We start from the raw sequence: 69678 nt of genomic DNA, 5'->3' as shown, positions 1-69678 counted from the left end.
TTTGTCAGTGTTTATTTTCTGCCCTTAATGAGGAAATTTCAGCATCAGTAAAAGGTCCTACAATTTCTGTTGGGTCTATTCTTGTTAATTGATAAAGTCTCACTTTTCCTTCCAGAATCAATTTAGAAAACTGTTTTACATAAGTCTTTGATTTTTTTACTCTGTTTGTGTGTCAAAATATCCATTCTAAAATACTATCTTCTCTCTGTATCTGAACTCCTGTAGGAAAATGCATAGAAGGTAAAATAACCAGAACACAATCAAGCTGTGGGTCCAGATAATACACATGTGCATCCTGCAATTTCTTTTATACCAAAGTCAGTGTTTGTTTTTTATCCTCAGCTGGTAATTTTCTTAGACTATTTAAGTCCTTATCACTGTGTAAGGTTTGAAATAAATTACTTAGTTCTTGAGTTGTTAATCTAATTGTGGGCCATAGCCCAGCAATTTTTGAAAAATCATTAAGAATTTGTAATTGATCTCTCCTTGTTTGTACTTTTTGTGGGTGAGTCTTTTGCAAATGTATCATATATCCTCCTAAGTAATTAATAGAATCTGCTCTCTGTATTTTTTAGGAGCAATCTATGATCCCCAACAAGGCATTTTTTTTTTAACTCTTTAAGCATTGTTTTAGGTATCTGCATCTGAATTGGGTAGTAAGATATCATTCATATAGTGGTGAATTATAGATTGAGGAAACTGTTTATGAATTATCTCCAATGGCTGTTGTACAAAATAATATTGACACAATGTGGGACTGGTTAACGTCCCTTGTGGAACAATTTTCTACCTGTACCTTTTAACAGGCTGGGATTTATTGTATGTAGGCACTGTGAAGATAAATTTTCTTCTATCCTGTTCTTGTAAAGGCATAGTAAGAAGTCAGTCTTTTAAGTCAGTCACTATAATAGACCGTCCTTTAAGTAATAGAGCAGGCAAGGGAATTCTGGGCTGTAAAGAGTCCATTGGCTTATTTATCACTCTTAAATCTGTTAACAGTCTCAATTTTTTACATTTTTTAAATGACAACTATAGTAGAATTCCAAGGACTGGTTGATTCTTCAATATGTTGAGCATTTAAGCTGTTCCTATTTAGCTGTTCCTGTATCAGCTGTTTTAATGCCTGTAATTCTTCTGATGTCTAAGGCTACTGTTCCTCCCAGACAGGTTTGTCGGTTAATCATTTATAGGTGGGCTATTGGTACCTTTGAAAGACCACCAGCTGTTGTTCCCTGCTTATGGACAACCTAAACAGACAGTGGCTGTTCTTGATAATCCCTTTCAATATTTCTCTCAGAAGCCTTATTTACTTTAGGGTTTGTTTCTGAGATTGGAGGATATTAATCTGTGTTTTTAATTGCTGCAACAAATCATATCCTCATAAATTCATTGCTGTGTTGCCACACATGGTTTTAATTTTCCTATCTGTCCTTTTGGCCATATGCACTTGACTCATCTTGCAGGGTTTGTTTGTTTGTTTGGTTTTTTTTTGTTTTTTGTTTTTTTTGGTTGTTTGTTTGTTTGTTTTTACTTGATATAAAATTCCAATCCCAAGAAGTTGAACATTTACTTCCTGAAGAGACCAATCTGGATGGCAAGTTTTGGGTGAAATTATTGTTATATCTGTGCCTGTGTCTACTAAACCCTCAATTTTGATGTCATTTATATGTAGTTTTAGTTTTGGTCTCTGATCATCTATAGCAGTTTGCCAAAATACTTACATTCTGATCTCCCCTGAACCTTTTGTTGTATCTATAGAAGTTGTTCTGTCTTTGGTCACATCCAAAGCACTGTGGTTTCTAACAACAGGTATTTTAAGTCTTTTTTTTTTTTTTTTCCAAAGACATGGTTTCTCTGTGTTGCTTTGCGCCTTTCCTGGAACTCACTCTGTAGACCAGGCTGGCCTCAAACTCACAGAGATCTGCCTGGCTCTGCATTGTGATATTTCTGATTCTTAACATGGGTAAGATTTTCTTTCTTTCTTTCTTTCTTTCTCTCTCGCTCTCTCTCTCTCTCTCTCTCTACCTAATTCCATGTTTAAAAATTCCCAGATGTCTTACCAGTTCTGTTGACACTGACAGCATAAGCAGGGGTGTGCAGGTAATCAGCTACAGTGACGATGCTGGAGGATGTGTGCAGTAGGGGCCACTGTGGTTGCTCATGCACTGGGCATGTGGGGGAGGGGAGCAGCTAGCATAAGGAAACCCAGAGGAGTGATCTATGGGCCTGGGATGCAGCATAGGATAAGACCACCATGCCTGTCACTAGCAGCAGCTAGCTGTCACTGCTCAGCATGGCTGGGTAGAGGACTCTGGCAGTGCAAGGCCACGCTCCTTGGCAGCTTGTGGTGGTGGCAACATCAGTAAAAGCCTGAGACTTGAATGGGCCTCAAGGTGGCTGAGCTGACCTGGGGTGGCAGCCCAGGGAGGGAAATCAGGGGAGGCCTGCATGGCAGGAAGTGAGGGCACACCCTGTGGTATGGTATCTAACCCCAGTGGAGTTTTGGAACTGGGGCAAGCAAGCAGCTGAAGGCTGCTATAGAAAGACTGCAATGGAAAAGCCCCAATGTGGAGAAACAGGTGTGGAGGGCCTGTGGGGAGGGAGACAAAGCCAGCTGCCAGTGGCAGCAGTGGTGTAGTTTAATAATGTCCCACATTGGGTGCCAGATGTAACAAATATCTAAATTGTTCCAGTATAATAAAAACTTGGGAGTCAGAAATTGAGATAAAGACCTGATAAATCCAAGGACAGCAGAGAATCAGTTGGCTAACCCTCTCTCCATGTTTTTCATGAACCACCTGCCCTGGAAATCCTCTTTTCTCTTCCTGTTCTCTCTAGCAGACATCTTTAGTCCTCCAAGAATTCTGTGGCTAATCCCAGCCAGCCAATTCCTCTCTAGCAGACTTCCTCAGTCCTCCAAGAACTCTATGGCTAGTCCCAGGGCTTTATTGGCACAGTGCAATGGCTGTATGAGCAATTCTCCTGTAACAGAGATCAGCCTGACTCTGCCTGTTGAGTGCTAGGATTAAAGGCATGCCCTAGCTACACATAATTTTTTTCTTTTTTTTTTTTTTTTTTTTTTTTTTTTGGTTTTTCAATACAGGGTTTCTTTGTGTGGTTCTGGCTGTTTAGAACTCACTCTGTAGACCAGGCTGGCCTCAAACTTACAGAGATCTGCCTGCTTCTGCTTCCTGAGTTCTGGGATTAAAGATGTGCACCACCATCACCTACCCACATAATTTATTTTTAATTTAAAAAAATAAAGAGAAATTGTTCCTCCCAGAAGAGGCTATAAACCCAGAATATAGCTTTGAGAAAATAATCTCTTGGAGTATGTGGTCTGAGAAGATATTAAAGAGATACCTGTAGACACATATTGGACTCTGTATGGAACAGAGAGCCACAGGGTTGGCTATGCAGTCATTACCCTCAATGAGACCATTCAGTGGACGCCTTCCCACCAAGCTCAGGCTCACCTGGCAGAACTGGAGCTCAGCCAAGGTCAGAGTGTTGACATCTATGCAGATCTGGAATGTGCCTTCCTGGTTCTCTGTGCCCATGCTCTGTGTGGAAGGAGAGACAGCATCCAACAGCCTCTGCATCTCCTAGTACATATCACCAGGAGATTGATTAACCTTCGGTGGACATCCTCCATTCTTCCAAGGTTGCAGCAATGCTCTCCAAAGGGCCTCAGAAGGGCATGGAAGAGAGTGTCAGAGGGGAACAGACTGGATGGGCAGTCAAGTTATTGCTAGGAGCACTCTCCCTTCAGAGCCAAAAGACGCATGCCTAAGTTGGGAACATGCTCCAGAGGGAATAGATCTACAATATTACCAGGAGGAAAAGGACTGGGACCATTCACAGGAACATGCCTTGCAATCAATACACAGGGTGACTTCATAGAGAGAAAAGAAAATTGCTCTTCCCTGAAGGTAATCAATGGAAAATTCCTAAAACTCCTCACCAGCCCTTCTACTAGGGACAGAGTAGACCCATCAGATGGCATGACACTCTTTATAATGCAAGGAAAATAAATCTTTCAAAGATCATTAAATAGTTTGCCAGGTGCTATGTCTTTCTGTATGCTGTGAATATATGTTGCTCTGATTGCTTGATAAATAAAGCCATTTGGCCATTGGCAAAGTCAGATTATAGCTAGGGAGAAACTGAGGATAGACAGGAAGAGAAAGGAGAGGTAGGGAGACACCAGCCTGCCACCCAGGGAGCAAGCAACATGCCAGCAGACTGGTAAGCCACAGAACACATGGCAAAACATAGATGAGGGTTAAATTAAGATATAAGAGCTTGCTGGCAAGAAGCTTGAGCCATAGGCCATGGCCATACAGTTTGTAAGTAATATAAGCCTCTGTGTGTTTACTTGGGTGGGTCTGAGCAGCAGGGTGAGAGAGATTTGTCTAGACCGTGGAGGACCGGGTGGGAGACGGGAAAACTTTGACTACAGCCAGAGAAACAATGCCATGAATAATTGTCAGTGTACTGGGAGGTACCAAGGGGAACTGGCATATAGACTTCATCCACATGCCCAAGCGCAGGGACATATGACACCTCTTAGTATTGGTAGACACTTGCTGTTTCAAGTGTTCCCCTGAAGAACAGAAAAGGACTCAGAGGTTGCAAAGGTATTAGTGCCTGAAATTATTCCCAGATTTGGACTCCTCAAGAGTCTACAGAGTGACAGTGGCCCTTCCTGTAAGGTGACTCAATCACTCAAGGGTAAACTATAGTCCACTACCTGGACACCACAGTCCTCTTGGTGGGAGTGTAGAAAGGCTAGTGAGATCCTTGAGGGACGTCTGAGTAAACTTCCTTCTGTGGACTGCTTTGCTAGCCACAGCTCCACTGAGAGCCAGGAATGCCTGCCTCAGGCACCAGGCTTAAGCCCACGTGAGGAGCCACTGGAGTGACCATGTCTCACTGATGATTTTCTTCTTGATAAGGAAGCTACTGCCTAGATACACAACAAACTCTCCACTGTGGTCCACAGACACACCCACCATTGTCCCATTTCAGAGATTAAGTGCTAGTCAAAATGACCCCCTTCCCCTAGAACCTACCTGGAGGGACCTCACACTTGTGATACCAACTTTACCAACGGCTATTGTAATGCCTGGAATGGAGTCCTGACCTCATCATTCAAGTCAAGCTTTGGAAGCCAAAAGAGGAGAAACTCTAAGAACCCAATAACCCAGACAGGGCAGATACTGTTCTGGTCTGTTCAGGAGTTGAAGTCCCCTTTGGAGGTTGGAGATGTGATTCAGTGGTTAAGAGTACATACCATTCTTTTTTTTTTTTTAATTATTTATTTATTATGTGTAGAGTAGTCTGTCTGCATGTACACCTGCAGGACAGATGAGGGCACCAGATCTCATTACAGATGGTTGTGAGCCACTCTGTGTTTGCTGGGAATTGAACTCAGGACCTCTGGAAGAGCAGCCAGTGCTCTTAACCTCTGAGCCATCTCTCCAGCCTGCACATACCATTCTTGGAAAGTACTGGAGTTGCTTCTCTGAACCCATGTAACCCCACTTCCAGGAGCTCTGATGCCTCCATTCTTTGCAGGCCCCTGCACTTCTCCTATTTACATACTCTTCCACAGACCCACACACATACCCAAAATTTATATTTCTAAAATTAAAACAAATAAAATGTAAAAATTTAAAAAGAAGGAAAATTCCTCTTCACAAAGAAAAACAGACAAGGGTCTGCAAGATGACTCAGTGAGTGGAGGGTTTCTATCAGTGTGAAGAGACACCATGACCACAGCAACTCTTATAAAGGAAAACATTTAATGAGCTCTGGCTTACAGATTCAGAGGTTTAGTCCAATGTTGTCACAGTAGAAAGCATGGTGGCATGAAGGCAGACGTGGTGCTGGAGAAGAAACTGAGAGTTCAACATCTTGATCTGTAGGCAGCAGAAATGAATGCCACTCTAGGCCTAGCTTGAGCATATGAGACCTCAAAGCCCACCCCTACAGAGACACACTTCCTCCAGCAAAGCCACACCTCCTAATAGTGCCACTCCCCATGGGCCTAGAGGGCCATTTTCTTTCAAACCACCACATTCCACTCCATGGTCCCTGTAAGCTTGTAACAATATCATCATGCAAAATGCATTCAGTCCGACTTCAAAAGTACCCATAGTCTATCACAGTCTCAAACTTGTTTAAAAGTCCAAAGTCTCTTCTGAGACTCATTCCATCTCTTAACTGTAATGCCCTGTAAAATCAAAATCAAAAAACAGATCACATACTTCCAACATATAATGGCACAAGATATACATTACTGTTCCAAAACATAGATAAGGGAACATAGTGAGGAAATACTGGACCAAAGCGAAACTGAAAACCTGATTGAAAATGGCCCCGATAAGCCCTGACTGAAAACAAGACCGAAAAGCCTGTCCCTACAGTGACACACTTCCCCTATCAAGACCACACCCACTCCAACAAGGCCACACCTCCTAATAGTACCACTCCCTATGGGCCTATGGGGGCCATTTTCTTTCAAACACACAGAAAAGTCAGTTTATTCCTCCATCATAAGATACACCTCATTTTCTGTCCTTAATGCTGGCCAGCTTTTGGTTTCTGCCTGCCTCTCCCAAAGATGAACATGCATTAGATAATAAAGAGCAATTGCTGGGTCTGTGGACTCTTATCCACTTCCAGCTCTTTAGACTTCTGAGTCTAGTGTCTCATCTTAAAGGGGATGATTTGGAATTAATTACAACACCACATTAACTAGGCCAGAATTAGTGCTAGATGAGATGTTTCTCAACAGCCTATTCATTCAACTTGAGTCAAAGGGACTGGGGCTTGGCCTAGTGGCACACACCTGTAGTCCCAGAACTCAGAAGACAGAGGCGGGCAGGTAGATCTCTGTTAAGTTTGAGGCCAGACTTAGCAGACATAGCAAGAAGCCACAGAAGCCAGGGCTATATACTAAATAGTAAAAACTGATAAAATCATAAAGAGATATAACCCCCCTTTTCTTCAGTAGTCCTGATCTCACAGTTAGCTAAAACAATCATGGATATCAAAGTGGATGTTTTCAAATTTGGGATATGGCTATTTAAGCCAGATGGCCCCCTTATGTGGAGAACAGCAAAACCATACTTGTTCAAACTAACCCATACCTAGGATGGGTACCCCCTGACTTATGGCAAAATATTATTGTTGTTCATGCACCGGAATGGTTTGCTACAGCAGGTCCTGAGGCCAGACGTATATTGGGCAGTGTCTTAGTCCGTGTTCCATTGCTGGGATGAGGCAACAAGACCAAGGCAACTCTTATACAACATTTCATTTGGTGCTTGCTTAAAGTTTCGGAGAGTTAGTCTGTTACTATGTCTGGCACACACACTTCAGCACTCCAGCAGTAGCTGAGAGCTACATCTTGATCTGCAGAGAGAGAGAGAGCGAGAGAGCGCTAGGCTTTTGAAACCTCAAAGCCCACCCCCAGTGACACACTTCCTTCAACACCTCTTAATCCTTCTAATCCAGTAGTTCTCCACCTTCCTAATGCTGGAACCCTTTAATACAGCTCCTCATGCTGTGGTGACCCCCAACTATAAAATTACTTCGTTGCTACTTCATAACTGCAATTTTGTTACTGTTACAAATTGTAATGTAAATATCCCATATGCAGGATATCCGATGTTACCCCTGTGAAAGGGTTGTTTGATCCCCAAAGGGGTCTCAATCCATAGGTTGAGAGCTACTGTGTTATAGAGTATTATTTTATGGATGTGTTACATTCTTTTATGCTGTGGAACATTTAATGATGCAAAATGTGTTGCATTCTTTTATGTTGCATTTGTTTAACTCTGTGAAACTGTATTACTTTGCCTGTCTAAAACACCTGATTGGTCTAATAAAGAGCTGACCAGCGAATAGCAAGGCAGGGGAAAGGATAGGTGGGGCTGGCAGGCAGAGAGAATAAATATGAATAGAGATCTGGGAGGAAAATCAAGGAAAGAAAAAGGGGGGGGGGCAGTCACACAGCCACACAGCCAGGCATGGAGCAAGAGTGAAAGTAAGATTTACAGAAGTAAGAAAAGGAAAAAGCTCAGAGGCAAAAGGTAGATGGGATAACTTAAAGTTAAGGAAAGCTGGCAAGAAACAAGCCAAGCTAAGGCTGGACATTTATAATTAAGAATAAGTCTCTGCGTGTGATTTATTTGGGAGCTGGGGGGGTTGGCCCCCAGAAGAGCAAAGGGCCAAAAAAAGTGAAAAAAACAAAGCAAAACAAACAAACAAACAAACAAAACAACCCCAACCAACTACACTGTTGTTCTAATCCTTTCAAACAGGGCCACTCCCTGATGACTAAGCATTCAAATATAAGAGCCTATGGGGGTTATTCTTATTCAAACCACCACATTCCGTTCCCTACCCCCTCCCATAGGCTTGTAGCCATATCATAATGCAAAATGCATTCAGTCCAACTTCAAAAGTTTCCAAAGTCTATCACAGTCTCAACTCTAAAGGTCCAAAGTCTCTTCTGAGACTCATGGCAAACTCCTAACTGAAACCCCCTGTAAAATCAAAATCAAAAAGCAGATCACTTACTTCCAACATACAATGGCACAGAATAACATTACCATTCCAAAAGAGAGGAAATGGAGCATAGTGAGGGAGTATTGGTCCAAAACAAGAACAAAACCCAGCAGGGCAAACTCTGAATCCTGCCTCTCCAGGGCTGATGTTGTCAACGCTCTCTTCAGATATCCAGCTCCTTTCAGCTTTTTGACTGCAGCACATCCCTCCCTCCCTCCCTCCCTCCCTCCCTCCCTCCCTCCCTCCTCCTCGGGCTGGTTCCTCAAGTCTGCAGCTTTCCAAGGCAGGTATCTTAGAACTCTGGCATCTTCACCATCTTGAGGTCACCAATGCAAATCAGGTTTCACCTTCATAACTTCATGCAATGGCCTCTCTGAGCCCCATGCAGGGACACCCTTGACACATGCCTGGCCTCGGCGGCTTTCCCTGGCCTTGGAGGGAGAGTCCATAACCCCTCTCCTCTATCCTTGACTCTAAAGTCAGAACCACATGACCAAAGCTGCCAAGTTCTGCGGCTTGCTGGGCTGGAACTTGCCCACCTCCTTCATTTGCATCTGCATCCGTTTTCTGTTGTAGATGGCTTCTTCCTTCATTGCTTAAGTTAACCTTTAGCACTGGCTACCCCCAGAGGATGGATTGGCCGATGTACGCTAGGGTGTCCTTGGATGCAGGATGGAGAAAGGTAAGTGAAAACTCTAGATCACCCTGCTGCTTACCATGTTACAGTGTCGCTGGACCCAAGGCGTTTACTATTAGTGTTTCCATATAGCTTCTATTCTTATCCCCCGCTCCAGGTCTAGAGGATGCGATTTGGCATATTGAAACTCTTACTAAACATACACAAAAATGTTTTTGTTTTTGTTTTTGTTTTTTTTTTTTTTTTTTTTTTTTTTTTTCCAGAACTGAGGACCGAACCCAGGGCCTTGTGCTTGCTAGGCAAGTGCTCTACCACTGAGCTAAATCCCCAACCCCCACAAAAATCTTTAAGTCACACAGCTCAAGGAATTTCTTTTCTTTCAAAACATTTTTTTAAAATTTAGAATTTATTATTCATCTTATGTGTATGAGTGTTGTGCCTCTGTGTACATGTACCACATATACATCTGAGGCCCTTGGAAGTCAGAGGAGGGCATTGATCCCTGGTACTGGAGTTAGGGATGATATGACCCACCAGGCTGGGAAACAAAGTCTGGTCCTTTGCAAGGAAAGCAAGCGCTCTATTTTTTTTTTTTTTTTTTTTCTTGCTTTTAATGAGACTGGTTTCAATGTGTAACAGCCCTGACTGTCCTTGAGCTCACTCTGTAGATCAGATGAGGCTGGCCTCCAACTCACAGAGATCTGCTTGTCTCTGCCTCCTTAGTGCTGTGATTAAAGGTGTGTGCCACCACCCTCAGCCAAACCTGTGATCTTAACACTCAAGAGGCTGAGGCAGCCTGGGCTACCTGGAAAGACCCTGTCTCACTCCTGTACCCAACTCAACAATTATTACTACAGCCCTACGGTCTTCAATCCACTACCACAGCCTACGGTCTTCAGTCCACTACCACAGCCTACGGTCTTCAGTTCAGTGTCTCTAGATGTCTGTTGAGCTCTTCATACATCCAAGTAGCTCAGGGTGATATCACATTCCGTATGAGGCTTTGGAGACTACCAGATGGATAGGAGACCTGGATTTGAACTCTCTTAGCCACTGTGTGGTTATGAAGGAACACTTGGGCTCAGCATCTTCATCTGTAGACTAGGGTCTATCACACTCAATAGCATGAGAAGTTCTCTCTAATTTTTTAGTGACCCTGACTGAGATCAAACCAGGATTCATGGTTTTGATGCAGAAAAGAATTTCAGGCCGGGCGGTGGTGGCGCATGCCTTTAATCCCAGCACTCGGGAGGCAGAGCCAGGCAGATCTCTGTGAGTTCGAGGCCTGCCTGGGCTACCAAGTGAGTTCCAGGAAAAAGGCACAAAGCTACACAGAGAAACCCTGTCTCAAAAAACCAAAAAAAGAAAAAAAAAAAAAAGAATTTCAGTATGCCTTTAATACCAGCACTAGGGAGGCAGAGGCAGTTAGATCTCTGAGTTCAAGGCTAGCCTGATCTGCAGAGTGAGTTCCAGGACAGCCAGAGCTATACAGAGAAACCCCATCTTGAACTCCTCCCCAGAAAAAGACAGAGTCTCACTATATCCCTGGCTGGCTAGGAATTCGATATAAAGACCAAGCTGGCCTCAAATTCACAGAATGCACCACTATATTCAGTGAGTTGGAGATTTTATTAAATATTTTTAAATTAATTAATGTATTTTATTTTTTGAGACAGAGTCTCACTATATAGCTTCTTTCTGGCTGTCCTGTTTCACTATGTAGATCAAGCTGACCTTAAATGCAGAAATCCACATCTCCTGCCTCCCAAGGGCTTGGATTACCACCAAGGCTGGTGTGTGCCACCATGCCTGGTTATTAGGTATTTTAGCATGGGTGTGGGCTTCTTGAATAGAGAGTCACAGAAAGTAAGACATGCTTAAGTGTGAGTGTGGCTTCCCAAGGGAGAGTCATAATTGTCTTAGCATTAGACGTATATGCAATTTTTTTGTGGTGCTCATGTTCTATCTCAAAAGGTTGCTATAGAAACTTAAAAAACAACCTCTTTCTTTCTCTTGGTAAGTTAGAGCTGTAGAGGTGCCATGGGTGAAATTATAAATGTGATAATTATATTATCACATTATATTTTTTAAATATATTTTTTATGTGCATTTGTGGTTTTGCCGTGGGTGTTGGTGTCCTCTGAAACTGGAGTTACAGACGGGTGTGAGCTGCCATGTGGGTACTGGGAATTGAACTCAGGTCCTCTGGAAGAAGAATCAGTGCTCTTAACCACTGAGCCATCTCTCCAGCCCATTGCCACATTATATTATGGAACTATAATCTGGTAACACCAGCCACCAGGGTTAGAGTCCTAGAAAGCGACAGATTTTTAGCTGGGAAGAGAAAAGGGCCTTAAGCAGTTGCTCATTGTGTTGGGTTCTTGCTCCTCAGCTGTTGAGACGCTCTTACCGGAATCCTGGGTGAGGGGTGCCTTTTCCTTCTCATGCCCTCTTCCCTTGCCTTTCTAGCCTACCTCAGTACTGCTTTACAGTGTTGTCTTCAGGACCAAGAGGACTCTTCGTGAAGCAGGGTCCCTCCCATCAGCACAGGGGAAGCCGGCCCTGTGAGGAACGGGGATGGAGGGCAAAAGAGACAGGCCCGACCAACCTCCTTACATTCTAGCTCGACGTATCAGATAAAGCCATTTTTTTCTAGGTTGCACGTGTCATAGATGCAACTATTATTTTCAAGTTGAGATAATTGGTTTTAAAGTTTCTTCCTAATGTTTTCCTCTGGTGGGCAATAATTATGTATGTAGCAACTGTGTTGTGGGGAGGAGGGGGACAGTGAACGGAGACAGGGGTCCCCACTGCGGCTTGTGCTCTGTGTAAAAATCAGGACCCACCTCCGGATCCGAAGCCTCATGGCCCGACAGTGCCTGGCAGAGCGTCTGTGGGTATTTGTGCTATCAAAGGTGGGGTAATTGAAGGGCAGGTTGGCTGAAGTGAGCAGGGAGGGCGGCCGGGGTTTCTGGCCCTTCTTGGAGTCATCTCCCCTGTAATCCACTTCCCCTCACACGTGTCTTTTCTTTTCCTTCTCGCAGCCTCTCTTTCCTCCTCCACTCCCTCATCTTGGGTTTGGTTTTAAGGTCTTGCTTTGTATCCTAGGCTCCACAGACCTCAAAGAAGCCTACTGTTACTCTTACAATTTGTTCTTATTTATGTACCTTCCTGGCAGGGGATAAGCCATGACCACAAAAGGTGGTTTTCTTGGGGCAAGGCTCATCCCTTGCACACCAGATGTGCTAAACCCTACGATTCCCCCGAACGTGGGAAACTCAACTGTATAATTTGTGGTAGTGGGGACTGTGTTCATGCTGTCTCCTAAGGAAACATTTTTTTCTTCTTTATTTTCTTACTATGTAGGCTTGGCTGGCCTGGAACTCACAGAAACTCTGCTGTGAGGGCTGAGACCACAGGCACCACCACACCTGGCTCCTTCTCCTCCCTTTTGATCTCTTCCTCTTCTCATCTCTCGCCTTTCTTCTTTCTTGGCCTCCACTTCTCCTATGTCCTTTCCCTCTGCTTTCCTTCTTCAGATTTCTTCACTATTCCAGGTGGTCCCCACAGCTGCTCGCTCTCTCCCATTGGTCTCCCGGGCTCGCCATCTCTCTTCACCTCTCTACTCACCAGCTCGCCATGCAAGGTTCTGTGGCCCAGGCTGTCACCAGCGAAGAAAACAAAGCGACTCTTCACAATGTTTCTGGCCAGCTCTCTGGCTGTTACAGTAGCTATCTACATGGCAGGCGATGTCTCAGGTGAGCAGGGTGGGGTCTGAACGTGGGACCATACAATGTGTGTGTGAGTGAGTGATGGGGAAAGGCAGATCCTTTTGGTGACTCATGGGCATTATCTCCTGGAGCTTGACCAGTGCCCTGGACTGAGATATGCCTCTGACCTCATCCAGCCCCTCTCCTTCCTCTAGCTAACTGTTCCCACTTCGTCTTATACCAACTTGACACAAGCTAGAGGTATCTGAAAGGAGGGGACCTCAATTGAGAAAACGCCTCCATAAGACCCAGCATTTTCTTAATTAGTGAACGATGGAGGAGGGCCCAGTCCATTGTGGGTGGGGCCACCCCTGGGCTGGTGGTCCTGAGTTCTATAAGAAAGCAGGCTGAGCAAGCCATGGGGCACCACTCCATGGCCTCTGCATCAGCTCCTGCCTCCAGGTTCCTGCCCTGCTTGAGCTCCTGTCCTGACTTCCTTTGGTAGTGAACAGCCATGTGGAAGTGTGAGCCAAATGAACCCTTTCCTCTCCAAGTTGCTTTGGTCATGGTGTTTTGTTGCAACAACAGAAACCCTGACTAAAACACCATTCTTCACACCAGACTCCTAGCTCACTCAGGCAGAAATCTATAGCAGAGCATTAAGGGTAATTACCAGTATTACAAAAAGGTGCCTCACACCCGAAGCCCTCATCTCTGCTCAGGACCTCATCAGCTTGTCTGTCAATACATACTGTGTTAGCATGCCCAGCCTCAGCCTCGAGACACAGCGTGCTGCCAGGAAACCAGGAGATCTACTCAGGTTCAGAACCTGGCTTCACGTGTGACTTCAAAAAATTGATGTGTTTGAATGTTTTGCCTGCATGTATGTCTGTGCAAGTGCATGGGGTTCCTGAAGAGGACATCGGATCTCCTGGGACTGGAGTGACAGATTGTTTTGAGCTGCCATGTGGTTGCTGATAAGCCAAGATCCTTTCCAAAAGCAACCAGAGCTCTCAATCCCTGAGCCATCTCTCCAGTCGCCTAATCATTATCTTTTTGAGGTTTAATTGTTTAAATGATGGGATGGAAATAAGCATTGTAGGAGGAGCCATGGTGTTGTAGTGTTTGGCAGTGGTATCTAATACTGTCTGTCTTTCCTCCATTGTGAAGAAGCCCACCTAAACCCAGCCTTCTCTCGGGCCATGTGCTTGGTGGACGCCTCCCCTGTGCCACGCCCCCTCTCCTGTGCCACGCCCCCTCTCCTGGGCCACGCCCCCTCTCCTGGGCCACGCTCCCCTCCCCGGCCGCGCCCCCTCTCCTGGGCCACGCCCCCTCTCCTGGGCCACGCCCCCTCTCCTGGGCCACGCTCCCCTCCCCGGCCACGCCCCCTCCCCGGCCACGCTCCCCTCTCCTGGGCCACGCTCCCCTCCCCGGCCACGCCCCCTCCCCGGGCCACGCTCCCCTCTCCTGGGCCACGCTCCCCTCTCCTGGGCCACACCCCCTCTCCTGGGCCACGCTCCCCTCTCCTGGGCCACGCTCCCCTCCCCGGCCACGCTCCCCTCTCCTGGGCCACGCTCCCCTCTCCTGGGCCACGCTCCCCTCCCCGGCCACGCTCCCCTCTCCTGGGCCACGCTCCCCTCTCCTGGGCCACGCTCCCCTCTCCTCGGCCACGCTCCCCTCTCCTGGGCCACGCTCCCCTCCTCGGCCACGCTCCCCTCTCCTCGGCCACGCTCCCCTCTCCTGGGCCACGCTCCCCTCCCCGGCCACGCCCCCTCCCCGGCCACGCTCCCCCATTTGTTGCTCCTGTGCCTCAGGAGCTCCCAGCATTCTCTACTGTGGTAGCAGAGGGGACAGGACTGGGGCAGCTGTTGTGGGCAGGGGTGCCTTGCAGTGGTTTGGGATAAACAAACTCTTGAGTGTCTCTCTCTCCTGAAGACGCCCTCCAGCACTACACAGGTGGGAACCAAAGAGACAGCCTCCATTTTTGCCGCCTACCCTTCCCCCTTTCTGCCCCTGATCAGTGGCTTCTTGGATCAGGTAAGTGTGAGGGGAAGGCATGGGAAATTGAGTCCTAACCTTTGACTTGTTTACGGGGACCTCAGCCCGTTGTTCAGATTTTGGGTGGAATATAGTTAGTTCTACCTCGGCATCCCTAGCTTCTTTCTGTTGGACAGATGGCACAGAGGTGGTGGCGTGAAGTGTCCGTGTGAGGGAGGACGGATGAAGCACCCAGCTGGCCGTTGATGGGTTTCCTTCTGGCGCCATCAACCCCAAGGTTCTGGACGCTGACTGTGGGGCTGTTAGCGATCCTAGACAGACGGAATAAAGGAGTGCCTGCAGGTCTGCAGTCTGTGGTGGTGGGACTGCTGATCCTTGCCATCCGACTATCCATGGATGCTAACTGTGGCTTTCCGCTCAACCCTGCCGGGGACCTGGGCCCACGGCTCTCCACCTACTTTGCTGGCTGGGGCCCTGAGGTCTTCGGGTAGGAGACAGTTTCCCTTGGTACAGTCCTCCAGTCACCTCTATTAGTAGCTTTGTCCCTGCTTCTCTACCACCACCACCCCTGTTTTGGAAACAGGGCCCACTATAGACCAGGCTGGCCTCCCTCGGAGATCCTCCCACCTCCTGGGATTAAGGTGTATGCCACCATGCCCAGTCCGAGTTCTCTTCATTTAAGTAGTTCTCTGGAACTAGTGTTCCTTCTTCAACAGGCAAAGTCTCCCTTCCTTCATAGCTCTCCTGCTCCCCACCCCTTTCATGGAAATAGTAGATTCAGAGGTGTCCTTGGCCGTGCCATATTGCTTCTTTGGGCTTTAGTGACCCTGTTCATAAAAGTCTGTTCAGCTAATTCCCCAAGACTAGAGGCTGGACCAAGCTGTGTTGGGGACGCCTCCCTAAGAGCTTCCTGTTAACGAAGGTGACCCCACGCTCACTGAGGGATCTGTCACGACCGGAACTAGTTTGGGTCCTGCCTTACTATTCCCAGCTCTTCAGGAGAGGTGTGTCTGAGAGAATCACCTCCGACATTTCCCTTTTGCCCTTCCATTACAGGGCTGGTTTGGCTGGTGGTGGGTACCTGTGGTGGCCCCTATGGTGGGGTCCACCCTCGGCACAGCCACACACCAGCTCCTGGTGGCTCTGCACCACCCTGAGGAACCAGAGCCAGTTCCAAAGGTGGTAGCTGTTCAGCATGAGGCTTCAGACTTGGGAACTCCAGCTCAGCTGGAATGTAAGCTGTGATGATTGCCAACCTCATCTCACTCTGCAAAAGCATCATGAACTGTCAAGCTTGCAAGACAGATATTCTCCTTGTTAATATGCCAGACTCCGGGATGCTCCTGTTTTCCCATACCTGCTTAAACTGGGGAGAACCAGAGGACGCGATCAGGCTCTTCTTCTAAACTGGTCTTTTCACCCTGAGGGCGTCTAAGCACGCAGTTCCTGAAAGTGGCCGCTAGGGGGTGTGCACACTGGCTGCTGGCTTTGGGAAGGTTTCTAGAATCTGCTGGGTGGAGAGGTACTACCATCCTTTGAGGGGTAGGGCCCAGGGGCTTCTGGAGAGCAGCTAGGTTTCCACTGCTCTCACTCCCAGCACCCCCCACCCCGCTCCCCACTTTCCCCTTAAGACAGTTCTTCATATGTAATTCCATAATTTTCTATGTAGAGCATACTGGCCTTGACTTCTGCTGGGGGTACAGGGTGTGACCCAACAACGCACAAGAATGATTCTTTTAAAAAACAAACAAACAAACTCAAAAACACCAATTTCAGCTGGAGTCGGGAGTGGTGGAGCACGCCTTTAATCCTAGCACTCGGATCTCTGAGACTTCCAGGCCTGTCGGAGATATATAGTGGTACCCCGTCTCAAAGTAACAAAACAACACAAAACACACCAAAACCACTTAAAATTTGCGGTACTAGGGAATGAATTCAGAGCCTGGGCAAGTGCTCTGCCTCGGAGGTATTTCTGTCTTCTGGTTGCCAGCTCCCGAAATCTCAGCGCTTCCTACCTTAGGCCTGACAGGGGCGCCTCCCTTATACTCCAAAGACCCCCAGCTGGTTCTTAGAGAGGTGTGTTGTGTATGTGTGTGTGCGCGCGCGCGAGTGTGTACCACCCAAGGGGCGTGGTAAGGGGCAGAGCCATCTGTGTATGTGTGTGTGTGTGCGCGCGCGCGTGTACCATCCAAAGGGCTTGGTAAGGGACAGAGCCGTCTTCCCAGCGTCTGACAACCAGGCAGAGAAACTGAGGCACAAACCAACACCCAGGCAATGCGGGGCTGCGCCACTTGAGGAGGTTGAAAGGCCAGGAGATGAGCCAGGGCGAGGAGGGATGCAGAGCAGACCCGGGCTGGAGAGAAGCGCGCTAAGGAGCTTCTTTGCCGCCTCTCCCGCATCAGGCTCCTTCTGGCTGAGAAAGCAGCATTCCCTCGGTCTCAGGCTTCCAACATAAAGAAACAGCATCCCAGCGTGCTCCAGCCTCGCCGGACGCCTGCGTGTCCGGGGCTGGAGCGTGGGACCCTCCCCTCCGCACCCAAAATGGCGCACGCCGCGCCCCTGACCTCCCCAAAGCCCCTCCCGCCCCCCGCCCGCGGGCGCCGCCGTCACTTCCGCCCCGCGGCCGAAACTGACACAAAGTAGCGGGCCGGGGCCCGGGTGGGGGAGAGCCGGGCTGCCGCTGGGGGGCGGGAGCCTGCGGGCAGCGGAGCCGAGCGCCCCCGCCCCAGCCCCCGGCATGGGTTGGACGGGGCCGCCGGGCGGAGCGCCGAGCGCCGCGCGCTAAGGTGAGGCGCCGCGGCGGGCCGGGGGTGTGGACCGGGAGGGCCGGCTCTGGGAGGCCCGGGCTGGTGCCGTGGGGAGCGGCTGTGGGAGGCTGGGGAGAAGGGTTCCCCAGGATGGAGAGAGCCGGTCGCTGTGCGCAGGCTGGGAAGATGGGTCGCCGAAGGGACGTGCGGAGAGTTGGGGTGCGAGGAGTTGCCCTGGTCTCAGCCTTTAGGTGCCCGGAGAGGGAGTTTGGGGATGATAGGATTTGTCCCGGGAAGGTGGAGGTCTCGGTGCCCCAAGAAAACCGAGGGTGCCCGGGGTGTTAGCTTTGGGAGCTCAGAACTGTGCACTGGGTCCTGGATACTGTCCTTGCCCAGGAAAGGAAGGTGGCCCCTGGCGTTATTGTTTTCTCCTGCCTCACCGACCTGCTAGCTTCCTCTGAAGACTCTGGGTTGGAAAGGAGTGGAGGCCAGACCCAGAGGAGGGGCCCTTTTCCTTCGTGGAGCGTTGCCTCCTTCCCAGGGCTGGCTATTTTTATCCCAGATGTGGCTGCAGAGGGGGCTGGGGTAGGGTGACGGGGCAAGGCGACGTGGCTGATGGGCCTAACCGGTTTAGGAAACCCAGGATATCCTGAGAGGGGGACCCTGTTGCCAGTGATTTCTATTACTGTGCCCCCTTCGAGGATTGGAGCCAAACTTGTCTAGAGTCTCCCCAGGGTCTTAGAGGTAGAAGAACTTTCCTGATCCGTGGCCAGACTTGACTCTTGGTGGTCCAAGATCCACTGTTAACTTTCAAAGGAGGAAGACGCAGATCTTAGGGCTAAGGATGCTTGGTAGCCTCCCAGGGTGGGGCTAGAAGCCAATAATGCCCACCCTGCATCCTTTCCTTTAACCTCTGGCTTCGCACCCCACCCTCCCATGACTCACGCTCTAGATTGGGTGGAGACCCTGGCTGGGGCTCTGGAAGAGGGCCTGGCATCACCAAAATGTGCATGAGGTTTTCTTCCTGAGCTAAGGGGGCAGCACCATTGCTTGCCACACTTGTGGAGAGTCAGGAGTGAAAGGAACTTATGCCCCCTTAGGATTGTGTACGCTGAGGTCAGGGAGGGAGTGTGTGTTAGTGAAGGGAGAATTGGTGTGGGTGACTGGGCTGGGACCAGAGTCAGTAATTATAGAGATTGGGCAGACAGGCAATTAGTAGCTCTTGGGGCTGACAGGCTGGAAGCAGGGGAGCCAAGGAGGGGGGTAGACTTTCCATCTAAAGGAAGAGTTTCCTTGGCCAGGACTGCACCTTTTTAGGAGAAAGACCACGGAAGGGTGGAAGGAAGCAGAGGCTCACTGAGCCTGTATCTAGTGTCATACTGACTGGACTAGCCTGGGGGTGGGAAAGAAAGGTGACTTTAGCAGGGTTGGGAAGACCTTTCTGATGGCCCCAGAGAGGGCCTGGCCCCGATTGCAAGGAAGTGGTTGGTTTGGGGACTGTCAGTCGGAAGTGGTGGCCATGTCTCTGATGAGAGCCCCTCTGGGGAGGAGGTGATAATGGAAGTCCCAGTGGGGGAGGAGAAATGATGAGCTTTCTAGAAGGGTGGGACGTGCCCACCCTGTTTCCTGATGCTCGGCCAGGTGTTTCCTGGCTCATGATATCTCCACCCAACCTGCCAGGGGAAATTCTGCTTTCTAGTACAGGCTGCGTTCATTGCTGCCAGGAGGGCACATGGGACATCCATTAGTTCCTGAGGGGGATACCTTGAGAGCATCTCACTTGTCAGTACCTGGTCTCTTCTAGGCCCTTCTCTATAGGTTTTTGGCTTCTGTAAATTCTCAGTCCCCTCATGTTATCCAGGACAGAAGGGAGACCCCCACTTTCACTCAGGTACCCATATCAGAGCAGGAAGATGAGAGTGTTGACCGAGTTGGAGGCTGTGAGGGACGGCAGGAGCATAGATAGGATGATCTTCAGATTGGGTCTCGTGGGGAATGAAGAGTTCTCGACCACGTGCGTCCGTTGCTTTCTTGCAGGGTCTCCCATGGGATTGCTGGAACCTTGCTGGGTGAGATGGCACTGTGTGCAAAAAAGTGCCCCCCAGGTAAGAGCGGCAAGGAGTGGGCCTCTGGGACCGTGATCAAAGTGGCTGCTATTATGACTTAGGGAGCCGAGGGAAGAGGGACGACTAGTATGGTTCCGAGAAAAGGGGGTGGTGGGGTGGTTTAAACCCTTTAGGCGTCTTGGGGAGCGAATTGCTCATTTCATCCTGGGGCTGATGTTCAGCTGGGACTACTAATCACCAGCCCCTTACTCAAAGCACCTGCAGCTCCTACTCTTTGGCCTGGGCTTTTGGGCTCTGGCCTCGTTTGCCTACCCACCGGAGTCCTCCTCGGTTTCCCGCGGAAGGGGGTGGGTGGGTGCGGGATGAAAGCCGTTGCCCAGGACAACGCAGGCGGTCGGCTCTCCGGCATTGGCTGGGGGAGGGGGCGGGGCCGCGCGCTGGCTTTCGCCTACGCGGCACTGGCAGACTTCAGCTCTGCAGTGGGAGCAGGTGGGGCGGAGCCTGGGGCGTGGGCACCGCGGTCCGGACACTCAAAGCTCCACCTCCCGCCTCTGTCGTGAGATTCGGGAGTGGAGCTCCTGCAGAGCTGGTGGTCCCAGGCGCAGGTGGCCGCGAGGATGGTTTGGGCTGCCGGTGGCGTGCGCGCCCAGCGGCCGGGGCTCCCCTCTGCGTGGCCGCAGCTCTTGCGCCTCCCCGGGGGGCCGCCCCATAGGCGCCGCTGAGGCCAAGGACACAGTACGCCTTCTTAAAACGGGATCATGACGGTCCCCAAGGAGATGCCCGAGAAGTGGGCCCGGGCCGGGACGCCTCCATCTTGGAGCCAGAAGAAGCCCTCTTGGGGGACAGGTAACGGCAGGCAGTGTCTGGCAGCTCCGTGGTTTGCCTCCTCTGACCTCCGCGTTCCCTGTCCTCCGTCTCCTTCCCCACTCTTTGCAGGCTCCTTGGTCTCCTCCTCCTTTTGCATGGTCCTTGGAGATTAGGGTCTCAGTAGGAAAGGGGACCCTCTGAGGGAAGTTTCTGGTTGTCAAATGGCTCATTTGTCCGGTGACTCTGTGGCCTGGAGTTTGTTACTGCATTGTGCTTGTTGGTGGAAGAGGTCTAGAATATCACCTGGGATTCTTGGCCAAATAATATGCAGTGGCAGGCCTAGTGCATAACCAGTTTACTACTTTTTAAGTCTGAGGAGGGACCCCTTTGTAGGACATCTCTTATTCTTGGCCCTGGAATTGGCACTTGCAGCCTGGGGTCTTCAGGGTTTGGGTTAGGTGCAGCTAAGTAAGGGTCGTTAGCAGTGACATTTCCATTTAAGGAAAATATCTGTATGTGCTAGAAGAAAGAGCGCAGTTGTATCTCATCTTCTTTCCATTGCTGCTCAGTCTGCATGACCCACATCTCTGACACACACACACCCCCACACTCGAAGATGAGCTTGGCAATAGGATGATGTCATTGTCCACCAGTCAGAAACCGCTGATGGTGACATGTGACAAGAGGCTCCTTTAGAGACACTGCACATGGGCCTGGGATGCTGCCGCAGAGCAGTTCCAGGGCACTGTGACCCTCTCTGTCTTGGCACCACCCACCATTCTCCTCTGCAGATTGGGGTAGAACGGTGCCATGGGTAGTTTGCAGTGGCCTCCACAAGGAAGGGAGCTTTGTGCCCTCAGCACTGCCCCTCGGTCATGACGACGGAGGTGTTATTAACAGGAGCAAAGGGACCTGGGGATGCGGGCCGTGGGGGAAGGTCTTGACAGTTGATAATTGGGGGCAGAGAATTGTCCTGAAGAGTGGAGGCACAGTACTTGGAAGGCGGAGGAGGACGGAGGCCAGCCTGCATCAATCACACAGTGAGACTTTGTCTCTAAAAGGCAAGTGGGGGAGTCCCACGCAGGGCCGTGCTTGCTGTTGGCAAACTGTGGACTAGAGCGGAGAGTTTAGTATCACCGAAGCTGTGTTCTGTGGAGAGAAGCAGTTCTGTGGGACCCTCACAAGGGTTGAGTAGGCCTGATGCAGTTCGCTCCTTCTGACTACAGCCTCCTTCTCTTGCAGAAGAAGAGCGGAGGGCGCGGGCTAATGACCGTGAATACAATGAGAAATTCCAGTATGCGGTAAGTGTTCCCTCCTCCAGAGCTGGGAAGGAAGGGTACTGGAAGGGCTGAGGCTGAGGCTGGTGGCTGAGGGAAGGGTGCGTGGAGAGGGGTAGGGGAGCAGGGAGGCAGGGAAGCACCTTTGCCCCAATTTCCATCTGCTGCTGGGCTGACTTTTCAGGCTTTCTATCACTAAAGCAAAATACATTGGCCTGGAGAGACTTTCTGTCCTCCTTCCTCCCCCGTCCCACACCTGGGTTGCTGGCGAGGTGAGGCAGTGTGTGCGGAAGGTTCAGGAAGTAGAAGGAAAGGGAGGGGCAGCCCTAGCCTGGCTCTAGGTTGGGGTGAAGGGGTCCTCTCTCATCACCTCCCTCCTGTTGCCACAGAGTAACTGCATCAAGACCTCCAAGTACAATATTCTCACCTTCCTGCCTGTCAACCTCTTCGAGCAGTTCCAGGAAGTTGCCAACACCTACTTCCTGTTCCTTCTCATCCTACAGGTAAGTGACCTCTCTCACATCTTCTCTAACTCACAAAGCTGAATAAAGCCCAAGAAGAGGAAGGGTTGGGGGCAAGAACCCCCTGGATGGGGGGGGGGGCTTCGGCAGCGTGAGTCTCTGCAGCTGTGTGCATCTCTGCTCTTTCCAGCTGATCCCCCAGATCTCCTCCCTGTCCTGGTTCACCACCATTGTGCCTTTGGCTCTTGTCCTCACCATCACAGCTGTTAAAGATGCCACTGATGACTATGTGAGTTGTTGACCTTCTGCTGATCTCGTCACCTCCCCCTCATCCCTCCCTCCCTCTCCCGCCACTTTTATTGGGTACAGTTCCTTGGTGACCTTGATGTCCCTTATGGTGCAGCTAGGTCTGCAGTACCTAGGCTGAGGGCTAGGCAGGGGCTTTAGGGAGAGAGTTGGTCTGTGGACTGCTGTTCTGGAACACCAGGATGCTCTGAGTTGCACTGATCTAGCTCCAGGCGCGGGGAGAGAGAGAAGGTGTCTCACTCTCCCGGTTCTCTTTCAGTTCCGCCACAAGAGTGATAACCAGGTGAATAACCGTCATTCTCAGGTGCTGATCAATGGAGTGTGAGTGACCGTTGGAGGCCAGGGCTCTGGGGAGGACCGAGGTTTCCATGGGAACCGTCATAATTACTGATGGCTTCTACTGTCTTCTCTTGGCCACAGCCTCCAACAAGAGCAGTGGATGAATGTCTGTGTCGGTGATATTATCAAGCTAGAAAACAACCAGTTTGTGGCGGTAAGTGACAAGATGCCTTTTCAGTCTGCAGGGTTATTTGTCCTCTTAGGTAGAAGGGGACAGTTCCTTCCTGGTTTTCTGTTGCCTCTTAAAACTTGTGGAAAGAGATTTTCCCAGGCGGTTGGCTTCTGGGTCATGTCAACATGCTTTTTGAATTCAAAACAAACAGAATACACCTTTATGCCAGCCACAATGGCATGGCTTCTAATGCCAGAACAGAGGCAAAGGCAGAGATAAGGCCAGCCTGGTCTACAGAATGAATTTCAGACCAAACAGGACTCCATACAATGAGAGACACTATCTCAGAACAGCCCCAAACCAAACCCCTCTGCTTACTGGAAGAAGGTTGCCACTGAGCCCACAGAGGGCAGAGGCTGTGGCTGAGTTCTCATGAGGCTTTCTGTGCAGGCGGACCTCCTCCTCCTCTCCAGCAGCGAGCCCCATGGGCTGTGTTACATAGAGACCGCGGAACTGGATGGGTGAGTGGCATGCTTGTATTTGCGTCCTTCTCCTTGTGCCCTTAGGGGTAAAAAATTGTTTGAAGGAGGGTCCCAGGCCTGGGTTCTGCACCTTTTATAAAATTGAGGAGTAAGAAAGGCTCTGGGGGCCAGGCAGTGGTGGCGCACGCCTTTAATCCCAGCACTCGGGAGGTAGAGGCAGGCGGATCTCTGTGAGTTCGAGGCCAGCCTGGTCTACAGACCAAGTTTCAGGACAGGCTCCAAAGCTACAGAGAAACTCTGTCTCGAAAAACCAAAAAAAAAAAGGAAGGCTTTGGATATGGCGAACTTTTCTAGGCTAAGCCACTGAGGGTCAGGTGCCCAAGGATTGATTCCAGCTGCTGGGAGAAGCCAGGACTCAAGGGTATTTATTATTCTTCCAGAGAGACCAATATGAAAGTGCGTCAGGCAATTCCAGTCACCTCCGAGCTGGGGGACATCAGTAAGCTGGCCAAGTTTGATGGTGAGTAGTCCTGGAGCAACTTTGGGTGCAGAAGGTGGCCTGTGATTTGAATCCATATTGTATCTTTTCTTTCGGCTTCTGGTTGTGACTGTGCAGGTCTCTGGAGATTTTCAGGAGGGGCACATCTGGACTGCCTGGTGGTGCCGTTAGCTTTTGAACTGATGGTTATTGCAAGTGAGCTTCGTGGCTGACAGTGTAGTGAGGGAAATTCAGCTCTTTCTTTTTGCTCATCTAAGGTACTAAGAACAGTGGTTACCTTCCTTATAACAAGCCAACCTGTGTAGATGTGTATGAGAAGTCTGTCTTCTCTCTTCCTCTCCAGTTCTGTCCTTATGTAGCCATATTAGCTGACAGCTCACCTACACATGTGTAACCCTAAGTAACTGTGATCTCACTAAAACCTATACAACATGCCCTCTTGTCTGTTAAAGACGTGTGTTGGTTATCTACTAGTCTTGCTAAGACCTGGCTAGCCTAGACCTCCTTGTGTAGCTCAGGCTGGCTTGGAACTCACAGGGGTCTGCCCGCCTCTGCCCTCTGAGCGCTGGAACTGCAGGTGTTACGCCACCATGCCTGGCCATCATAAGTATCTTAGCAGCACATAAGGAGTTTGCCTTGTCCTCTGTAGTAACCGAGTGTTTCAGAGATCGGCTCTGTTCAGCCTCTTCTTGGCCATGTAGTCTTTTGTTCTAGTGAGGCTTCAATAAAAGGTGTCATGGCATGTTGTGTGTAGAACAGTCTCCAGTTTGTGACTTTTTGGGGGAGCCGAGGAAATGGATCAGATGTTGAAGGCCTCACTGTACAAGCTCAGATGCCCAACACCTGCATGAAAAGCCGGGTATGGCAGCACCCCTGCAGTCCCAGCCAGCAGACACAGGAGGGTTCTCAGGGTTTGCTGGACATCTAGGCTGGCCAGTCAGTGAGCTCCAGGTTCAATAAGAGAGAGACCCTGTCCCAAAGGCAGAGGCTGGTGAGGTGGCTCAGTGGATAAGGCATTTGCCGCCAAACCTAACTCCTTGGGTTGAGTTTCTGGGAAGAAAGCACGTGTCCTCTGACCTCCACGTGTGCACCATGGTACACACACACACACACACACACACACACACACACACACACACGTAATAGAAAAAAGTGGGAGTGAGAGAGGAAGAGACCTCTCTTGACGACTTTGGCCCCCACATGCATGTGGGTGGACACATGCATATATTACACACACACACACACACACACCAGTATTTTGGAGTCTAAGTGTATGTACATTTTTTTGTGTGCTGCTAGGGATGAACCTGGGACCTAGGCAAGCGTTCTTCCGCTGAGCTACATCCCTGGCATGAATATGTGTAATGTTAGTTCATGCCATCCTTTTTTCCTGTGTAGTGGAGGATGACTTTGAACTCCTGACCATCCTGTCCTCACCCTCTAGAGTTCTGGATTTCAGGCAGGCACTGCCATACCCAGTTTTTTTGTTTTTTTAAATATTTATTATTTTTTTTTTTTTTTTTTTTTCTTTTGAGACAGGGTTTCTCTGTGTAGCTTTGTGCCTTTCCTGGAACTCACTTGGTAGACCAGGCTGGCCTCGAACTCACAGAGATCCGCCTGCCTCTGCCTCCCAAGTGCTGGGATTAAAGGCGTGCGCCGCCACTACCCGGCTAAAATTTTTTCATCTTACATACCAACCCCAGTTCCCCCTCCCTCCCCTTCTCCTGCCTCCTCACCTCCCTCCCACTCTACCCCCATCCACTCCTCAGAGTGGGTAAGGCCTCCCATGGTAGTCAACAAAGTCTGGCATACCAAGTTGAAGGAGAGCCTAGCCCCTCCCCATTGTATCAAGGCTGATCAAGGTATCCCACCACAGGGAATGGGCTCCCAAAAGCCCGTTCATGCACCTGGGATAAGTCCTGGTCCTGCTGCCAGGGACCCCACAAACAGATCGAGCCACACAACTGTCACCCACATTCAGCGGGCCTAGTTCAGTCCCATGCAGGTTCCCGGGCTGTCAGTCCAGAGTCAGTGAGCTCCAGCTAGCACCGGTCAGCTGTCTCTGTGGGTTTCTCCATCATGATCTTGACCCCCTCTTCTTTTTTTTTTTTTTTTTTGAACTGAGGAGCGGGCAGAAGTTCGCTTCTGATGGTTTTGTTTGTTTGTTTGTTTTTTGAGCCTAAGGATCAAACCCCGGGGCCATGCCCAGTTTATGTGGTGGTAGGTATTGAACCTGGGACTTCAGTGCCCTATTGTTTTTCCTGAGGTCCCTGCCAGCAGTATGTCAATAGCTTGTGTCTTTACAGCATCCTCTTTCCCCGACACACACACACACACACACACACACACACACACACACACACAGAGCTACTTTTTCTACTAAAAACTTTTTTTTCCCCCAAGAAGGTCTCAGTATGGGGCTCTGTGGCCTAGAATTCTATGTAGATCAGGTTATTCTCAAACTCAAGGGCTCCGCCTGCCTCTGCCTCCCCAGTGCTGGGATTAAATGTTTGCACCACTAAGTCAGGATATTTAAATTTTTTAAAAGTTGTATTATGTTAAGATTTACTCTGTGTGTGTGTGTGTGTGTGTGTGCGTGTGTGTGTGTGTGCTCGCGCGCGCGCGCACCACATGGAGATGCCTGGAGAGGCCAGAAGAGGGTATCAGATCTTCTGGATCGGGTTTGTAGGTGATTATGAGCTACTCAAGGATGCTGGGAAATAAACTCTGGTCCTCTGGAAGAACAGGAAGTGCTCTTAACCACTGAGCCTCTCCCAGACCTGTAACCAAGTCATGTGACTGAGCTCTGAGCAGTGGGGCCTCTGTCTTCCATCCAGGTGAAGTAATCTGTGAACCTCCCAACAACAAGCTGGACAAATTCAGTGGAACCCTGTACTGGAAGGAAAACAAATTCCCCCTGAGCAACCAGAACATGCTGCTGCGCGGCTGTGTGCTGAGAAATACCGAGTGGTGCTTTGGGCTGGTCATCTTTGCAGGTGAGCCTCCTGGCATCCCTCGGGGTGTGGAGCGGAACTGATGGGGCTGGTCCTCCATCCAGCTACAGCCTCTTCCCCTGCTTCTGTCCCAGTGGCACTCAGTTTGTTTATTTGGCTTCCCGTTGTTGTCAAGGTCCTGACACCAAGCTGATGCAGAACAGCGGCAGGACGAAGTTCAAGAGAACGAGTATTGACCGCCTGATGAACACACTGGTCCTCTGGGTAAGCAGCCTTCCAGACACTCTCCCGCTAGGGCCTCTGCCCCCTTGGGTCTTCTCTGGGCAGCAGCCAGACTTGGCTGCTCAGGGGCAGTGTTTATTTCAGACTTGGAAGATGTTATTTTTAAAAGCCTTAGGAACATGCGTGAATCAACAACTTAAAGTTAGAATAAACCACCCCTTCTGTGGGCTTGGTCCTGGTGGCATCTTAACATGCATGTGATCTGTTAGCTTTTGCCAGGGACAAAGAGGTCTTCGTGGGGATGGATGGAGTCGGAGTTAAAAGAAAAATTTCCATGGGGAAGATGGTTAGCAGGGTCCTTCCCCAACTCCTAAGAATGAAGGACCCCAACGGGAAAGTTTTCTGTGCTTGTTTTGACAATTCCTGAGTCCTTCTGTTTCCATCGGTTGCCTGCTCCCAATATGCCAGCTTGGGAAGCCTGAGGGCAGCCATGGTTGAGTTTTCCGTCTTGGCTTTAAAGGGTTTACAGAAACCCAGGCTGAAGTAGGGTTAATTCCTCAGACGGAGGCTCTTCTCGCCCCCTGGTGGCCACTGGTTAGGATGACACCTGCTTTTTGGAGCCACAGTGTAGGTGCAATTTTGGAAGTAGTTGTAGGAAGCCAGACAGTGATCTCCATTGTTCCTTCCTGTCCTTTTTCTCCCTCAAAGTCTTGATCTGTAGCCCGGACTGGTCTTGAACTCAGGATCCTCCTAGACCAGGCCTGGGGGCTTACACTGTAATCTCTGAATCTGGTCTTGAACTCAGGATCCTCCTAGACCAGGCCTGGGGGCTTACACCTGTAATCTCTGAATCTGGGAGGCTGAGGCAGGAGATTGTCACAGGCTTGAAGCCAAACTTGTCTTAAAGCAAAAAAAGTGAGAAAGGGCCTTAGGATGTAATTTAGTAGTAGATTGCCTGGCGTGCACAAGGCTCTGGGTTTAATTCCTAAGAAGGAAAAAAAGGCATTCTAAACAATAAATACGGTAGAGTATTCTGTTGGCCTCGTGTGGGCTAGAACAGGCAGATTTGAATTGTGTCAGAAGTGGTTACCCCAACTTCACCCTTGAGGACTCCTGGGAGTTCCAGGTTGGGAGCTACTTAAAGTTTCAGCTTCCCAGTCATACCGAAGAGAACACATTCAGAGAGAGGACTGTGTACTATAGTGGCGGATGGGCACCCGTCATGGTCCCCTCCAGTAGAAAAGCATGGGCCCAACATGTCAGAAGAGCCTCTTCGGGGCGCACACGGGCTTGCAAGCACTCTAAGTCCTGGCCTCTTCTGTGCTTTCCATTCCTTAGATTTTTGGATTCCTGGTCTGTATGGGAGTGATCCTGGCCATTGGCAATGCCATCTGGGAGCACGAGGTCGGGACGCGATTCCAGGTCTACCTGCCCTGGGATGAGGCGGTGGATAGTGCCTTCTTCTCTGGCTTCCTCTCCTTCTGGTCCTATATCATCATTCTCAACACCGTTGTGCCCATTTCACTGTATGTCAGGTATGTGCTCTCTGCCCTTGGCTCTCTCCAGGGAGCTCAGGTGGTTCTTGGTGACTTCTCCAGGAACATGAAACCCTTGACAAGGAACATGGAGTCCTTCCTATACTGTGACCATTTTATGTTACCTTTTACTTTGATCAGAGTTTCCTGGCATTTGGATTATAGTGGGGTAGACACTGTACTGACCTATTCAGCAGCACATGCAATTGCATGCCTATTCTGGGAAAGAAGTACAGAGATAAACAAAAAAATTGATCTCCTTCCCTTGTGAAACTTGTGTCTGATAGAAGAAGACCCTGAACGTGTCACAGAATAGAAGTTGTTGCCAGGTGGTGGTGGAGCACGCCTTTAATCCCAGCACTCTGGAGGCAGAGGCAGGCCGATCTCTATGAGTTTGAGGCCAGCCTGGTCTACAGAGCGAGATCCAGGACAGCCAGGACTACACAGAGAAGCCCTGTCTGGGGGTGGGGGAGGGGGACGGGACGGGGGACAAAAAGTTGTTCTACCGTGGGTCTTCTGTGGAAAGCTGGGGCTGCTGAGCTCTGTAGGTCATCCCTGCCCTCCAAGTGGCAGACTGGCTGACCCGGGACTAGAACCAGTGCCAGCCCCTGAGGTAGCATGTGATAGGCACCAAGAACACTCTTCTTGAGGGCAAGAAGAGCATTGCTCTGAGCAGTTAGGCATCCATCTCAGATGCAGAGAAGGCAGCTTGGGGGTGTTGGGGGAGGGCTGGGGAGGAGGGGAAGAGGCTGGGAACAAGGTCAGGCAGATGAGAAGCTGGGATGGTGTAGGAGCAGTTAGGAGCTTCAGCCATGAGCAAGGAGCTCTGGGAGAGAGGTCTGGAAACAAGCTTCCCCTGGATTGTTAAGGGTCTTCGATCTTTGTCCATGGACCTTCAGGAATGGTCTTTTGAAAGCCTGAAAGCTATTGAGGAATGCTTTAGAAGTTGTTGGCTGGCTGTGGTGTGTAGCATGTGGGACATTAAAAGTAAGGAGAATGTGAGGCAGAGGCCGGGGAGGAGAGGCGGAGGAGGAGGAGGAGGAGGAAAAAAGAATCCAGAGGAGTCTTTCCTACACAGTGCCTGCATTGGAGATAAGGGGCCTGTGACTCCTTGTTGCTGAATCAGTCACTATGTTTCCCATGCCATTTTAGAGCTGGCCAGCCTCCTGCCTCAGCCTCTCTAGTGCTGGGATTGCAGGTCTGTACTGTCACACCAGGCTCAGCCTGTGGCATTTTTTTTTTAATTAATTAATTAATTAATTTATTTATTTATTTATTTGGTTTTTCGGGACAGGGTTTCTCTGTAGCTTTGCACCTTTCCTGGAACTCCCTCTGTAGCCCAGGCTCACAGAGATCCGCCTGGCTTTGCCTCCCGAGTGCTGGGATCAAAGGCGTGCGCCGCCAGGCGACCTGTGGCATTTTTAAGGAAGTACTTAACACAGTTGCTCAGCACTCTTCCTAGCTTTTAAGTTTAGTTAACGAAATGCCTCAACTGTGCTCAGCTCTCCTCACCAGCCAAACCCTGGTAATGCTGACTAAAAAAGTGAAGGGTTTCTGAGTATACGGTGTGGACCTTTCTAGAGCAGGTGGGAGAGCGTCAGAGGGTCAGGGTTGACTGCTACCTACTGTTAGCGTGTGACCTCAGGCTGGCACAGTCACTTAGGGCCTCACATGCCATCCCTTTTCCCTTCCCACGTGACACCTGTGTCCTTTTCTTCATAAGAGTGTTTTGATAGAAGACATTGAATTGGAAGATACATATAAAAAGTTAAATTACCGTTACCAGTCTGGCCTGATGCCTCTTGCCTGTAATCACAGCACATGGGAAGGCTGAGGCAGGACTGCTGCAAATTTGAGGTTGGCCTTGGCTCCAAAGCAAGATCCTGTCGTCCCCACCCCACCCATCCCCCACACGCACACCAAAAAAAAACCAAAAAACAAAGACAAAAACCAACCACAACAGTACCAACAAATCCCTTTGCAAGTATTGGGTACTGTACCTTACACTGTCTTGATCCCTTTGCTTCTGCGTTATTTAAATGTTTTGCTTATGACCTGATTTTGTCTTCCCACTTCTGTGCTTTGCTGTGCCTGCTTTGTATCTAAGTTCACTTGCAGCTCTTGGTAGCTGCCTAAGAAAGTGGTTTTTGGTTTTTGGTTTTTTCCCTGAGTTGCATTGGTATTCTCGTTTGGGGGAGGGTGAGAGGAGGGTTGATTAGCTGCCCGGGGAAAGGCCATGGCAACATTCCTCGTGATCTCACTTCCTTACCCAGTAACAGGATCCTGATAGGAGCCTCAGTCACGCTGAAACAGGCTTCCAGATGTGATGCCCACTGCTTGGCCATCCTGAACCCAAACGTGGGGCTCTTTTCTGGGAACGTTAACATCCCAGATCCCCTGCCCTTGTGCCGTGGTTGGATCCCCAGGTTCTCTAGGCCTCCGCTTTCCAGTGAGGAAGTGCAGCCTGCCTGTGCTGGGCAGTGAGGAGCGGTGGGGCTGGGAGCCTCGGGCTGGGAGCCTCGGGGGCTTTTCCCCAGCGGCCTCTTGGAGTGGTTGCAGCGTGCACAGCACCCTCATTATCTCTCTTCTCTCTCCCTTCCCTCTGCATTGTCTCTTCTTTTTCTCTGCATGGTTTCTGTATTTAGTTCTGAGGTAAGAACTGGCCCAGTGCCCGTGTACAGTCCTCTTCCTTCTCTGCCTGTGCCGTCCGTCCTGCCTGCCCAGAGCCTTTGCACCTTTGTGTGGAGAGCGTCAGGAGGGTCGGGTTGGGGAGCTCCACCTGCAGGCTTCCCTGCCCCTTCCCGTCCAGGTTCCCTGCCCAGGTGTCTTCTCCATTCCTGTTCCTCCCCAGGCCCAGCGTCTGCAGCCAAGGCCCGCGCGGGTGGGATGTTTCCTTCCCTTCCTGCTTCCCAGGCCTTACCTCCTGTCCCCTCTGCAGTGTGGAAGTCATTCGTTTGGGCCACAGCTACTTCATCAACTGGGACAAGAAGATGTTCTGCGCGAAGAAGCAGACGCCTGCGGAGGCCCGTACCACCACTCTGAATGAAGAGCTGGGCCAGGTGGAGTACATCTTCTCTGATAAGACGGGCACCCTCACCCAGAACATCATGGTGTTCGACAAGTGCTCCATCAATGGCCACAGCTATGGTAAGTGGCACCGCTGGGGGCTGGGGCCCCTCGGCTGTCCTGACCCTGGGTTTTCCTTCTCTCCTGTCCCGTATGAGGGGCCTTGAAGGGGTGTGCTCTGTATCCTGTGCCAGGAATTGTACCGAGAATCCTTTCCATGCCCTTCCGGGGAGCCCTGGCACCAAGTTATTTGACATGAGCCCCAAGACACTGGCATCTGGGCATCCGGCCAGGGCAGCCCTACCTTGGCTGCCCAGTGGAATACAGACTCCCCTGTTGCTAAAAGGGGCCCTTGTGAATCTCTGGGATATGACTGCAGTCTTCCTGCTGTGGGCCTGTCACAGTGGCCTTGAGGCTGAGCTGCTCGGATGCCGTGGGGCAGGGTGTGTGTAGGTGTGAGACCCTGTGGTAGCTAGCGTAGACATCATTGCCAGGGTGTAAAGCTTTACCTGCTTTCTGGGCCTGGAAGGTGCTAGCACCCCAGCAGACCTGGAGTGCTGGCAGGGGCAGGTAGGAGCTGGGGCTGCCCTTGTGGGAGAGCGACTGGAGGTGGCTGGGATGGACATGGCGAGCAGTGGCACCGGAGCCCTGTGGCCAGGTTCCTGGGACTCTGGGATCCTGGGTACCTGCAGGATGAGTGTGGTGGCTTCTTCAGGGTGAGTTGACCTGAGGGTCCCACAGACCCTCAGGGTCTGAACTAGAGGCTTTCCCGTGCTGCTCTGGAGAGGCCCAGTGATGATGTGCTTTTCCTTCTGTTGGGTGTGTGTAGGTGACGTGTTCGATGTCTTGGGCCACAAAGCTGAGCTGGGAGAGGTAAGATCCAGTCTCTGACTGTTCTTTATGCCAGTTAGATACAGTCTGAGCATCTGGCTACAGTAGCTGGAATAGATGGGAACAGTGTCTTATCCGGGCAGGAAACGGAGGATCCCGAGAAGGATTTTAAAAGAGAACTGGAGGGGGGGGGGTGGGGGTAGGGTGGGAATTGCTGAGTGTGAGGCACAGTTCACACCTGTAATCAGCTCAGCTCTGGGGAGGCAGAAGCAGGAGGATCACAGCTTTGAAGCAAGCCTAGCTTATGTAGAGAATTCCAGGCCATTCTCCCAGGCTCCACAATAAAAGGGGAAAAATCAAAATAAAGAAAGCCCAGCTAGACTTTTGAGTCCCAAGGCGGCCAGGATCCTAGCCTCTTCTAGAAAGAGGTGGGAGGGTGGGACAGTCAATTTTCTGGGTTGTAGCCTGGCAGCTCAAGAGTCTTCTCGCCTGTTCCAGAGACCAGCGCCTGTTGACTTCTCCTTTAATCCTCTGGCTGACAAGAAATTCTTGTTTTGGGATCCAAGCCTCTTGGAGGCTGTCAAAATGGGGGACCCACATGCACATGAGTTCTTCCGTCTCCTCTCCTTGTGCCACACTGTCATGTCAGAAGAAAAGAACGAAGGTGAGCTGAGGTGTTGCCCAGTGCCTGCTCCCGGGTACAGCTGCTCTGCCATGCTGCTGTGCTGGGGCCTCCTGGGTGGGCGGTGGCCCGGATGGTGGCCAGTTTTCTGCACATGCGCCTCTCCCCCACCAGGAGAGCTGTACTACAAAGCTCAGTCTCCGGATGAGGGGGCTCTGGTCACCGCAGCCAGGAACTTTGGTTTTGTGTTCCGTTCTCGTACCCCTAAAACAATCACTGTCCATGAGCTCGGTACAGCCATCACCTACCAGCTGCTGGCCATCTTGGACTTCAACAACATTCGCAAGCGGATGTCAGTCATAGGTGAGGCCAATACTAGGGAGCTGAGGAGACTTGGGGCAGCAGAGAGGCCTGGGTAGGGAGGAGTGCAGGAGGACTCTTGATACATTTAGTTTGGATTCTGTCTGAATGTTCTGGCTCTTCTCCCTTGTGCCATACACAGTGCGGAATCCAGAGGGGAAGATCAGACTCTACTGCAAAGGGGCGGACACCATCCTGCTGGACAGACTCCACCCTTCCACACAGGAGCTACTCAACAGCACCACTGACCACCTGAATGTAAGTGTGATGGCCTGGGGCCTCTTCGGTTCTCAGCATTGTCCTATCTATTCATTTACTTAAAATGATTTATTGATTTGCGTGTATTTCTACCTCTGTGAGGTTGTCGGATCCCCTAGAACCAGAGTTACAGACAGTTGTGAGTTGCCATTTGGTGCTAAGAATTGAACCCAGGTTCTCTGGAAGAGCAGTCAGTGCTCTTAACTGCAAAACCATCTCTCCAGCCCCATGTTGTCCTTTTTAAAATACACACATGCGCGCGCGCGTGTGTGTATGTGTGTGTGTGTGTGTGTGTGTGTGTGTGTGTGTGTGTGTGTGTATTCTGTAGTTGATACATGTACATATGCCACAGTGTGCACGTGGAGGTCAAAGAACAGCTTGAAGGAATTGGCTCTATCTTTCTACCATGTAGGCTCTGGGGATTAAGCTCTTATCTTCAAGCTTGACAGCAAGCACCCTTATCTGCTGAGCCATCTTACCAGCCCACGATGTACTTCTTTTTCTTCTTCTTCTTTTTTTGTTTTGTTTGTTTGTTTGTTTGTTTGTTTGAGACAGGGTTTCTCTTTGTAACAGCTCTGGCTGTCTGAGAACTCTCTTTGTAGAGCAGACTGGCCTCCAACTCACAGAGATCCACCTGCCTCTGTTTCTGAGTGCTAGATTAAAGGCATGGGCCACCACTCCTGGCCACCACAAATGTCCTCCTTTTTGTTGTTTTTTTTTGTTTGTTTGTTTTATTGAATACATTTGAAAGTCTCTCTAGTTTCTTTCTTTCTTTCTTTTTTCCCTGTGGTGAGAATACTTACATCAGCCAAGGCCTGATACTGCATTCTGCCTATGATCCCAGTATTTGGCACATAGAATCAGGAGGATGAGTTTGGGGCTAGCCTGGCTTACATGAGACTTTGTCTCAACAAACTAACTGGGAAGATCATCAAAATGCCTCTTCAGGTAAAGGCACTTGAGGCCAATCCTAATGACTTGAGTTTGATCCCAGAACCTGTATGGTGGGAGGAGATGGCCAACTTACTTTGACCTCGACATGTATGTGCACACCCATACAGGTACAAATAACAAAATATTGTTAAACATTTTAAAAATCCAACTGAAGATTATCTAAGCCACCTGTTGAAGTCTGAGCGGCAGTCTTTTTGCCGTGTTTTCTGGAATTCTTGTCATTTGACATTCCCAACTCTTCCTCCAGGAATATGCAGGGGACGGGCTGAGGACCCTGGTGCTGGCCTACAAAGACCTGGATGAAGAATACTATGAGGAATGGGCCAGGAGACGCCTACAGGCCAGCCTGGCCCAAGACAGCAGAGAGGACAGGCTGGCCAGCATCTATGAAGAGATTGAGAGTGACATGATGGTATGGCTAGGGCAGGCTGAGGGTGGGGAGGATGGTGGAGAGCCCACAGCTCTCCTCAGAAGCCCTGTGCTATTTTCAGCTGCTGGGTGCCACGGCCATTGAGGACAAGCTTCAGCAGGGAGTCCCAGAGACCATCGCCCTCCTGACTCTGGCCAACATTAAGATTTGGGTCCTAACTGGAGATAAGCAAGGTGAGGGTGCCTGGCGGGTCAGAATCAGCAGAGGACAGACACGCCACTACCGCCATGCCTGCGTGGTGCTGGACCACCAGGTGGGAAGCGTGCTTCCCCCGGGGGTTGCCTGCCCGCCCGCCCGCAGCCCCTTTGTCTTCTCTTGGCAGAGACGGCTGTGAACATTGGCTACTCCTGCAAGATGCTGACTGACGACATGACGGAGGTGTTCATAGTCACAGGCCACACTGTTCTGGAGGTTCGAGAGGAGCTCAGGTAAACAAGAGGCTGGGGCTGCAGGTGCCCTGACCTGTGCCCGGGGACTGGCAGGCTTCAGTTTTTTCTCTGCCACTGTCCTGGACCCCTCCCCCGCCACACACACACACACAGTTTTATTTCTGCCTTCTCAGGAAAGCCCGGGAGAAGATGGTGGACTCCTCCCACACGGTGGGCAATGGCTTCACCTACCAGGGGAAACTCTCGTCTTCAAAGCTCACTTCTGTCCTGGAGGCTGTTGCTGGGGAGTATGCCCTGGTCATCAATGGGCACAGCCTGGTAAGGCTTGCCATCTCTAGCTTGGAGCGGGCTATCAGGCAGGAGAATGTTCGGACCTTGTTGAGTGCTTGCCCAGAGCTCTTCTGTTCCCTCTTGGCTGGGATGGCTGTGAACACTGCCTTCTCTCAGTATGGCCTTGGAATCTTATCTTGCATTCAGCTTCCCTTGACTTGAGAGAGGGAGGGTTCTGATCACAAGGGACCAGAAGAACCGAGGTGTTTCCTGGGAAGACTGGGACTGTCATGCTTCTCCGTGTTTCAGGCCCATGCCTTGGAGGCTGACATGGAGCTAGAGTTTCTGGAGACAGCATGTGCTTGCAAAGCTGTCATCTGCTGCCGGGTAACACCCTTGCAGAAGGCACAGGTGGTGGAACTGGTTAAGAAGTATAAGAAGGCAGTGACGCTTGCCATTGGGGACGGTGCCAATGATGTCAGCATGATTAAAAGTGAGTGTGGGCTGTGCACATGCGTGGGCTGGGCAGAGGGGCTGCAGTAGTAAGGCCTCAGGCCCAGGGGAGAGTGAGTGGGGTGTGGGCTGTAACCGGGTGGGATCTGAAGTATATGGTCATTCTTCATCTTTTGTCTCTGCAGCTGCTCACATTGGCGTGGGCATCAGCGGGCAGGAAGGGATCCAGGCCGTCCTGGCTTCCGATTATTCCTTTTCACAGTTCAAGTTCCTGCAGCGCCTCCTGCTGGTGCATGGGCGCTGGTCCTACCTGCGCATGTGCAAGTTCCTGTGCTACTTCTTCTATAAGAACTTCGCGTTCACCATGGTCCACTTCTGGTTTGGCTTCTTCTGTGGCTTCTCAGCCCAGGTAGCAAGTGTTTCTAGATCTCTCTGCTGCATCTCTAGAAGTTCTATAAGGGAGGCTTTAGTGAAACTAACTGAAGGCTTGAGTTCGGATCCCCAGAATCTGCGTAGAAGCCAGATGCAGCAGTGTGAGCCACTGTGCCTGTAGGAAGTGGGAGCTGGTGAGGATAGAATCTCTAGAAGCTTGTGGGTAGAAAGCTGAGAACTGACACCCACTGGTTGTTCTCTGATCTTCCTGCACACCATAGTGCACACATGTCCCCCAAATCTCTCTTATACACATGATGAGTAAATAAATGCCTAAGAGCAGACGTTATGTCTGTCCTGTTAATCAAACCATCGTTTAGTACATGCATTTAATAAATGTTGGCTTTTCTTTTCCTTCTTCCTTTTTTTTGGGGGGGGGGGGGGGGGGAGGGGGGAGGCATTGTTTCATGTAACACAGGCTGAGCCTCTTATTTACTGTGTAGCACTGGTTAGCCTTGAATTCTGATCTGGGCATGGTGTGTACACTTTTAGTCCAAACACTCCGTAGGTGGAGACAGAGGGTTGAAAGTTTGAGGTCCACTTGGGCAACATAGTGAGTCCCATGTCAGCTTGAACTACACAGGAAACCCTGTCTCAAAATAAACAACCTAAAAAAGAAAGTGTTGTTGGGAGAGTGGAGATGTTAGCACCTGAGGGAGGTCGTGAGGGCGGCTTGATAGTGTGGAGCTGAGCTGTCTTTCCGTGCCTGGTGCCTGGAGGAGGTTGGTTGCTCACTCTCCCGCCCCATTCTCTTCCAGACCGTGTATGACCAGTATTTCATCACCCTGTATAACATCGTGTACACTTCGCTCCCAGTCCTGGCCATGGGGGTCTTTGACCAGGTATGGGGGAGGGCAGTGGTCCGCCTAGAAGGAGAGGATGCTGCTGTGAGCTGTGGTCTGATATGGCAGGTGGGGGACAATGCCCCACTTCAGTGGACACTTCCCGACGGGGAGGGAGGAAGATTCTTTCCATCTTGGATAGAACCTGTCATTCCCCTGGGTTGCTGAACACAGACTGATTGGGAGAATCTGGCTTAAGCCTGGATCTGTTATCTAAGACGTTAGGAAGGGGGAGCCAGGGGGAGTGTCTGTCTGCCCTTGACTGGAGAGCATCGTGTGGCAGCTTCTGGGGCCCTTCCCACACAGGATGTCCCGGAGCAGCGAAGCATGGAACACCCTAAACTGTACGAGCCAGGCCAGCTGAATCTCCTGTTCAACAAGCGAGAGTTCTTCATCTGCATTGCCCAGGGCATCTACACCTCTGTGCTCATGTTCTTCATCCCCTACGGGGTGTTTGCAGAGGCCACGCGGGATGATGGCACCCAGCTGGCTGACTACCAGTCCTTTGCGGTCACTGTGGCCACCTCACTGGTCATTGTGGTCAGTGTGCAGGTATGAGGTCATCCCTCAGGAAGGAGAGAGCCTCCCATCCCTAGGGCTGCCCTCAGCACCACATCTCTTTCTGATGGGTAGGGTTTTTTTGGGGTACTCCTACCTGCAATAACTCCCTTTTGCAGATTGGGCTGGACACGGGCTATTGGACAGCCATCAACCACTTCTTCATCTGGGGCAGCCTCGCTGTTTACTTTGCCATCCTCTTTGCCATGCATAGCAATGGGCTCTTTGACATGTTTCCAAACCAGTTCCGGTTTGTGGGTAAGTACCTGTGGCATCCTTTTTTCATCAATGATGGATCCTACCTGTTCTAGAAACAACAGGGTAGACAGCTAGCACTTACCAGTACTTTACATGCCAGGTACATTGCAAGGTACAATGTAGTGTCAAGGGGTAGTTGACCCAGGCCCTGCTGCCAAGGAGCGTCTATGTCTTTGAGAGTGATGAACAGCCCTTTCCTGGTTATGGAAGGTCAGAACTCGGAGGAAGGCAGGGTGGCAGGCTTTATGGTCAACAGTGCCAGTGGGGGTGGCCAGGGATAGTCCTGTAGATGAGACTGCTGTTCGTTTGTGAGCAGATCGAGGAGTGTGAAGGGACCACTTGGCTCTTGGAGAGCTAGGGTGGGGCCAGGAGCCAGGGCTACGAGGGAGCCTCACTCGGCCTGGCCTGAAGTCCTCATTTACTTTGGCATCCAAAGATTTTTTTTATTTGTTATTTGTTTGTTTTATTCTTTCCAAAAGATGGCTTTAGAAAATATGTAGGCTGGCACGTGCCTCTAATTCCAGCACCTGAGAGGTGGAGGCAGGAGGATCAGGAGTTCAAGGTCCTTCTCTGCTGCATAGCAAGTTTCAGAATAGCCTGAACTACATGAAAGCCTGTCTCAAAAAAGAAAAAGGTGTGTGTAGAAAAGAGGAACATAGGTTTGAGGCTAAAACTCAGCAGAATGCTTGCCTAATGTGCATAAAGGCCTTGTTCCATTGGAGGGTTTGAGCCGGAAGTACATAGCCCAATTCCTGTTTTAAAGAGTCATTGTTAACCATATTTGGTTAATAACAGAGGCTTACAGGTAGAAACAGATCAGGTAGGACCTCTATCAGTAATCTAAGTAGGACTGATGGGGTCTAGGAATTCAGTGAACGTGGGATTCTCTAGATATCTGGAAAATGGAGCCAGCAGGTTACGTGTGAGTGAAGGAGAGATAGGTGTAGGTGGGTGTTGTAGTTCTAGCCTAGGTGGATGTTAGTACTTCCCTAGACAGAAAAGGCACAGAGCAGATTTGGGGGAGAGAAGACAGACCATTACTTGGGCCATATTAGCCTAGAGATAATTTCACTGAGGTGGTTGAGCAAACAGGTCTGCATGCAGTTTGGGGAGAATTGGAGACCAGGGACCGAATTAGAGATAAGCACAGGAAAAAAGGGTAAGTCAAAGGTGGTTTTGAGGTTGAGGACATGGAACCATCAGAAATAGCAGCGGGGAAGTGAGAAGATCTCCTCTGTCAACTTCGTGACTCCTGTCCCCCAGGGAATGCCCAGAACACCCTGGCCCAGCCCACCGTGTGGCTCACCATCGTGCTGACCACGGCTGTCTGCATCATGCCTGTGGTCGCCTTCCGCTTCCTCAGGCTTAGCCTGAAGCCGGATCTCTCCGACACGGTGAGAAGCCTGGCAAAGCTGGCCGAGGGCCTTGGGGGACAATGTGACAGGAAAAGCCTCTCTTGCTTGGGTGCTATGGAGCTGTGTCTGGGCTGCGTGCGGGACTCCGGGGGCTGATGCCGCACAGGGCTGCAGAAGTTCTTGTGGTGATCCGCTGTGGTGCTCAGGGCCCCTGCACATGGTGGCGGTGCCCGATGTCGTGAGCAGATGCTGAAGGACTCCTCTTCCCCGGCCCCCCCTCAGGTCCGCTACACCCAGCTGGTAAGGAAGAAGCAGAAGGCTCAGCACCGCTGCATGCGGCGCGTGGGCCGCACGGGCTCGCGGCGCTCCGGCTATGCCTTTTCCCACCAGGAAGGCTTTGGGGAGCTCATCATGTCCGGCAAGAACATGCGCCTGAGCTCCCTGGCCCTCTCCAGCTTTAGCACGCGCTCCAGCTCCAGCTGGATCGAGAGCCTGCGCAGGAAGAAGAGCGAGAGCACCAACAGCCCCGGGGGAGGGCCCGAGAAGCCCCTCAAGGGCTGAAGACCTGGCCCGGGACCCTTGTGTCGGGGACCAGAGCTCACCGGGCCGGGGTCTGGGGACGGCTGGCCCTCCTCCCTGAAGCCTGCCTCCTCTGCCTGGTGGACTGCCCTGCGGGTCTCTCCAGTTTATAGAAGTGGAGGGACCCCAGGGGCAGAGCAGGGGTTCCGGCCTCGGATAGCGGCCACAGTGAGGGACCAGCTGTGGAACCAAAAACCATGGAAGACTAAGAGATTGGGTCCACCCCTGTCCTGCTTGGGGGGTCCACAGGGAGACTGTAATCTCCATATTTTTTTACTCCTGTTCCCCAGAGGGGCCCTTGTGCCCCTGTTCCTGAATTACACAAGAATGTATCACGCCGGGAAGCCAGAGACCTGCTGGGCCTCCAAGCCCCTCACGTCATCGTGTGTCCTCTTGGTTTGTGTTTGTGTTGTTTGGTTTTTGTCTTTTTTATTTGGTAAGTGGAGGAGGCCTTCGTGTGACTTTATGTTATGATTAGTGTCTCCACTCTTCTGGGAAGAGGAGACTGGCACACACTGGGATGCCCTACCTGGTGGAGGCTTGGGAGGGCCCACGTCTCATGGGTCACCTTTCGGGTGCCATTGTCCTTGTGGGATACAGGAGCTGCCAGACAGGGAAGAACTGTCAGCCAGAGGATGTTGGGAGAATGGGAAGGAAGAGTGTGCCCTGGCCTCCCCAGGGCACATGTGAGTTCTTGGATCACCTAAGTCCTGCTGGCGCTGGGCTGCAGCCCAGAGAGTGGCCCGTCATTCTCAGTGAGCTAAAGCTGAGTGTGAAATGTAGTACTGAGGCGGGGGAAGTAGTTTTTTGGGGGGTTCCAAATTGAGTCCCCAGTTCCTTAGCATACTTGCTTCCAACTTCCCTTCCTCCCCTCCTTATCCGGTGCTTTTTCTTCTACCTACCCTGAGGTGGGACTGAAAAGGGAAGCTGGCTTCTGCTGCTCTGTCCCTGTAACCTAGGCCCCTACCCTCCTGCTCAGCCTCTGGGCGGAGTGGTAGGTGTTGGATAAAGCTGTCCAGCCAGGAGACCACTTGCCTGGTCTGGACGGAACTCCTTTGGACCCCCTTCTCTGCCTGGCTCCCGTGTCGGGGACTTCTTGACTTAGTAGCTGCCTTGTCAGCCTCCAGAAGAACCCTTATTTGCTAGCAGCAGAGTAAAGGAGGAGGAATGGTGTGGAGCTGGGAGTGGGGTACGGGAATCTCAATGTTCCGTGTAGGAGCCCCAAAGGAGCTGGAGGTAGTTTGCAGTGAAACGGGGCTGCCTGGTGTGGAGTAGGAAGAGGAAGTCTTGACAGGGGAATCCCTTTTGGCCACACAGTTTACAAGCCCACTACCATGTCTGTTTGTGTGTCTCTTAAGGGGAAAGTCTGATTTTTATACCAAAGAGGAAATGATTTTTTTTTTTGTATTTGGTTTGTCTATATTATATAAATGCATATATATATATATAGCTATATATATTATTTTTTTTTTGGTTCTCTCTCATTTTTTAAGGGAGGGAGGAAAGTACCACGTTGCATCGAGCTGTAATTAAGGAACATTCTGTATAATTTATGACATTTCTATAATTGCAAAAATTATATCATTTTATGGATATAAAAGAAAAATACCTTTTTATAAAATTCCAATTTCTGAGAGGTGGGTAATTTGTCTCATTTTTGATCTTTACATAAGACTGAGGGTAAAGCACAGGCAGAAACTCTGAAGTGGGATTTTGAGTGTGGATCTGGGTGGAAGCTGAGCCTGGGGGCACAGCTCCACACACTCCTGTGGCTTGAGTTTCAGTGGGACTGTGGGCAGTGCCAAGACAGCATACATGGACTTTGTGTTCAGCTAGTGGCCACATGATGCTTAGGACCTTGACTTATTGCTGTTCTGCACGTAGGCCAACGTAGTTCATGTCCACGACAGATACACATGCAGGGGGAAAAGTACCTAGTAAACTTTTTTTTTTTTTTTCAACCACAAACCAGATTTGGTGTAATATTTTGCAACAGTAGAAAACACTTCAGGACTACACACTAACATAATACAACCCAGAAAAGAGGGCATGTGGAGGCTACAGGCACAAGCTGAGTCTTTACAATAGACCACAGGACTGGCCAAGACCCTGTTGTGCTGGAGACAGGACAGGCAGTACTATATCTGAGTACTGTATCTGGAGTCATATTCCTGCCCCAGGACCTCCTGGCAGCAAAACCTGTAGGACACTTTCTCATCTTCACACAACAGGAGGATGACTTATACCTAGTCATCCCAATGAGCAGAGGTTGAACCATTGCGTCTTTGTGGCTTCACTGGTTCTTCTCGAACTTCAGCAACAATTAGCGAACAATGTCCCATAGTTTCTGCATGATATGGGCACCTTCCAGGGCATAGATTTGGGTTTCCATCAGTCTGTCTTGGCTGCAGTTCTGTAGACCACTCCACAAGAGTGGGTGATGACAGCAGCTAGCCCAAGCCTAAGATGCCTTCCCTTTATCCATGGAGGCTCTTATTTAAGACCTGGTTCCTGTGAACACACTTGGGGCCCAGCATGTTGTCCTCCAGGTGTGGGGGTGGAAAGTTGCAGGCTGGAAGCAGGAAGAGGGCAATCACTTTCCCTTTCTTCTCAGGGCCAGGCCTGTCCGGCATGGAACTGCAGCCAAACCCAACCACTTGACTTTGCAGGAAGGCTTCTCCCATGAACCACACACACACCGCATTTCCCCATAGTCTCTGATGTTGCCGTGGACGGCACGGCCTCATTTTTCTTAGCATTGGCTGCAGTTCTGGCCCAAGATGCCAACACGGCCTCCGAGGCGGTTGTCTTCACAACAGTGGTGCTGACTTCTTCATAGAGGACAGGAGCATCAGTAAGGGCAGGTACCTGCTCTACAGGTACAGGGACCACTTCAAGGGGAACTGTCATCTGAGGACAAGGCACTTTGCCCTCCTGTCTTCATTTTTTTTCGAAATGTCTTCACTCTGGCCTCTTTGGGTATCTCAGGAACATTCTTTAAATCGGGCTTCCTACGCCTGGGTCTTGGAGTCTTGGCATCTCCTGCTTCCTTCTTTGGTGTACAGTCGTTATCGTTCACTGTCTTTCTCTGTTTTTTTTCACCGGCGTCTTTGCAAAGGACGTGCTTGGTTGACTAGACGTCTGGCAGTCCCACTTCCCTTTCTCCTGTGCCGCTCCGCTCCTTGCTTCCAGCACGCTGCATCTTCAAATTAGCTGAACCCTCTGAAAGCCCTAGTAAACATTTTAAGGTTGTTTTATTTATCTAGCACCAGGGATGACTGAACCTAGGGTCTGAGCATGGTAGAGAGATTAAAAAAAAATTTCTGCACATACCCATATGAATGCAGGGGCCGAGACAGGGCAGAGATGTTGGATCTTGTGTGGCTGGAGTTACCGGTGGTTGTGAGCTGCCCAATGTGGGTGCAGGGAACTGAAATTGGGTCCTCTGGGAGAGCAGCAGTAGTGCTATGAACCACTGAGCCATCTCTCCAGCCCCTGGCTCTTGGTGCTGTCTGCCAACTCCTCCTCCGTGTTCCCGAGGCTTAAAGAGGGTGATGTAGATGTCCTCTTTAGAGCCGTCCATCTGTCTGTCACTTACTCTTGGTGCTTTGGCTAGTTGTGAGTGTCTGTATTAACCACCACCTTAAACAGAAACAAAACACCAGGATCTCATGTGCCCTAGGCTGGCTTCCAGCTCACTACACAGCCACGGATGGTCTTGAATGCTGTCCTGCCTCCATTTCCCCAGTGCAAAAAGCCCAGGTTGAACCACTGACATTTATGTGGTGTTGGGAATTAACCCACGGCTTGGTGCATGCCAAGCAAGATGGTCCACTGAGCTACATCCACAGCCTCCAACCTCCCATTTTGTTTTGTGATGGATAGAATCTCACCAAGTTGCCCAAATAAGCCTTGAATTTGCTCTACAGTTCAGGTCAGTCTTGAGCTGTCTGTCACCCTTCCTGCCTCAGCCTCTGAGTAGCTGGGATTGTAGGCATTCACCATGTGCTCAAGGATTTTTCTTTTAATCTTCTCCTCCTCTGGCTTCTTTCCCTCTGAGAGCATCCTCATAATCTCACGGTTAACTGGTTTCTCAAGTGAATATCAGTGAGCCCAACCAAGCATTATAGACCATGACTTCAGACTGATCCGGCCAGGATATTGGGCACCCTCAGCATGGCGATCTAACCGGCCCCTGGGCTGGCTTTACCCCTGTGTAAACTCCCCTCAGGAGTGCCAAGCAGATGCTAAGCTCGGAGGGAAGACGTGAAGAACAGTGTCCTTCAAGAGGGGAAGAAAGGAAGCTTTGGCAGGAGGATTGCCTTGAGTTGGAGACCAGTGTTGGCAATATAGCAAGACTGTTACACACCGACAGTCCAGGGCAGGAAGAGGATCACGAACGTGGGAACAGCTTGGGTTGTTTGTCTTTAGACAGGGTCTCATGAAGACCAGGCTGTCCTAGAACTCATGAATATCTATCTACCTGTCTCTGTCTCCTCAGTGCTGGGATAAAAGACCTGTGTCTGCCTCCAATGGGAAGAGCCTATCTAGCCTGCAGCAGCCCCAAAGCTTTAGGCAGCACAAGGCATCTGGCTTTATTCCCTCCACCTCTGTGGAGCTTTTACCCTCACCCAAAGGCTAATACTCTCTCCACGACCAGTGGGCCCTCAGCTCCACCTGTTCTTCCTCTCCCTTGAGTTCTTACCAGACCTGTGGTGAGGTTTTCCAGGACAGAGGAGGGTTAGTCAGCCACAGTCTTGCTCCCTTTGTTTTCCTTTTGGTGAGAACGTTTCTTGTGCAGCCCAGGCTGGTCTTAAACTCCTGGTGACCCTTCCATCTCAGCTTCCCAAACAAACACTGGGGTGACAGGCACGAGCCGCCAAACCTTTTGTTTATTGAGACAGGTTCTTATAAGGTAACCTGGGCTGCCCTGGAAGTCCCTGAACAGCCCAGAGTGACCTTGAACTTGTAGGTGTCCTGGCTCCAGCTGGTGCAGGTGTGTACCTCCATACCTGGTCCAGATGTTTTCCCTCTTCAGTGTGAGCATGTGCCCAGTGAGTTGGCCTCCATGCCAATGCTTTCTCTCCTTGCCTTAGCCACACCTTGGTCTCCAGGCCCCTTGTGGAAGTTGATAGGCACTGGGGCCTTAATGTCCTCTGACCTGCCATGGTCCCAGAGCCCGTTGTGACTGTGGATGCCACCTTTGTCTGATGTCCACACTGTTCTTCGGTGACAGCTGTATTATTGTTATTTTTATTATCTTATGTGTATACGTTTTTGAGATAGGGTCTTACTCTGTAGCCCAGGCTGGCCTCTTGGATACTGAGAACATTCATCTCAAGTAAACGATCACATGCTTACCCCTAGACACCCCACTGTGTTCTAGGATGGTCCTATCTCTGAAATTTCAGTCTTCAGTCTTGACTGTTAGTATCTGGATTCTTTGGTGGTCTCACCCTTCACTGCTGTTCTAGCATATACTACGACGGCTCCTTTCTCCAAGCACTTCCTTTCATCCTATTGTACCCTGATGTCATATATATAAAGTATACATATGCATGCACTGATAGACAATTACATGTTTACACGGACTCTGGCCTTACATGGTTGCGTAAAGCGCGCGCGCAGCCATGTAATCTACGTGCATGCATGGAGTACCCACTGGAGTCCCTGTCTACGTGCATGCGTGGAGTGCCCTCAGGAGTCCCTGTACGCATGCGCGGCCCCAACCTTTAAAAAGCCGGTGCCACCTTGCATGACTCTCTCAGGCTCTCAGTCTCTCTCTCTCCTCCTCCTCCTCCCCCCCCCCTTCTCTCCTCACCCACGTGTGTGTTTCACCCAGGCCTGTCACCTCTATCCTCTTTAATAAAACTCTCCCATGGTCTTGTCGTGTTCGGGACATGTTTCTAGCACAAAATAACTAACATGCACCGTGTGGTGAATGCACATTAGTGCTTATGCATAAAGTCAGAGCAAGACTTCAGGTGTCTTCCTCTATTGCTCTGTACTGTCTCGAGACCCGGTCTCTCACTGACCCAACCCGGAAACTTGCCTCTTCAGCTGGGCTGCTGGTCAGGGGGCTCTCAGGATCTGCCTCTGCCTTCCCTGGCCCAGGCTGAGTCAACAGACGCTTGCAGCCGACTGGCTATCTCCCCAGCCTCTCCTTATCTTTGCAGGGTCTTGCTATGTTGCCTCAAGGGCTCTAGAGTCCCTCCTCCTTTAGCCTCGGGACTTCGGTTATTTGTGTTCCGCCACACTCTTACATTTCTCTGGGTCCTTCCTCACTTTCCAGTCCAGCTTCCAAGCTGTGGCTGAGCAAGGCGAAAGGAGAGCCACAGGTCACGAGGGTAGAGGAGCCCAGAGCCCGTGCTCATGTGGGCTTCCCTTCCAGCAGGCCTTCAGCATGGTGAAATTCAGTCTCCTTTCTGTCCCCTCTCCCCCTCTCCCCCATACTTCCCTTCCTCCCCTCGGTGCTTGGTCTGCCCTGTCTCCTACTTTACAGAACTAGTTACAATTTCTCAGGATACAGGCCCACTAACACATTCCTGTCCTAAAGATGGGGCTATTTCAAATGTGTGCGGCATAAGTTTTTCAGCAGCTTGATAGAAGCTTGGCAAGTTTGGAAAGAGAGAACCTCAACTGAGAAAATGCCTCTTTCAGGTAGGCAAGCCAATGGGCATTTTTTGACTAATGGTTCATGTGGGAGGGTCTGTAGCACAGTGGCAGTGGTCTTGGGCTGTATGGAAAAAAGCAGACTGAGCACACCGTGGGGAGCAAGCCAGTCAGTAGGGCCCTCCATTGTCTCTGCTTTAGCCCCACCTTGAGTTCCTGTCCCGACTTCCCCCCAGGATGAACCGTGATAAGGAAGTATAAGGCAAATAAACCCTCTCCTCCCCCAGGTGCTTTTGGTGATGGTGTTTATCACAGTAATGGAAAGCTAACTAGGACAGTTGGCAGGTGGCTCTAATCTGCTGTCCCACTGTGAGTGGGACCAGCCTGGGCTATAGACAGACTTCAAGGCCAGCCTGGGCTATATTATAACGAGACTGTCTTAAACAAAGGAACATTACTAACCAGTTAGAAGGACTTGCTACACCACCTTTTGCAAGAGAACAGACTAGAGTGTCCAGGCTAGCCAGGCAGGCAACTACAGCACTCCACCATGCCTCCAAATAGGGCACATAGGAGGGAGTTCCAGGGGAAGAATCGAGATGGTAGACTTGGCTCTCTAGCCTAGAGGGAGCTAGGTATTAGGGGGCTCCCTCATTGACTGCTGGAGCTCTGGGGGAAGGGAGATGCAGAATTCTCCCTCGATACTTCCGTTCTGGAAACTATCTGCACTTGTGTTGCTAAGTGACGGAGTGTGAGTTTTTGGACTTGCATTATGAGGCTGAGGTGAGGGAGACTGGCACTGCCCAGCTATAAAGTGTCCAGTGCCCTTCAGTAGACTCGCCTCTGTAAGACTGTGCTCTAAGTGAGGACATGGACTTGTCCTCCCAAACTTCCTGAAATTTTCCAGTTCACAGAGTTGCCAGGAGCTGCCCTGCCCTGTTCTCCCAAGCTGAGCCAGCCTGCTGGGTGCAGCACACTGGGCCTGGTCGTGTCAGGCACGGGGTTTGATCCTTATACCATGAAATAACAGAAAAAAAAAAAAGTAGCGGGTGTTTCTTCTGCAAAGAGGGTGTTGGTAGGGCATGGCCAGTTTCTAATTCCAAGAGTTGGGAGCTTGAGTGGGGAGGATCAGAAGGTCAGGGCCAGCCTCCACTACATAGTGAGTGTAGTGTTCTGTCAGCATAGCTTGCATGAGGATCTGTCTCAAAACAGAATAAAAAACAAACCTACAAACTAAACAAAAATGTGTGTGTGTAAGAAAGAGCTGGGTTTGGGGGAGGGGTGTGCATTTGCAGTGGACCTCAATAGTAGACCTAGTTTGAGCTAGGTCCTAGGTTCCATCCCCAACACCACAAATACCAGCAAAAATGTGTTTGTGGGTGGAGAACAAGAGTTTCCCTTGGGGGTTGGGATTTAGCTCAGTGGTAGAGCGCTTGCCTAGCAAAGGCCCTGGGTTCGATCCTCAGCTCAAAAAATAAAGAAAAAGAAGTGTTTCCCTTGGACTATGAGATCCTCAGGTTTGCAGGCTGGATATGCTGTAGTCTTTCATCTCCCACTGGGGCAGGCCTGGGAGGCTTAAGCCATCTTGGCAGAGACCCCTCTTTTGTCTCCCAGGCCTCAATAGGGCAGAGATAAGGGGGGGAACACCCTAGGTTTACTCAGCATTCCTCGGGAGGTGAAGTTAGGGGCAGGAGGCTGCTAGCCTGGCCACCCCAGGACAGAGGAAGAGATAACATCTCTAGTTTGATTCGGGGTCTCCCTCCATCCTTCCCTGCATGCAGCCACAGTTCAGTCAGGTTTCCACAGCCCTCACAAACAGCTGTGCCTGACTCCTACTGTGGCTAGGTGTACCAGCAGCCGAGGCTGAGAGTGGGCACAGGCTGTGTGGGCACCAAATCTCACAGTGTAGAACAGCTTGGCTGAGGTGTGGGTAGAGTGTTTTTCTTTCTTTCTTTTTTTTTTTTTCTTTTTTCCCCTTCTCTCATATATTACATCCCCACCGACTGCAGTTTCCACTCCCTCCCTCCCGCCAATTCTTCCCCCACACACCCCTCTCCCCCAGATCTGCACGTGCCCCCTCCATTCCCCCTCAGGAAAGAGCAGGTCTCCAGGGACACCAAACAAACAGGGCCTAACATGCTACCATAAGGCTGGGCACATACCATAACATCAAGACTGGATGAGGCGACCCACTTAAAGAGGAACCAGAGCTTCTGCCCGACTGTCCACCTGGATACAGTGTGGACACTGGTCAGTGAGCAGCCCCGGTCAATGCTGCAAAGAAAAGACTGGAGATGCCCCCAGTGTGGATGATGTGCGATCAGGCTCCTCCAGAGTTCTGGGGAAGGGAAACCTCCCTAAGCAGCCTGTCATTGTGAAAGCCAAATGTTTCAGCAGAAGAGCTGAAGAGAAGAGAGGGTGTTGGAGGTGCCTGTGTCCTGGTGGTTTGAAGCCACTCAGGAAGGTTAATTAAATGCTAACATTTTCAAAAAAAAAAAATTAATGCCATGCATATGGGTGGTTTGCCTGCATGTATGTCTTGGCACCACATACATTCCTGGTTCCCAAGGATGCCATAGGAGGGCAGCAGATCCCTTGAAAACTGGAGTTACAGACAGTTGTGAGCTTCCATATTGGTGCTAGGAATCGAACCTGGGTCCTCAGGAAGGGCAGCCAGTTCTGTTAACTGTTGAACAATCCCTCCAGCACCCATAGTTGTCAGGGTTTTTTTGTTGTTTTGTTTTCCTTTGAGGAAGGGTCTCACTATATAACTCTGGCTGTTCTGGAACACTATATAACTCTGGCTGTTCTGGAACTCACCATGTAGACCAGGCTGGTCTCAAAATCAGAGATCCACTTGTCTCTGCCTTCAAAGAGCTGGCATTAAAGGTGTGTGCTATTATGCCCAGCCTGTTTGTTTATTTGAGACATGTTTCTCTGTGTAGCCCTGGCTGAAGGAGAATACTCTTTGTGGAACAGGCTGGCTTTGAACTCACAGAGAGTCACCTGCATCTTGAGTGCTAGGATTAAAGGTGTGCACCACCACTGCCCGACTCAGTTATTATTATTATTAACTTTCTTCTTTTTGATTTTTCGAGACAGGGTTTCTCTGTGTAGTTTTGGTGCCTGTCCTGGATCTCATTCTGTAGCCCAGGCTGGCCTCGAACTTACAGAAATCCGCCTGGCTCTGTCTCCCAAGTGCTGGAATTAAAGGCGTGCGCCACTGCTGCCCGGATTTTTTATTATTAACTTTTTTGTTTTGTTTTGTTTTTTGAGACAGGGTTACTCTGTAGGTTTTTTTTGGAGGCTGTCCTGGAACTCACTCTATAGACCAGGCTGGCCTCGAACTCACAGAGATCCACCTGCCTCTGCCTCCTGAGTGCTGGGATTAAAGGCGTGTGCCACCACCAAGACCACCGCCCAGCTATTATTAACTTTTTAAACTTTATTTTACACACCAACCACAGTTGCCCCTCCCTCCTCTCCTCCTGTGTCGCCCCCCCCCCCCAGTTTTGTTTTTTATTTGTTTTTTGGTTTCTTTGTTTTGTTTTGTTTGGGAGCTGAGGATCGAACCCAGGGCCTTGCACTCGCTAGGCAAGCACTCTACCATTGAGCTAAATTTGCAACCCCCAGTTTTGTTTTTAAAGCACCTTGCCAGATGCCAAGCTCCACATCTGTAGTACTGTACTCAATAGGCTTGAGTTTAGATGTTCCACTTCGAAAGTAACAGAACAAATGACACTGGCATTGTGAATTTTGATTTTTTTTTTTTTTTTGAGAATGGTCTTCCTGAGTGGCCCCAGCATCAAGTGTTGGTGCAAGTTTTTTAAAGTTTGTCCTTTTCCTGCCAAGCAGCTGCTGCTGCACAAGGAGCTCTTCCTTCAGTGGGGGCCATGTTCCAAGCTCAAGGCACACACCGTGAGCAGCTCTAGTGGGTAGAAGGAAGTTTTGTGACTTTCACAGGCCAGAGCTGTGGTGGTGGCAGTGAGGTACTGCTGTAGACTGGGCCAGAGTAGCGGCCGTGCTCACCAGAGGTCAAGAGTTGCTTGTTTGGGGATATAGGACAGTGTTGACCTCCAGGCGGATTTGTGAAGACGATTTGGGTTCCCAGCACCCACATGGCAGTTCACAACCATCTGTGACTCCAATTCCAGGGGACCCAGTGCTCTTTGCTGGAATGCATAGGGAAAATGCACACAGATGCACACAAATGTGCATGCAGGCAAAATACCCATCTGCATGAAATAAATTGTTTTAAATTTAAAGCAGGACATGATGGTGCAGACCTTTATTCCTACCACTTGAGAGGCAGAGACAGACAGATCTCTGTGAGTTCAAGGCCAGCCTGGTCTACATAGCTAGCTAGGCTAGACAGAACTACATAGGGAGACCCTGTCTCAAAAAGGTACTAACTCGGGGTTGGGGATTTAGCTCAGTGGTAGAGCGCTTGCCTAGCAAGCACAAGGCCCTGGGTTCGATCCTCAGCTCCACAAAAAAAAAAAAAAAAAAAAAAAAAAAAGGTACTAACTCCAAAAATAAAAGTAAAAATGGAGCAGGACCCTATAGTCAGACTTTCCTGTCCTGCCTGCCAGCTCCCAAGTAACCACATAGAGACTTCTTATTAACTATGAAAGCTCGGTTGATAGCTTAGACTTGTTCCTAACTAGTTTTTTTTTTTTTTTTTTTAATTTAACTTTATTTTATGTGCATTGGAATGAAGGTATCAGGTGCCCAGAACTGGAATGACAAACAGTTGTGAGCTGCCATGTGGATGTTGGGAATTGAACCCAGGTCCACTGGAAGAACAACAGTCAGTGCTCTTAACCACAGCCATCTTTCCAGCTCCAGACTCTTTTTCCCCCCAAGACAGGGTTTCTCTGTGTAGCTTTGTGCCCTTCCTGGAACTCGCTTTGTAGACCAGGCTGGCCTTGAACTCACATCTGGCTGGTGACTCTGCCTGCTTCTTCCTATCGTTCTCTCTGCCCCGCAAATCCTGCCTAGCTACTGGCTGTTTAGCTTTTTATTAAACCAATCACAGCGACATATCTTCACACAGTGTAAAGGAATATTTCACAACAGGGCACAATGGCACAAACCTTTAATTTCAGAACCCAAGGTGTAGAGACAGGTGGATCTCTGTGAGTATAGGCTGGTTTGTATAGGGAGTTCCAGGGCAGCCAGGGCTTCATAGTAAGACTCTGTCTCAATAAATGAATAAAGAAATAAAGTAAGCAAAAATGGACTAGAGAGAAAAGGGCTGGAAAATGAGCCATGGGGTTAAAGTGGCCACATAAAATTCCCCAGAGTGGGAAGGGATGCCTGCCTTCAGAACCTGCCCTCTCAAGCTGAATAAGAACTTCCAAAATCTGAAACTTTTACAATGGCCTTTTTTGTTCACACTTCCATTCCTGCTTTGGTCAAGGTTCTACAGAGAAGCATATCACTCTCTCTTTCTCTCTCACATTCTCACACCTATCCTGACTCACCCTGACTCAAGTGCACACGCATGCGCACACGCGCACACACACTTCACTCGAGTGTACACTACACTGGCTTCTCTATTTTGGAGGCTAAGCCCAGACATCTTTAGGTGAGTCAGCATGCACAGCACACATCTCAGGAGGTGTAATTTCTGTCAGGTCCAGAGGACCTGCAGACTTGATACCCTGAAAGTGCTCATGGGTCATTTCAAGGCAGCCATGAGTGGAAGAAGTCTTTGTCTCAGATCTGAGGTGCATAGGCAGGAGCAACCCCTTTCCCCTTGGGAGAGGTCCAGCGTCCTGTGCTGCTGAGACCTTCCGTGGCTTGCATGCGATAGCTCCACAGCAGGGGAACCTGCTCCACTCGGTCAATTGACCCCCACACACATCCCAAACACGCCACGGAAGCACTTGGAATAATGCACACCTTTGATCCGGGCACTTCAGGGCTCGCTCGGGTAGACATGAGGATCAAAGCATCACAGCCCTATGTGATGGGCCGATGTGCAACTTTCCCCTGAATCTTTTCAGCTGGCTTCTGGTTGGAAGACTGGATGGAAAGCTAGAGGAAGAAGTCCTCTTCTCTTGACTGCTGGTGATGATGGCAGGCAAGCGTGTCCTCAGCACAGGTTCATCAGTGACAATGGCAGTCCAGCATCACAGTGAAGGTGTGGGGTCTAGGCCTGAAGGAATTAACACAGTGATAGGTGTTTGGGGCCCTGTGTTCCCGAAGCAAGAGCAGGAAGGCAGAGTCCTGATACCCTGCAAGGTGACGGCCCATGACTTCATCAGAACCGACAACAGTGGAGGCCCTAGCAGCTTTGATGGAACAAGCCTCATTGGCTGGGCCAACACCCTTTCCTCTTCATCCTTACAGTCTTTATGTAACACTGGGGCTTCAGTACAGCTGTCTCCCTTAAGATGGGGGAATAGGGCCGGGCGGTGGTGGTGTATGCCTTTAATCCCAGCACTCAGGAGGCAGAGCCTGGTGGATCTTTGTGAGTTCGAGGCCAGCCTGGTCTACAGAGTGAGATCCAGGAAAGGTGCAAAGCTACAAAGAGAAACCCTGTCTTGAAAAACCAAAAGAAAAAAGAAGAAGAAAAAAAAAAAAAAAAAAAGCTGGGGGGGGGGCACCTCCCGGAGATGCTCAAAAGTTGATTCTGAACCCTGTATGTATGTGGTTCTCTCTACACGGATACTTATGTTACAGTTTAACCTATAAATCAGGAACAATTGGGGAGGAAGGTTATAACCCATTGAGGAAAACCAAGACAGGAACTCGAGGCAGGAACCTGGAGGCAGGAACTGAAGCAGAAAGTGCTCCTACTGGCTTGTTTCCCACGGCTTCCTCCGCTAAGTCTCTGCCTAGGGGTGGCACCGTCCGTAGTGGGCTGTGCCCTCCCACATCAAGAATAAATTAATTCCCCACAGACATGCCTACAGGCCAATTTGACAGAGGCAACTTCTCAATTAAGGCTCCCTCCTCTTCCTCCTCCTCCTCCTCTTCTTCTTCCTTTGGGTTTTTTGAGACAGGTTTTCTCTGTGTAGTTTTGATGCCTGTCCTGGAACTCGCTCTATAGACCAGGCTGGCCTCGAACTCACAGAGATCTGCCTGCCTCTGCCTCCCGAGTGCTGGGATTAAAGGTGTGCGCCACCACCCCACAGCAGGGTCACTCTTCTTAAGTAATTCTAGTTTGTATTAAGTTGACAAACAAACATAAAGCCCTGATCCATACAAATGGTAAGACATCAACAGTGACGACAATGAAATTGTTTTTACAGCAGAGTGCAGTAGAAGAAATTAAAGCAGCCGGGCGGTGGTGGCGCACACCTTTAATCCCAGCACTCGGGAAGCAGAGGCAGGCTGATCTCTGTGAGTTCGAGGCCAGCCTGGGCCACAGAGTGAGTTCCAGGACAGGCTCAAAGAAACTCTGTCTCCAAAAAACAAAACAAAAACAAAAAAAGGAAGAAGAAGAAATGAAAGTATTTTCTCATTTTTAAACTATTTACTTGTGGGGCTGAGAGATGGCTCAGAGGTTAAGAGCATTGATTGGTCGGTCTTCCAGAGGTCCTGAGTTCAATTCCCAGCAACCACATGGTGGCTCACAACCATCTGTAATGAGATCTGGCGCCCTCTTCTGGCCTGCAGGCATGGCATATATGCAGGCAGAACACTATATACATAATAAATAAAATCTTAAAAAAAACAACTCTTTACTTGTTTATTTGTTTATGTGTGCATGTGCGCCTTTGCCGGTCAGAGAACAAGAGGCAGTTCTCTCCTCCTAGTAGGGTCCAGTGGTAGCTCAGGTCATGAGGCTTAGCTGAGCCATCTCTAGGCCCAGTGTGGCCTCTCCTTTTAAAATGGTCTCATGGCACTGTACTTACTTATCTTCTTGTGACTCCATCCCACCTGAGGAGACAAAGTGTCTGATGGGACAGAGCCCCAAAGATGCTGCCTAAGGTTTGAGCACTGGGCTCTTTGGACGTGAGTACTGTTGCATAGTATGCAGCCTGGAGCCACTAGACCCAAGGATGATATTGTTCAGGATGGATGGCAAGGGATGGAGACATTCATATTATTTAAAACTTGCTGGCTGCTGGTGGTGGCATATGCCTTCAATCCAGGCACCCAGGAGGCAAAGGCAGGATCTTTGAGTTCAAGGCCAGCCCGGTCTACAGAGTGAGTTCCAGAACAGCCAGAGCTACACAGAGAAACCCTGTCTCAAAAACAAACAAACAAAAAATATATTTATTATTGGAATTTCCTATTTAGTATTTTTGAGCCAAGACTGACTTCAGGCCACAGAAGTAAAGCTGTGGATAAGGGAGGGAGGGTGGGACTTTTTTATTTTGGTGCTAGGGGATCAAACCCAGAACCCACATTCACTAGACAAGTGCTTTATTATTGTACTGTGCCCTCAGCCTGGAGTTTTTTGGGCTGGGAGTGTAGGAAGCAGAGTCTCTTAAGTAGTTCAGGCTGGCTTACAATTTGAGGAAATCTTATTTACCTTTGCCTCCCAAGTATGAGGATTACAAGTGTGAGCTGCCACAACCATCTGGATTATTCTTTTAATTTTTTAAAAATTTATTTTTATTTTATGTATATAAATGTTTTGCTGAATACATGGAGTTATGGATGGTTGTGAGCCACAAAGTATACGTGCTGAGAATTGAACCCAGGTCTTCTGTAAGAGCAGCAAGTGCTCTTAACCCCTGAGCCTTCTCTCTATTCCCAAGGATTATTATTTTCCTTGATCATACTTCAGGGTTTCTTTGTGTAGCTTTGGAGCCTATAGCTTTTGGAACTCGCTCTGTAGACCAGGCTGGCTTCCAACTCACAGAGATCCACCGGTTGATCATACTTCTTGACTTATGAAAATTAGATTTATTGGACTGGGGGAGACAGGGTTTCTCTGTGTAGTTTTGGTGCCTGTCCTGGAACTCACTCTGTAGACCAAGCTGGCCTTGAACTCACAGAGATCCACCTGCCTCTGCCTCCCAAGTGCTGGGACTAAAATCGTGCACCAGCACTGCCTGGCAACTTACTTTTTATATTTTTGGTTGCAAGCCTAGCCTTTAACAGCCGAGCCATCTCTCCAGCCCTCCTTTACTACTTACTTCTATATCTGATATCTAAAATTGGTTATAACTCTTAGACTCTACATTTGGGGGTGGGGGAGGGGAGTGTTGAGACAAGGTTTCTCAGTGTAGCTCTAACTGTCCTAGAACTTGTTCTGTAGACCAGACTGGCCTCAAACTCATAGATCCACCTACCTCTGCTTCTTAAGTGCTGGGATTAAAGGTGTGGGCCACCACTGTCCAGCTCTAACTACATTCTTTTTTTTTTTTTTTTTTAAAGACTTGTTTATTTATTATGTATACAGAAGAGGGTGCCAGATCTCATTACAGATGGTTGTGAGCCACCATGTGGTTGTTGGGAATTGAACTCAGGACCTCTGGAAGAGCAGCCGGTGCTCTTAACCTCTGAGCCATCTCTCCAGCCCCATTCTTTTTAACATAATATTTGTATTGATTGTTTGGGAATTTCACATCATGCACCCCAATTACACCTACTTCCCAGTCCTCTCAGTTCCTCTCCTCACTCTTGTGACCTCACCCCCCCAAAAAAAAAGAAAAAGAAGAAAGAGAAAAAGAAGGAAAAGAAGGAGGAGGAGAAGATAAGAAGGAAAAAAAAATCCACAAATCTGACTTGTGTTGCCCATATATTCACGGGAGCGTGGTCAAACTCCAGTAGCCAGCCCCTTAAAGAAAACTGAGTCCTTCCCCACTAGCACCCCCACTCCCACCCCCACCCCCGGCCCAGAAGCCCTCAGTGTGTAGAGCTACACTTTAGTATCCTTATCACAATTTTTGGTTTTGTTTTTGTTTTTTGAGACAGGGTTTCTCTGTGTAGCTTTGTGCCTTTCCTGGAACTCACTTGGTAGCCCAGGCTGGCCTCGAACTCACAGAGATCCTCCTGGCTCTGCCCCCGAGTGCTGGGATTACAGGCGTGTGCCACCACCACCCGGCTCCTTATCACAATTTTTAAGAGTTCTCTTCAATGGTTTCCTGTTACTTTTAGGTAACAATGGTTACCCTGTTACCTTTTGGGGGTGGGGTAGGGTGGAGTGGGGGTTGTCATAGAAGCCGTCTATGTTATGGAATATTACTTAACTAGGTAAAGATGGATTACATTTGTTTATGCTGCATTTGTTTAACTATGTAAAGGAGTGTTATATTTGTTTGTGCTACATTTGTTTAATTATGTAAAGATGTGTTGCTGTTTCACCTTGCCTGCCTAAGGTGAAAATAAAAAACTGAATGGCTAATAGATAGGCAGGAGAGGGATAGGTGGGGCTGGAGGGAGGGCAGAGAGAATAAGTAAGAGGAGGAATCTAGGCTCAGGGGAAGGAGAAGAAGAGAATGAGGGAGAAAGAGAGGGAGATGCCTGGGTCCAGACAGACGACAGACAGGCACAGAAGAAGCAGGAAAAGTAGGACATACAGAATGAAAGAAAGGTAGCAAGCCCACAGACAAAACATAGATGAAGAGAAACAGGTTAAATTAAGGTATAAGAACTAGCAAGAAATGAGCTAAGGCTCATTAGTTCCATAGCTAATAATACGTCTCTGTGTCATTATTTGGGGACTGGTTGGTGGCCCAAAAGAAAGCCCATTACACTCTATGCCCTGCTTTCTCAACTTAAGTCTGCAGTCTTTGATGCTGCTGCAAAGATGGCATCCCTGCCGGGCGGTGGTGGCACACACCTTTAATCCCAGCACTCAAGAGGCAGAGGTATGTGGATCTCTGAGTTCGAGGCCAGCCTGGTCAGTTCCAGGACAGCCAGGGCTACACAGAGAAACCCTGTCTCGAAAAACAAAACAAAACAAAACAAAATAGAAGTCAGCCTTGAGGCTCGAAGCCACAAGGCCTAAGCCTTGGCTGTTGGCTTTGTCCCTGTGTGGCTATCTGTGGGGACAGAGACTTTGAGCATTGCCCACTGGGACAGAGAAGGCACAGATGTGAGGATACCCACCTCCTAGGTAGAGTAGAGGCTCTGAGTTTTAGCAGTTTGACTCTTGTCTAGCTAGACACTGGAGACTCCTTACCAGACCCTGGCCATGGCAGAGGGAGGGGGCAGGGCTGACTAGGCTGAAGGGAGACACACCAGCATACTCTGGTCCCTGGGATCAGGAGTGTGGGCAGGGCAGGGGAAGGGAGACCACATGCTCATGTGGACGGGGAGTGAGACATGGGGTGGCCCCTAGTGCATGTTTGAGGGTTAAAGCCTCCCAGTTAGGTGACAGGTGACGGTGGTTGATAAGCTGGTCCTTGTGCCTCTGCCCCTGAGTGCTGGGGATTGTGGGCAAGCACATCTGGCTTCTGTTCTGGACTTCCATAGTAATGGACTCATAGGATATGCAGACATTTGTCAGTGTTATGCTCAGATCATGACCCTAAAGAAACCACCGAAGACTGTGGATGTCCAGAATGCAACAGCAAGGTTTATTCTGTTTAAGTTTACAAGTCTAGACAGGGAACTGGTTCCTGCACCCAATACAGTGAGGCAGGGAGGAGGTGCTCTTTCTGTGTGGCTGGCTATTTAAAGGCTAAAACTGCAAGCCCTTCATGGGGGTTGGGGGAGTTGGCTTGGGTGCTACTGGGATTGGTTTATTTTTATCTCTGTTCTCTTTTAATTGGGTGAGGGTATGTAACCTTTGAATTTATTGGTGGGGGGTCACAATTATCATTTTGGGGGCTGTCCAGGACAAGTCCCAGGCTTTGTCCTTGAGCTGCCAAGGGGGCTGGCTGGCCTAGCGCGTACTGACTGTGGGGGCTGGCTCAGTGGTCCAGGCTCTGTCCTTGAGCTGCCATGGACATACTGAGGGGTCCCAGACAGTAAACACCTGGCTGAACTTTGAGCAGTCAGAGTATGTCCTGAAAGGGAGCTACTGCAAGGACTACGTCTTTTATTCATGGCCCTCCCAGAAACTGCTGCTCAAGTCTCAGGAAACTGAAATTAAGGCCTGGTCTCTGAGAGAAGACTGAGCAGCCTGTTACGGCGTCTGCTTGGTTCTTTCATCAGTGACTTCTTTTTTTTTCCCCCAGAGCTGAGAGGACCAAACCCAGGGCCTTGTGCTTGCTAGGCAAGCGCTCTACCACTGAGCTAAATCCCCAACCCCGACTTCTTTCATTTAGGTTAATGTTTTCAAAATTCACTCATGGGGGCTGGCATATATGGCGGCTCATACAATTTTCTATAACTCTAGTTACAGGCTGGGGATCCAATGCCCTCTTCTGGTCTCTACAGGTACTAGGCTCACACATGGTACAGACATACATATAGACAAAACCCATACAAATAAATAAATAAACAAACAAATAAATAAATGGAAAAAACATTCATGTTATGGCTCAGTATTATCTTGTTGTAAGTGTTGTACCCAGGGTCCCTAAAGACCACCAACAGACCGAATCTGATGCAAAAGCAAAGAATCTTGTTATTATTACAAGTTAACTAAGGACTCTCCATCTGTCTGGTGAAGCAGCAGAGCAAGAGAGACCCTGAGTAGCAATGGTCAGGGTTTTTAAAGCGAGGGGGTCTACAGACTAACATAGGAACAGACTCAGGATTGGTTTATGTGAGTGGCAATCATGTTAGTAACTTTTAATTGGGTAGGGTTAGTTGGGGGCTACAGTTACCCATTTTTGAGCGGGCTGGACAAGTCCCAGGCTTTGTCCTTGAGCTGAGCTGCTGTGGAGGCTGGCTGGCCTAGCACTTACTTACTGTGAGGGTTGACTCAGTGGCCCAGGCTCTGTCCTTGACTCATGTGCATAGCTCTAAGTGGGTGAGGGGTCCCAGACAGTAAACAACTGGCTGAACCTTGAGCAGTCAGAAAGGGAGCTACTGCAAGGACTATGTCATGGCCCTCCCAGACACTGCTTGCTCAAGTCTCAGGACACTGAAATTGAGGCCTGATCTCTGAGAGAAGACTGAGCAGCCTGTTAATGGCGTGTGCTTGGTCCTTTCAGTAAACACAGACTATGTGTTTCCATGTTAGTGGACATCACGGGTTTCTGTTTGGACTGTTGTGAACAACACTGCTTTGGGCAATCTTGTGCAGGTTAGTGTGGATCTCAGTGTTCATTCCTTTTGGGCTTATACCTGGGGGTGAAATTGTTCAGTCATATGGTGACTGACTACACGTTTAGTCATGAAAAGAACTTCTGCGTTTTCCACAGTGATCCTATTTTGTATTCCTACCAACAGTGGCTCAGGGTTCCAGTTTTGCACTTATATCAGGCTGTTTTCTTTGGTGCTCCAGAACTCAGCTCTTACGGCATCAAAGCACGTGCTCTATCGCTGAGCTCTGTCCCCAGCTCTGTCTGCTTGAGCTTGGCTTCTCACCTGACTTCCTGAGTCTAGCTTTCTGAAAGCTTCTAAATCCTATTTCACAATACTTCAAAGTTAATGAACTTTTTTTTTTTTTTTTTTTAGAGATTTATTTACTTATTATGTATACAGTGTTCTGTTTGCATGTATCCCTGCAGGTCAGAAGGGGGAGCCAGATCTCATTACAGATGGTTGTGAGCCACTGTGTGGGTGCTAGGAATTGAACTCAGGACCTCTGGAAGAACAGCAAGTGTTCTTAAGCTCTGCGCCATCTCTCCAGCCCCAGTTAATGAACTTTTTGTGAGTCAGAAAACTAGATAGTTTGTTTAAGAGAGACACTTCTAATGGTTCATTGATTTTTAAATAATAGTTAATGTAAATCACAAAATTTCCTCTGTTCGATTTTGGTTTTGGGGTTTTGTTTGTTTGTTTGGTGGGTGTTCTTGCTTTTGTTTCTCTCCATGTTATGGCAGGAACTGGTAAAACCACTCTTTGAAAAATGGAAATGGGAAGATTGGGAGTTTAAAGTCATCCTCAACAACAGTGAGGTGTTTTTTTAAGATTATTTTTTTAAATCATTTTTAAGTGTGTGTGTGTGTGTGTGTGTGTGTGTGTGTGTGTGTGTGTGTGTGTATGCATATGAATGACTTCAGGTATCCATAGAGGCCAGAGGAGTCAGAGTCCCCATGGAGTAGGAGTTACAGGGGTTAGCTGCCTGATATGGGTACTTTGGAATAGATCCCTGGTCCTCTGGAAGGTCAGTACTCTTAACCACTGAGCTATCATTTCCCCTGCCAAAAAGACAGGGTTTCTCTGTGTAGCCCTGGCTGTCCTGGAACTCTCTGTAGACCAGGCCGGCCTCAAACTCAGAGATCCACCTGCCTCTGCCTTCTGAGTGCTGGGGTTAAAGATGTGTACCAAGGTCTGGAGAGATGGCTCAGTGACCAAGAGCACTGGTTGCTCTTCTAGAGAACCTGGGTTCAATTCCCAGCATCCATGTGACATGTCACACCTGCTTATAACTCCAGTTCTAGGAGATCTAACACCCTCACACAGACATACATTCAGGTAAAACACCAATGTACATACAATAAGATAAATAAATAAATCACTAAAATTTTGCTGGGTGTTGGCACATGCCTTTAATCCCAGCACTCGGAGGTAGAGGCAGGTAGATCTCTAAATTCAAGGACAACCTGTTCTACAGAGTAAGTTCCAGGACAGCCAGGGTTACACAGAGAAACGCTGTCTTGAAACCTCTCCCCACCAAAAAAAAGGCGAGGAACTAAGAAGTTAAGTAATTTTTAAAAGAAGTACTAGTAAGTGGTAGAGTTGAAATTCAGCTCAGGCAATCTGGTTGTAAGAATTGTATCATTTATTGTACTAAACAGTGTTTCCCCTCCCACCCCTTCTCATTTTAATTCATTTTGAAACAGTGTCTCATCTGCCCCTGGCCTAGAAATCACTGTATAGCTGAGTCTGGCCTTGAACTTCTGATCCTCCTGTCTCTACTCCCAAGTGCTGAGATTACTGGTGTTAGTTTTTTGTTTGTTTGTTTGTTTTTGTTTTTGTTTTTTTTTCGAGACAGGGTTTCTCTGTGTAGCTTTGCGCCTTTCCTGGAACTCACTTGGTAGCCCAGGCTGGCCTCGAACTCACAGAGATCCGCCTGGCTCTGCCCCCGAGTGCTGGGATTAAAGGCGTGCGCCACCACTGCCCGCCCGGCTAGGTGTTAGTTTTAATGCGGTGGCACAATGCTATTCATTAAGCGGAGCTGTTACCATGTGAGAAAGGCCTTGAGGCACACAAAACCCACTATAAGAGTTTATTAGGAGAAGGGAGAGACAGACTAGAACTTGCCCAGGCCTGGGGAGTGGGGGGAGAGAAGAGGAGGAGTCTGTGTTCTTATGGATTCTCCTGCACATGCACTTACGGGTTTACAGAGCTATGCCACGCCTGCGAACAGATTGCGTGATCACGCTGTGCACAAATTATGTAGTACGTAAGGCCCCTTGCTTCGCTACTGAACTTTGCATGTGCGGCCATGCGGCTAGGGGAGTGGCCAGGAATTCCAACAACAGATACACACCAGTACCCTCATTTTTTTTTTTTTTTTTTTTTGTATTTTGAAGCAGGATCTTCCTATGTAGTCCTGGCTTGCCTCACAGATGATTGGTTTTTCTTCTATGTGTTTATCTGCATATATATTTGTGTACCACATGCATGCCCAGTGCCCTCAGAGGCCTGATGCCTTTGGAGGTGGTTAGGTCCCCGGCACTGGAGTTACAGGTGGTTGTGGGACAACTCTCAGTTCCTCTTCAAGAGCTCTGCGTGCTCAGCTTCTGCTGAGTCACCTCTAGCCCTTCACCTTATTTTGTGAGACAGCATCTCTCACTGAACCTGGAGCACACTGACAAGCAGGAGGAGCACGCTGGAGCAGGAGGAGCACGGTGACAAGCAGGCCAGCGAGCTGCAGGGACTCTCCTGTTTCTTCCTCTCCAGGGCTAGGATTACAGGTGTGAGGACCATGTCTAGCATTATTTTGAGGTTGTCTTTTAAGACAGGGTCTCATTGTGTAGCCAGAATATTTGGCACTTCATGAGGTTGGAGGATCTAAAAGGAAGTCATCTATGTTTAATTTTAGTTATGGGGGTTGGGGATTTAGCTCAATGGTAGAGTGCTTGCCTAGCAAGCGCAAGGCCCTCAGCTGGGGGGGTGGTGGAGGGATTTTTTTTTTTTAGTTGTGATAATTCTCTGTAGTTAAATAAAAACTTAATAGTCCAGGTCATCCAGCTACATGGTGAGACCCTGTCTCAAACAAACAAAATAAAATAATAAAAACATTCCAAAAGTATCATAGGGGGACATTTATAACATCATTACATCTGTAAGTATTATGGAGGGCCCTGATAACTTCTTTTTGAGAATGGTTTTAGCAGCCCCATCTCTGGGGGAGACCTCAGTTGACGATGGTAGAATATGGGCTGGGACTCTGCAAGCCTCCATTGCGAGCTTGAGTCTCCTAGGCAGGTACTCAGAGCTCTGTGGGTCGTGGGGGTGCAGCCTCAATGTTTGTCCACATTGTCCCCTCCCCGGAGAAACCCAGGGAAGCTGTACCTCCTGTGCAGGAACAGACTGCAGGGCAGACCAGGGGACAGATTTGCCAGCTGACCTAACTTTACCTCACCACCTTCGTCAGACCATCTGGTCCCTGGGACAGATCCACAGGTAAGTAGAGACTACAGAGTGTCCCTTACTGGGAATGGGTCCAGGCCTGGGGGACAGTGTGTGCTCTTAACAGAGTTCAGACTAGCTCTGGGGGCGGGCGTTGGGAGGAGATTTATTTACAAAACAAAGAACTGGTGGGGTAGGGTATGGCGGCGCATACACTGATGCTGAGGCTTTATGGAGGCCCAGACACTGTCACCCCATGATAACTATATGTGGCTTTGAGGTTTATTTATTTTTATTTTGTGTGTATGGGTGTTTTGTTTGCATGTATATCTGTGTATACATGAGTGTCTGGTGCCCTAGGAGGCCAGAGAGGATGGTGGATCCCTTGGATCCACAGTTGTGGGCCCCTGGAAAACTATCTAGTACTCTAAGCTGCTGGACCACCTGAGACTTTGTGTTTTCATCTAGGAAAAAAAAGATAGATAGATAGATAGAGAGATAAAATTGGACCTGGAGGGGTCTGCAGGGATGCTCAACACTTAATTGTACTTGTTGCTTTTGCAGAGGACCAGGGTTTGGTTCCCAGCACCCACATGGGCGTTCATTATCTATCTGTAACTCCAGCTCCAGGGGATCCAATGCTCTCTTCTGATCTTCTTGGGTACCAGGCATGTACACGGTATGAATACACACACACACACACACACACACACACACACACACAACATTCATGCATGTAAAATAAAATACATCTTAAAAACAATGCAAAAAATGACTTGGAAGGCTGGGTGTGTTGTGGTAAGTGCTTTCAATCCTAGCACGTAGGAGGCAGAGGCAAGGCCAGATTGGTCTATACAGTGAGACCCTGTCTCAAAACGGCTTACAGGTTCTGCATCCAAGGATTCCCCCCCCCCCCCCAGACAGGGTTTCTCTGTAGCTTTGGAGCCTGTACTGGACTACATCTGTAGCCCAGGCTGGCCTCAAACTCACAGAGATCCACCTACCTCTGCCTCCCCAAGTGCTGGGATTACAGGTGTGCACCACTGCTGCCCGGCCCATCCAAGGATTCTAACAACCCATGTTGCAGGTACTAGAGAGGAAAAAAAAAACAAAACAAAACCGTCTGTCCAGGATATGCACAGCCTTTTTCTCTCATTGTTCTTTAAAAAAGCACACGATGCCCACTGTTGCCCTGGCAGTGTGAACGCTCAGGAAATGATGGGAAGGTAAGAGGATGTACCAAGCTATCCACAGTGACTGCATCGTTTTGTCTGGGGTCGGGAGCATCCTTGGGCTTTGGTGACTAAGGGGGTTCCTGAAAGCAGTGGCAGTCCTGAGGCCTCACAGGTGGCTCGGAGGATTAAATGGGTTAAGTAAGGTGATGACAGACTGTCCAGAACAGTCTCTGATACAGGGTGAGTGCTCAAGTGTATGTGGCTAAGGATCCATTTAGTCTTAAAATATGGGTTGAATTCCTATTGTGTAGCAGGAGCTATTGTAAGTAAGATAGAACAGTGAACAAAACGGACAGAAACCCGCAGTTTACTGAGGCAGCCTTCTAGCAGAGCGAGAATGGGATCAAAGTGTGGCGGTGACAAACTGATGATGGAGACAGGGTTTCTCTGTCGCTGTGGAGGGCGGAAGTGCAAGGACTGTGCTACCGTGTGTGCGGAGTAGGCAGATATAGGATGGAATGCAGAACTGGTGCTTTAGGAGGGTCTCCCTGAGAACGGATCTGAGGGAACGCCTAAAGGAAGCAGGAAGATATTTAGAGACGGTATGCCCCCACCCCAGAAACCTAGATCCAGGATCTTGAGTCCAGCCTTGATTTTTATTTTACTCATTTATATGTTTTACCAACTGCATGTGTATGTCTGTGCTCCACTTGCGTGCATGGTTGCTCAAAGAGGCCAGAAGCGGGCAACTGGAGTTACAGATGGTTGTGAGCCACCCCGTGGGTGCTGGGAATCAAATCCTGGTCCCCTGAAAGAATTCCCTCTTTCTAGAGACAGGGTCTCACTATGTAGCCCTGACTATCCTGGAACTCTCTTTGTAGACCAGGCTGGCCTCAAACTCACAGAGATCCTCCTGCCTCTGCCTCCTGAGTGCTGGGACTGAAGGTACGGACTTGGGAGGATCTCTTAATCAGTGAGTCATCTCTCTAGTCCCAGTTTTGATGTGTTAGCTGACTCCAGCTGCTCTCTCTACTCCACTTGTCCCTCGAGGCCCCGAATCCAGGCTGTCTCCCCAGTACCTGTTCTCTCCCTACCCCCTTCCAGAAAGTCATTATTTAGTCTTCTCTTTCTGTGGCGGTTACAGTAAGGTCAATTTCATTCAAGAAACTCTTGCACAAGAGTGCCATTTTAGGTGAGTGGGGCTCCAGCCAGCTCTTGCCTGGGCAGGGAAGCCACAGGACAGCCGGTGCTGTAGGCCACTCTGGGACACACAGACACCAAGACGTCTATAGGACAGCTGAACCAGATCTGGTGGTGCACATCTGCAATCGCAGTACTCGGAGATAGAGGCAGAAGTTCCAGGCTAGTGTAGGCTACGGAGACCCCCTGAGGTGAGGGGAGGGGAGAGATTAGGAGTGAGAGAATGATTATGGATCCTGAGAAGGAGTCAGCCGCTTGGGAATGAAACCTGTACTTGAGAGTACCTACAGGCAGATCCCCCCACCCCTATTTTCTTCCTGAAACAGGGTCTCTCTGTGTATCCCCCTTGAACTGGCCCTGAATTCAGGAGGCCTCTGCCTCCTGAGTGTGGCGATTACATGTGGCCAGAATTAATCTAAACTTTTAGAATTGCCCAGCTGAAACTAGATGATAATGGAGTGGAGATGCCCCAGGGGCCTGAGCTGGGAGGCACTGGGGCCTTCTCATCAGAGGAGACGAGGCTAGGGAAGGCTGTAACAAGAAGCGTTGGTGTCCTGGGAACCCAGGAGGACAGTGTGCCCATGAGCAGAGTGCTCTTCATCAACTACTCCTGGGAAGCCGGGCAGGATGACCCAGGCTTGGCCAGTGGATTTAACAGTATGCAGAACATCAGTTTGGGAATGGTGGGGGCCAGAGAGACAGCAGCTCTGGTCAGCTCTTTGGAGATCTCAGAGAATATCTTTGGCTAAAGTACAGCTGACAAAGAGGAGTTTAAAAAAGACTGTTGAGGCTAGGCGGTGGTGGCGCATGCCTTTAATCCCAGCACTCGGGAGGCAGAACTCGCAGATCTTTGTGAGTTCGAGGGCCAGCCTGGTCTACAGAGTGAGATCCAGGACAGGCACCAAAGCTATACAGAGAAACCCTGTCTTGAGAAACAAACAAACAAACAAACAACAACAACAACGGAAGACTGTTGAGATATGTGTCCTTTTACATGTTGATAGAGATTTAGAGATCAAAGAATTGGAAGGAGTAAAAGCTGGTGGGACAGTGTCTTTGAGTAAATAGCCAGAGAGAGATGGCCAGAGGGCCTCAGAAACTGGCTCATACAGCAAGGACGGTACAGACCAAGGTGTGTGTGTGTGTGTGTGTGTGTGTGTGTGTGTGTGTGTGTGTGTGTGTGTGTGTGTGTGTGTGTGTGTGTGTAGGCAGGTTCACAAGCACATATGTACACGTGCATGTGGAGGTCATCCACAAGACACACATGTGAAAGCCAGTCTCAGAGATTGGATGTCTTCCTCTAATGTCCTCTAGCTTAGTTTTTGAGACAGGGTCTCTCACAGAACCTAGAGCCTACCACCTGACTGGCCTGGCTGGCCAGCAGGCTTGGGGAATCTTCTTACCTCTGTCTCTAGTTCCTGCACCTTCCACGTGGATTACAGACACATACCCTGTGCCCCCTTTTTATTGTATGTATGTTGTCAACAACCCCTACCTTTCCCAGAACACAGGGACAGCCAGGTCACCTCTCTTCCCAGTGTCCTCATTAGAGACTCTTAGACTCTGTATTGATTAGTGGGGCCAAGATGATCCCCTCCCTGCCCCAGGAAGTTCCCACTGCCTAATTCTCCTAAGAATTGAAGAATACTCCAGGCTGTGGTGTGGGTATTAGCCAACCAGCGGAGTGTCTCTCCGCCACCCTACCTCCATATCCATTCACATCACTTTTAGTCTAGGGAAGGTTTCTCAACCACATTTCACTCTTCTGTCTCCAAGAGAGGCACCTGAGCTTTGGGGCCAGACCATCCAGGAGCCTCTGGGAACATCACTTAAGACCTGCAGAGATATGACAGTACTTCCTGACAGTGTAACAGTCAGAGAGGGGGCTCAGCTGCTGCTGATCCTCGGAGCCTGCTTTGGTAGGAGCGGGAAGGCCATGGTGTGAAGGCTTTGTCACTTGAGTGGGAAAGAGGCCGAAGTGCAGGGGATAATAATTGTAGCTCACAGCAGCTCGTGTTGGCAAGGTCAAGTGTTTCATGAAATCAGCATTGACAGTTTCACCTCCGATATTGAGTGTAATCCTCACAGCAACATTTTAAGGTGAGCACAGCTGTTATTTCCACTCTGAACGGGAAGAGCAAAGCCCAGAGAGCTTGAAAAAGTCCTTGCTATGTAAACCAGGGTGGCCTTGAACTTGCGATGATCCTCCTGTGCGTCTTAAATTCTGGGGTTATAGATGTGTGCCACCTAAACAGAGCTTATTTATTTATTCTCTTTGGACATTTCATTATATGAATATACCCGCTTTATTGGCAGAAACCAGGGCCTTGCTCATGTAGGGCAAGCCTTCTTCTGCCAGCCGAGCTGTGTCCCCACACTCGTTCTCTTTTGGTGGACACTTCCACACTCCACCTTGCTGTTGCCGAACCCCACCTACTTCAAAAACACACCCACAGGATGAAGTCCTCCAGGGGACCTGATGGGGACATGTCAGGAGCTTTGCAATTTGAGAGGGGAGAAGTTGTGCCAGTTTATACTCCAGCAAAATACAAGAATGTCTATGTCTGCACACCTGCCGGCGCGCTATTAAAGTGGCCCCCAGACAGGATTAGCTGCACACGCCTTTAATCCCAGCACCCAGGAGGCAGGGGCAGGTGGATCTCTGTGATTCTGAGACCAGCCTGGTCTACAAAGTGAATTGTAAGCCAGTTCGGTGCATAGAGGCCCTGTCTCAACAAAACAAAAAAGCAAAATCAAACAAACAAACAAACAAAAAGGGCCTCTGCAAAGTTCAGTATGTCTGTGTGGAGTTAATTTGCACACTTCTCTGAGTGAGGCTGGATGGGTGTTTATACTGCTCATTTTTCAGTGAGCTGTTGATCTTTTTCCTGTTGTTTACGGAAGCTCTTACTATAAAAAAGAAGTTAGTCTTATACAAGTGATAAATAGTTTTCTAGTTGGTCTTTTATTGTTTTGATAGCAAAGGTTTTTTTTTCCCCCCATTACTTGTTTGTTTTGCTTTTCATTTTGTTTTTGAGACAAGGTCTTGCTGTGTAGCCCAGGCTGGCTTCAAACTCCTAAGCCTCCTGTCTTAGCCTCCTGAGTCCTGGGATTACAGGAATGATCCACCATTCTCAGCAAGATCCCCCCCCCCCCCCAGGGCCTTGCACTTGCTAGGCAAGCGCTCTACCAGTGAGCTAAATCCCCAACCCAAGATTTTTTTTTTAAAGCTACAGCTGGATTGATATAGCCTCTGTGTCTCATTTATTGAGGTCTTTATGCCATTATCATTTTAAAATATTCTTCTTTTTCTTTTACTTTTATGAGTTTAAAATTTAAAAAAGCCAAGCAGTGGTGGCACTTGCCTTTAAAAGCCCAGAACTTGGGAGGCAGAGGCAGGTGGATCTCTGTGAGTTCAAGGCCATTTTTCCTTCTCTTTTGTTCTCTCTCTCTCTCTCTTTCATGATAGGCTCTCATGTAGCCCAGGCTGGCCTGGAACTCAATCTGTTCCCTTAGCCACTTTTAAAGTGAGCCATTCAGTAGTGCAGACATACATCCCCACCCCGTGTTTGAACAGAATTTGAGCATTGTGAGCACGCTGGTCAAGTGCTCTACCGTTGAGCTCTAGCCTCAGCCCTGGCTTTTATTTCCAGTCACTTTTGTAATGCAGGCCTCTATTCGCGTGACCCTACCCCACTACTTTAATTTGTACACCCCTAGAATATGCTGTAAATTGGGCAGGGACTAATTTCGC

The 69678-nt window shown here is 49.5% G+C and overlaps 2 protein-coding genes, 1 non-coding gene and 1 pseudogene across 4 annotated transcripts; 3 read left to right on the top strand and 1 right to left on the bottom strand.

Moving 5' to 3' along the window:
• The first annotated feature begins 9223 nt into the window (after nt 1-9223).
• On the top strand, nt 9224-16170 carry Aqp10 (aquaporin 10). Its single transcript, XM_036191338.1, is given in 11 exon segments — nt 9224-9262; nt 11610-11638; nt 12057-12132; nt 12851-12900; nt 12902-12975; nt 14098-14820; nt 14863-14890; nt 14892-14964; nt 15042-15055; nt 15212-15422; nt 15982-16170. Coding segments are annotated over 11 exon segments (1506 nt in total).
• On the top strand, nt 12381-12543 carry LOC118586479. Its single transcript, XR_004945362.1, has one exon. It is a non-coding gene; the product is annotated as a U1 spliceosomal RNA (small nuclear RNA).
• Nucleotides 16171-17139: 969 nt separating the features above from the next.
• Atp8b2 (ATPase phospholipid transporting 8B2) lies at nt 17140-42025 on the top strand. 2 transcript variants are annotated; one of them, XM_036189933.1, is made up of 28 exons: nt 17140-17711; nt 19710-19777; nt 21788-21846; nt 22212-22325; nt 22474-22572; nt 22849-22910; nt 23010-23082; nt 23491-23561; nt 23963-24042; nt 26859-27017; nt 27151-27239; nt 28536-28732; nt 31671-31879; nt 32628-32671; nt 33128-33293; nt 33426-33614; nt 33754-33869; nt 35071-35235; nt 35315-35426; nt 35576-35681; nt 35816-35960; nt 36222-36405; nt 36551-36774; nt 37556-37639; nt 37946-38191; nt 38317-38455; nt 39719-39849; nt 40093-42025. In XM_036189933.1, exons 2-28 carry the CDS (start codon nt 19747-19749, stop codon nt 40369-40371), a joined length of 3573 nt encoding a protein of 1190 aa, XP_036045826.1. In that variant the 5' UTR covers nt 17140-17711; nt 19710-19746; the 3' UTR covers nt 40372-42025. The 2 variants fall into 2 exon arrangements, with proteins under 2 accessions (XP_036045826.1, XP_036045825.1); XM_036189932.1 differs by lacking the exons at nt 17140-17711; nt 19710-19777 and adding an exon at nt 20240-20584.
• Nucleotides 42026-42866: 841 nt separating this feature from the next.
• On the bottom strand, nt 42867-62904 carry LOC118586185 (annotated as a pseudogene).
• Between the last annotated feature and the right edge of the window lie 6774 nt (nt 62905-69678).

This window comes from Onychomys torridus, chromosome 6, assembly GCF_903995425.1.
Source record: "Onychomys torridus chromosome 6, mOncTor1.1, whole genome shotgun sequence".
NCBI lineage: Eukaryota > Metazoa > Chordata > Mammalia > Rodentia > Cricetidae > Onychomys > Onychomys torridus.
Note: the sequence above shows the minus strand (reverse complement) of the source record. Positions and strands in the feature narration are given on the sequence as shown.

Coding starts and splice junctions, on each gene's coding strand:
- Atp8b2 (XM_036189932.1), top strand. CDS start 20,497: ATGACGGTCCCCAAGGAGATGCCCGAGAAGTGGGCCCGGGCCGGGACG. Junction 33,294..33,425: donor GTCAGAAGAAAAGAACGAAG/GTGAGCTGAGGT, acceptor CTCCCCCACCAG/GAGAGCTGTACTACAAAGCT. Junction 35,682..35,815: donor GAGGTTCGAGAGGAGCTCAG/GTAAACAAGAGG, acceptor CTGCCTTCTCAG/GAAAGCCCGGGAGAAGATGG.